The sequence below is a fragment of the Rosa chinensis genome, chromosome 7 (genome assembly GCF_002994745.2).
Source record: "Rosa chinensis cultivar Old Blush chromosome 7, RchiOBHm-V2, whole genome shotgun sequence".
Lineage (NCBI taxonomy): Eukaryota > Viridiplantae > Streptophyta > Magnoliopsida > Rosales > Rosaceae > Rosa > Rosa chinensis.
This window is the reverse complement of record NC_037094.1, coordinates 31897735-31969823: the sequence shown is the minus strand read 5'-3', so window position 1 is coordinate 31969823 and position 72089 is coordinate 31897735. Positions and strand designations below refer to the sequence as shown.

Sequence of the window (72089 nt, the reverse complement as noted above, 5' to 3'; positions counted from 1 at the left end):
ACATGCTAGTTAAGAGCATAAAGGCCAGTGGACATGTGGAAAACCTCAGGATCATAGTAACCATCCTCCTGGCCTATAATATGCGCCTCAACCCAGAAAAATGTTTCTTTGCAGTCACCGCTAGCAAATTTCTCGGTTACATCGTCAGCGAGCGAGGTATCGAGGCTAACCCGGATAAGGTACAGGCCATCCTTAACCTGGCGAACCCCGAGTATAAGGTGGACGTCCAGTGCCTCCAGGGCAAGTTAACCGCCCTTTCTCGATTCATCTCTCGACTCACTGATAAGTGTGCCCCATTCTTCAAACTCCTCAAAACAACTCACAAGAAGGTCATTGACTGGAACCCAGAGTGTCAGGCGGTGTTCCAGGGCCTAAAGGAATACCTGGCAGCAGTCCCTCTCCTGTCTGTCCCTGTGCAAGGAGAAACACTGTTCATCTATCTAGCGGTCTCGGTAACGGCGATAAGTTGCGCCATTGTCCGGCGGGAAGGCCAGGATGAGCTCCCAGTGTTCTACGCCGGCAGAGGCATGAACGGAGCAGAAACAAGATATTCACCGTTGGAGCAACTGGCCCTCGCCCGTTGCCGCCAGACGCCTCCGACAATACTTCCAGGCTCACACGATCCATGTGTTAACCAATCAACCGCTGAGGCAAGTGATGCAGAACCCTGAACACTCGGGCCGCCTCAGTAAGTGGGCCATTGAGCTCAGCGAATTCGACATAGAGTACAAGCCAAGAGCCGCCATGAAGGGCCAGGTAGTGGCGGACTTCATCGCTGAACTTACTGAGCGTCAGCCGGAACCCGGTACTCAAACAGAGCCCGGAACAGAAATAGTAAACGGTGAGGAGGCAACTCCCCTACAGTCAGATTGGAACCTGCATGTGGACGGCTCCGCTTGCGCCAAGGCCAGCGGCGCCGGAGTCATCTTAACAGGACCCGGGGGACTGAAAGCGGAGTACGCGTTGAAATTCAACTTCAAAGCTTCAAACAATATGGCGGAGTACGAGGCACTTGTCGCCGGTCTACTCCTCGCCATTGACTCAGGAGCTGACAGCGTCAACATATTCAGCGACTCGCAACTAGTCGTTAACCAGGTCAACGACAGCTTCCAGGCCAAGGACCAGCAGTTAGCGGCATATTTGGGGTACGTCAAAACGTTGCTAAAAAAGTTCAAATTTCACACCATCACACAGATCCCCAGGGAAAAGAACGCTAAGGCTGATTCACTGGCGAGACTGGCAACCGCCCAGCCACATCAGAGTCCAGCGGACACAAGGGTGGAGTACCTTGACAAGCCAAGTATCACAAAGACCCTGGCGGATATTTTCAACATTCAGGTCAATCCCAGCTGGATGGACGAGATCATTGCATATAAGCGCAACGGCACATTGCCAGAAGATAAGGTCCATGCAAGACAGCTCATGCGCAGAGCAATCCGATACAACATCCAGGACGGCAAGCTTTACCGCTAGGGATTCACCCATCCCAACCTCCGCTGTCTAACCCCAGAGGAGGGAAAGGTCGTCCTAGCAGAAATCCATGGCGGAGAGTGCGGAAACCACTCGGGCGCCAGATCCTTGGCCAACCGTACAATGCAACAAGGTTACTTCTGGCCCACGCTTGGTGATGACGCCCGGCGGATTTCGAGGTCTTGCCACAAGTGCCAACAGTTTGCAGATCTCCCACACTCACCGGCGGAACCACTGTCAGTCATCATCGGCCCATGGATTCATTCCACGTGGGGCCTTGATTTGATGGGAAAGTTCTAAACCGCCAAGGGTCAGTTCAAATACATCATTGTTGCCATCGATTACAACAGTAAGTGGATAGAAGCGGAGCCACTGACGGCAATAACTACCGCTAAGGTAATCCGCTTCCTTTGGAAGAATATCTACTGCCGCTATGGTGTCCCACATACAATCATTACAGACAACGGCACACAGTTTAACAATAAGGAACTCATCTCATTTGCCGCCAACCTGGGCACCAAGTTGAGTTTTGCATCTGTCGCCCATCCCCAAACCAACGGCCAGGTCGAAGCAGCAAACAAGATAATCAAGAAGCTGCTAAAAAAGAAGCTCGACGACGCCAAGGGTTTGTGGGCGGAAAAACTTCCAGAAGTCCTATGGGCCATCCGGACAACTCCAACTACCGCCACCGGCGAAACTCCTTTTTGTATGATGTTCGGCACAGAAGCTGTCCTTCCCATTGAGGTAACTCAGCCTACCGCTAGGGTCGACGGTTACTGCCCAGAGACCAACAGCGACGGCGTCAACTTGGACAGGGACCTCCTAGAAGAAAAAAGACACAAGGCCCATTTACACAATTTACAAAACAAACAACGGGTATCGCGTTTCTACAACGCCAGAGTCAAGGCCCGGAACCTACAACTGGGGGACTCGGTCATGAAGGAAGTCATTCCGCCACCAACAAAACTCCGCCCAACTTGGGAAGGCCCGTACAAAATCGTGGAAGTCGTTAGCCCAGGCACCTTCTACTTAATGGACAGGGACGGCGTCACGTCGCCCCACCCTTGGAATACTGAACACCTTCGGTATTACTACAAATAGTCAGACCGCTACCCAGGAGCATCTTGACTTAGCTAAATTTTTGTTCCAATATTTAGCTAAGGGAAGCTACCCAACCGGTACTACCCCACTTTTGTACACTGATCCGTCAGCTATCAATGAAACGAGGAATTATTCAAACCATTGTTACCAAGTCTAGCACTGAGGGCAACTGGCAACGCCAGCAATCGTAGGCGGACCTCGTCCGCCACGTGGTGCACTTGGACCAATCTTAATTCCTTTAATGTTTCATTGATCGACAGAAGATAAATATAACTCAAAACACTAGCACTGCAAACACATCATGGCAAACCAATTCAGAAATTCATTTCACTTCCCAACATTCTTTACACTGTTGTGCCTCAGCGGCTACAAAACAAAAATAAAAGAGTAGGAAAGTCTCTGGCGGTCTCAGCTGGCTTCAGGGGTTCCCTTCGACATCTTCTGCTCCAGAGGGTGGCGGCACGATCGATCGACTCGCTTGGTCGGACCCCCGCGCTGTCGGACTGGGGGTCTCTATGGTACCATCCGCCCGGTTGTGCGCCTCCAGGAATCCAGCACGTGACACCTCCGACGGGGTGGGGTGCGGAGTCTGCTGGGACCCTTCCGCCTGATGTGCGACACTTTCTCCGCTGCCCGAGCGGGCACCTCCAGTTGGGGCAGGCACGACATCTGTCTCTGGCGGGATACTCTCAGCCAGCGGCGCGTCAGGCTGTGACGCTTTGGCGAAGTCAATGGCGCCCTTCCGCTTCAGCATGTCTATGTTTGCACGGGCCCCAGCCTTCGCCGACTCGGTCATCGCCTTCTTAAACTCCGCCGACTGCTTGAACGCTTCAACAGCGGCGGCGGCAGCGGTACTCTCTTCAGCCCTCAGGCGGGTAACCTCACCCTCCAGCCGCTTCACCTCAGTCATTCTGGCGGCGGACTCCCGCTGCACGATGATGAGTTTTTTGTCCTTGGCGGCTATTCGCTCCTGCAGCAGGACGATGTCTTGCTCCAACTTGGAGACATATTCATTCCTCTCCAAGTCCCGCTCAATGGCTACGTTGAGCTTACCGCGGACGTCGGCATAGTCACATTCCGCCTTGGCAAACCCCCGCTCCGCCTCCGCCAGCTTCTCCTTCGCCTCCGCCAACTCCCTCTGGAGACCTTGGATTTCATCCCTGAGCTCCCCCTCAATCAGGGGCTGCTTCGACGCCGCCACGAACATGTCGTGCAGTCCCGCCGATATTTGACCAAACGCAGAGCTGAAAGGCGATTGGTCAATTGCCGTGGGGCGCGAGATACCCGCTAGGCCGCCGAACCCTAGCCGTTAGCATAGATGGAAGAGGAACTCCCGCTCACCATCTGTCATAAAAGCAGCATACTCGGCAAACGAGTCCAGCTCACTAACGGCGGGCGCCTCTCCCTCCACGGCAACAGTTTTCGAAGGAACTTGTCGAGCCTTCTTCTGTCGGCGGGCCCCAATCACCTCCACCTCCTCTCCCTCTTCCTCGTCAGGAGAATCAACCTGCCGGCGTTTTCTCTCCAGCGCCTTTTGGGTCCCGGCGGCGGTCCTCGTCACCCTCACTGGCGGCTCCTCCCTTGTCACAATAACACTATCCGCCGGTTGCACCACCTTCCCCTTTTGAGGACCACGCCTGTGGGCAGGCATCCTCTCCTGTTGCCCAGCTGCAACGCTTCCCCTCTCCCCGCCAGCCGCTTCGGTCCCCGCCTGCACCACCGGCAGACCATCCTCACCAAGATGGGAGTGGTGCGGCATGGGCAGCACCACTGGAACCTCGGACTGACTCAGCGCCAGTGTCTCGGGGTTCACCAGCGTCTGCTGGGCCGCCAGCCCCTCGGCGTACATGGCCTCCAGAAAGTTGTCTATCTCCGCGCGGTCCATGGCCTTTTCAAAAGCGTCGCGACTTGATTTATTACCCGGCGGGGTTTCTACAAAAAAAAAAAAAAAATTCCAGTCAGTCCGGATCACACTTAGAAAAAAAAAGAAGAGAAAACGGTTTGGCGGAGATTTCTCACCAATGGAACGCGTTAACCGCTGGTCGACCAGCAACTCCCAACCGGTCAGAAGTCGGAAATCTAGCAAGTTGCGGTTCCGCCAGCAACCTCTGATCCTCGCTACGCGGCACTCTTCTTCGCGCGTTAGCGTGTACCGCAGTCCCGCTGCACAAAAACGATAATCGTTAGTGACAATACAAGTGCAAATACGTAAACCCGCCAACTACGTTCAGCGGAAACCGGTTACCAACCTCGAATGGGTTGGAACTCTGACTTAATCCTAAATGTCGGCCCTTCCTCGTTCGACCTGGCGTGATACTCCCAACCCTCTGTGGCGACGCAGAAGGTCCCCCGCCAGTGGGACATTGAGTCCCTTAGATTCTCGATCAGCTTGGGCGCTCCCTGCCGGCGGCTCAAGTTCACTTGCCCTTTGCAACCTCGGCGCTTCACGTACACCAGCTCGTAGAAGTGAAGCACTTCCGCCACAGTAGGCCCCTCGCACCCGGACAACCGCCAAAGTGAGTTCATGGCCAACATCAACCGCCACATGTTGGGGCAAATCTGACCAAAGGCAAGGCCAAATTCGCACACCAGGATTTGGAGATTTGGCACCAGCGGGAATGTCACTCCTTGGCGGAATATCGCCTCATGAACGGCAGCAAATCCCGCTGGGAGAATCGAGGCCTTCTCATCCGCTGTCGGCGAGCGCAGCTTCACTGAGCCCGGCAACAGGAACGTCTGCTTCATTCGGTTAACGGCGGCGGCGTCCATCCACCCTCCTGCCTCGTCGACGGCGGTGCCATCAGATAGAAACCACGCCGACTCAGCATTCTGCCCCGCTGCTTCTTCTTCTCCAGCAGAGCCGCTAGCAGCACTATTGCTCTCCAAACGCTCATCGCGCCTAGCTTTCGCAGCAGCGGCCTCACCCGCCCTAGAGCTCTCTGGACGCGAACCACGACCCATAGCTACTTCCCAGGGGATGGTCTGTAGCGGCTCAACTTCGAGCGGTTCTGGCAGTGAGGTTCCTGCATGGGCAGACGGACGCAACGAATCAATAAAAATCCTATCCGCCGCGCTGAACGACACGTCAGACCCGGAATCCTCACTGCTCGAAATCTCTATGACATTAGCCATCCCAAACCCTAAAACCCACATCAGTTAGCACAAACACAGATCTAGCCTATTCTTACATCAGTTTTAGCCAAGGGCATCAAGAACAAAACCCAGAAAATGCCAAAATACGAACAAACGCACTCAACCCAGATTCGGCCATCTAAATCCCTAAGCACTAACGCTTTGCCAACCATAATTCAACCCCCCCCAAATAATCTCATTTCACACCTCAGAACACGCCCAACAAAACCAGCAAACATTCCAAAAAAGACAAACAAGACCCAGAAAATAGCAAACCCACTGAAACAAAAATAAGAGAGGAGGAATCCAGGTACCAACCTCGGTGGTGAAGTCTACGACACGGTGGTGCACGGTAATCTTAGGGGGCTGCGATCGTCGTCTCTCCGGGAACGGTATCCCCAAGCTTCGGCAAACTCTTTCTTCGGTCTCGGACAAACGGAGCTTGAAGACGATGACTAGGTTTTCAAATTTTCAGAGTGATGAAATCTCTCAAAGTTCCCCCCCCTTTTATGTCAACATCAACGCGTCCTAAGCCGTCCGCTCCATAACGACATCACATACCAGCCGTACACGTGTCGTAACCCTCTACTCACTCTCCGGAGTACCCGAGGCGTCACCTCGGTTACGAAACCCACATTTACTGTCATTAAATGCAAGAAGACGGCCAGGCTTAGGGGACAGGCCTCCGCACGCTAACCCCCTGCGGGTTGGACACGTGTCTACTACCACCAGACGAAGCGTCTGGTGGAAGTAACCACCGCGATAACTTCACCAACCGTCCAAGTCTCCGCTGAGCGAAACCCCTTGTCCTCTTCCAAGTGACGAAGTCTCCGCTGAGCGAAACCCCGCCAGCAGAACTTCTCCCTTGTCCTCTTCCAAGTGATGAAGTCTCCGCTGAGCGAAACCCCGCCAGCAGAACTTCTCCCTTGTCCTCTTCCAAGTGGCGAAGTCTCCACTGAGCGAAACCCCGCCAGCAGAACTTCTCCCTTGTCCTCTTCCAAGTGACGAAGTCTCCGCTGAGCGAAACCCCGCCAGCGGAACTTCTCCCTTGTCATCCTCCAAGTGGCGAAGTCTCCGCTGAGCGAAACCCCGCCAGCAGAACTTCTCCCTTGTCCTCTTCCAAGTGACGAAGTCTCCGCTGAGCGAAACCCCGCCAGCGAAACTTCTCCCTTGTCCTCTTCCAAGTGACGAAGTCTCCGCTGAGCGAAACCCCGCCAGCGGAACTTCTCCCTTGTCATCCTCCAAGTGGCGAAGTCTCCGCTGAGGGGGCCCCGCCAGCAGAACTTCTCCCTTGTCCTCTTCCAAGTAACGAAGACTCCGCTGAGCGAAACCCCGCCAGCGGAACTTCTCCCTTGTCATCCTCCAAGTGATGAAGTCTGCGCTGAGCGAAATCCCGCCAGCAGAACTTCTCCCTTGTCCTCTTCCAAGTGAGGAAGTTTCCGCTGAGCGGAACCCCGACAGCGGAACTTCTCCATAGCCATCCTGCAAGAAGGGTGTCTTCCGCTATACATCTCTGGCGGAACCCCCTTTCATCTTGCAAACTGCGTGCTTTACTCAACGCAATATCGTTCAACAAAATACCGCCAGCCGCGTCTACAGGACGCTACTTCCTGCTACATTTGGCGGGGGGATATCCGCCAAACTGCGAATCCCGAGGCCACGCCTCACTCTGACAACGACCGCCACGCGGCGTTACCGTCAGACCGTCCCTACGGGACACGGGGACTAGTCAACAGTCTACGACGGCCCTGATCAGGGACATTGACCCCCGTCATTTGGGTGTCACATTGGGCTCGCTACCCAACACCCTCTGCTCCGTGCAGCTCCCCCTCAACAAACAATTTGCCGACCGTCCGGAGGTCTATCTTCGCCGGGGAGTGGGGGACTCCCTGGGGGGCCCAGCAGGGGCCCGCCCGAAAGGGTATAAAGCGTTTGCTCAGTAAAACCAACGGTTGACAACGCACTGACGCTAATTATGCTCTTGCAAGTCTAGCGGAAGAAAACGCTTCAAACCGCCGAACAACTCCCCAACCAAGATTGCCCTCCTTGACTGGGGACTTGGGGGACTTGTACATACATGTACATTTGCAAACATAATTAGCTATAATGGGCCACGCTCATTGTACCGCCGAAGGTACTAATTCCAACTAAAGGAATGACACGCAGACACACCACCAGGCAGGCTACAGCCTCAGCGTCGGACCATCTCCAGATCACCCTCGACGCGCCGCCACGCGCCACGCCAAGATGGCATCAGAAGCTTCTGAAACTGGGAACTGAAGCATATCAGTCCCACATCGAAAACAAAGAGAAGATCAACCTCTTCCTCACCTATAAAAGGTTCTCTCCTCTCTCCTCATTAATGATGCATTCAATACTTACCTACTGTTATCATGTCAACATAAATACATTAACTAACTTAGGCATCGGAGAGTTGAAGACCGCCCGGCGCGGTCTCCCTCTGACGCCCATCGTATTTTACTTGACAGGTAACGGGAACCTCGAGAACAACACAAGTATCGATCCGCCCACCGGATCAGCGTTAGCTAAGATCCAGCTACCGCTGGACTTTTAGACATCAACACTCGGGTCGCGTGCCAATTTCCTGGCGTGTAGCGGCATCTGTTGGCCGGTCATTATGTCGGCTGGAAGGAACAATTGGGCCAACCCCACATCTGTCCTCATAGCAGGTTGAGGACCCCACTGGGCAGTCCTTGCAGCAGGCCACGGGGACGACACATCTGTCCTTACAACAGCTTGGGGACCCTACGGGTCCACCGTACACTCCATCTTTTCTGTTTCCTATTACCCAAACGTCAACATCAGTCCCTACAGGTCCACCGTATACTCCATCTTGTCTGTTCCCAACGTCAACATCAGTCCCTATGGGTCCACCGCCAACTACTCCATCTTGTTCGTTCCCAATGTCAGTAATGCCAACATCAACGTTAGTTTCGTTCCCAATGTCAGTAACGCCAGTTTCATTCCCAACTCCAAATTTTGATTCCAGAGCTTCTAATTCTTCAAATTCTTCAAATGTAAATAAATCACGAGGATTTCCTTCACAACCTCTCTCCCCCTGAAGGGAAGACTTTGAATCTCCCCCTGAATAATAGGGCTCGGATTCACGAAACGCAACATCAAGAGAGACATGGATAGTGCCAGTAAGAGGATCATAACATCGATAACCCTTCTGAAATTCAGCATAACCAACAAACATACACTTACGGGCACGGGGATCAAGCTTGCTGCGTTGAGGCTTGGGAATATGAACATAGGCTACGCATCCAAACACGCGTGGCTCCAGGTTAGGAAACGACGGAAGTGAAAGAAGTTTCTGAAGTTGTTGCTGAGGGTTTTGAAATTCAATTACCCGAGAAGGAGTACGATTAATGAGGTAGGCAGCTGACTTCACAGCCTCTCCCCAATATTCACGAGGTACATGCATGCCAAACAAAGAGGCGCGGACAACTTCAAGTAACTGTCGGTTCTTTCTCTCTGCCAATCCATTCTGTTGAGGAGTATACGAATTTGAAGTTTGATGTCGAATTCCATGAGATTGCATAAACTCCTGCATAGGGCCATTAATATACTCTCCGCCATTGTCAGATTGAAATACTCGAATAGTCTTTTGGTACTGTGTAGATACCATCTTGTGAAAGTCTTTGAACATGGAGCACACATCACTCTTGTTCCTTAATAAAGACACCCAAGTCATACGAGTACAATCATCAATAAACGTTACATAATATCGAGCTCCAGAAAGAGAAGGGATCTTGGCAGGACCCCAAACATCAGAATGAATTTTCATAAATGGAATAGGACTTTTATTAAAACTGGGTGAATATGAAATCCGATGACTCTTAGCCAATTCACATACATCACAACGAAAATCTGAATCACTAACAACCGAAAACAAATGAGGTTGCAATTTCTTAAGATAACTAAAAGACAGATGACCTAAACGACGATGCCACAACCATAATATTTCCTTAGCATTCTCTACTCCATTGACCTGATTCACTTGTCCTAACAACTGTTGTTCTCCACTTTCTGTCAGATCCAAATAGTAGAGTTTCCCCCTTCTAACACCATAACCAAGAATCCGCCGAGTCAGAATATCCTGAAACACACAGAAAGAGGGATAGAAGGTCATAATACATGCTAGTGCTAGAATAATTTGGCCAACAGATAGGAGATTATATGCCAATGAAGGAACAACTAACACAGAATCAAGAGTTAATGTGTCAGAAAGGACAATAGATCCTTCTTCGGTAACCGGAGTTGGAGTACCATCAGCAGTAGAAACAATATTTTGAGAGGAGGGTTTCAACTTTTTCAAGAGGCTAGGATCATTAGTCATATGGTCAGATGCACCTGTATCAATTATCCAAGAACTATTCATAGGTACCTTACCCTTCATACCTGATTGTGCTACATTGGCGAAGGCATTAGATGCTTGCTCTTCCTCTGTAGTAGCCACAGTAGCTCTTCCAAGGTTCTTCCGTGGTTTCTTGGTGAAATCCCACTAATTAGGGTAACCAATTACTTCATAACACCGTTGCTTGCTATGACCCAACTCTCCACAGACTGGACACTTTGTATTTGCATATGAATTTGTTTTACCTGGGAGGCAGCGTTGTGGAGTTGAGAGGCCCAAGGAAGGGCCCTGTTTGCGTTGAACAACCATGACAGAGGGCTCAGAGGTGTGTCCCATTGCTTGCCTCTCAGAGTGCACCTTCCGAACATAAGCATAGCTTTGCTCCAAGTCGAACTTCGGGTCTTTACGCAGAATCTCACCATGGACTTGATCATACTCGGAATCGAGTCCACTAAGAAACATGTGAACTCGCATCCGTGCCATGGTAGTAGTTTCTTGAATAACTGCAGCCACTGTGTTATTTTGAGAAGCCATACGCTGATCAATCTCTTGAAACATTCCCACCAATTCATTGTAGTAGGTAGGAAGAGTCCGACCATTCTGTTTTGCTCCAAAACACTTCTTGTTTAATTCAAAAATCCTGGTTTCATCAGAATCATCATAGAAGGTTTTCTCAACAGCTTCCCAAACATCTTTGGCTGTTAGGAGTCGGATATACCGATTCATGAGGGATGGCTCCAAGGAGTCAATAAGCCAACTCTTTACTTTTTCATTGTCTGTCGCCCAAACTTCAAATTCAGCAGAGTTCTCATCTGGTGCAACTCTGGCGCCAGTGAGGTAGCCAACTTTTCCTCGTGCTCCAATCCTCATCTTCATTAGAGGTGCCCATATGGTATAGTTGGATTCATTCAAAGCAACTCCAGTAGGAAACGCCGAATTATCTTGAGCGGTGGTATGATAATGATTGATGATTGGAGGCATGTTATGAAGTGTGAGAGTAGCAGCGTCGTCTTCCATTAAGCAGAAGTAAAAACCTATACGTGACCAGAAGAAAGTATGCGGCAGCAAGCAACCAAAGTCAAAAAGTGCGGCTAGGTCTTTTAGCAAGGCTTGTCAGCTGGTACTAACTAAGTTAAATAAAGGGTGTGGCAATCCAGATTTGTGATGTGATGTGAGTATGGTGATGTGGGCCAATTTGATGTGGTGGTCAGATGATGCTACAAAAAAAGTGTGTTTGCAGTTTCGAATTTCAAGGTATGGGATTCGGGTGTGATGTGAGTATGGTGATGTGGGCCAATTTGATGTGGTGGTCAGATGATGCTACAAAAACAAATGTGTTTGCAGTTTCGAATTTCAAGGTATGGGATTCGGGTTCTCGATTTCAGCGGAGTACAGTGCAAGTTCAAGGGTTTGAACCTGCTTTGATACCAAGTAGAAAATAAGGATTTGATGTGTTTGGAATAATTCGATATTTTATTCATCTCCGAGTAAGAGGTATATATAGAGATACAAGTATAATCCTAATAGGAAAGAATCTCCTACAACTATACAGAGTACGTAATCTATACGTACAAGGAAAGTAAATATTTACATAATATTCTACAGTGCAGCATATAGGGTGTAACCCTAGAGACATTTGGTGTTGACTCTGTTGTTGAAGCATTATGTCTAATTTGCTTCAAAGATGAAGAATCCACCATCCTTGTACAACCTTCAGGGTGATGCTTTATTCTCAAACCCCCACGCAAATGTCGGCCACCTTCTTATGCCTCTATCAAAGGAGTAAGCTTTAACTCAAACTGATTTCAGATGACATTCGACAAACACCATTCACACAACTCTGACCATGGCACGATCCATCTGACTCATTTAATTCAAAACTACAAAAGCTCAAAACCAAGGTTTCAAGCTAGTTATCAAGAAGTCATATTCGAAACAAATAAACAATTAGGAGAACGCTTAATTAGCTCATAATTCCAACAAAAACATTGACAAATTTCTCTGAAAAAAAATTCATATGTCACGCCCTGATTTTTAAACAACATTTAAAACTCAATATAATCCCAGAATTATACATGCGTGATGGTTAAGCCATCAATACAAAATACTTGAAAAACGTTTTCCTTTTAAACCAAGTACATACTGATGCCCTAAACTCACTATGTCAATACAGACTCGCTCTGCAGAGTCCAATATTACATAAGTTTACAAATTAAATTGCCACAACAAAATAATACATAAATGCCCCTCAGAGCTTACTACAAAGCGGAAGTCTTAACAATGGTAAAGCCACAAAATTGGCTTCCTACCGTAAAGCTGCAACAATCGAAACTTAGCTTCAGCCACGATTACCCTTACCTGCAGGATTAACCCCTACACCATCGAATAGTGCCCGGTAAGCTTATGAAAGCTTGTATGAGCAACTCAAAACAGAAAACCACACAACTGACACCAAAACGAGGAAAACCTTTCAAGTCGAGAAAAAGGAACACATACCATGCTTCCTAAAAAAAAATATTCTTTTCCCAAAAGAAACAACAAAAGTCACCCCGTGATAAAATCAAATTAATTGAAATTCCGACAATTAAAATATGATAAATCAATCCAACCTGGATAATGAAAATCAACAACACAACAAATCATATCTATTCTTAACCTAACAAATCGAATATGATATTTCGGTCCAACCTGGACAATAAAAGTCAACTCAGTGACCAAATCATATAAATTGTTGCCCCAACAAATAAATATGAAAAACAAGTCCACCCTGGACATTAAAAGAAAGAATCTCTGAAACTCCCTTTTAAAATATGTACTCATGAGCATCAAGTAACTCGCAGCTACTCCCCATGAGTACAATGGCAACAGACTAGAGCTATAACTGATCGTATTCACAACACCCGGCCAAAGGCGTGGAGTCCCGATATATATGCCTGAGGTCACTCACAGCGACCACGAATCCTTAGGCCCTCGACCTTCAGATCAAAACATTTAAAAGCAGTCACTCAGGACCAAAATGTTACACAACTCTCAAAGGAGACATCACAACCTGTAACTCTCAATCCTCAAATCCCCGGTCGTCAGTTTAAAACATTAAGCAAGTCACTCTGAACCCAAAATGTTAAATCAAATTAAAAGGATAAATCACAACCTTTGACTCTCAAATCTTCAGACCCTCGGTCATCTGATCAAAACATTTCAAATCTCGTTAAAGCAACTCACACCAAATCTTGATACTTTTCAAACAATAGAAATTTCCAATTCCCAAAACATTGTTTCTCGAAAAGTCACATCCCAAAACAATAGAACGAAACCCATCAATACATATTGTTAGTATTCCAACAAAACCACCAAAACACATATATTTCACGTAAATATATACACACACACACACACACACATACACACATAGTCATTCACTCAGGAATGCCTGCACTAATACCAACTATAGTTTGCAGTTAAATAAATAACTCCCAAAATGATAAGGTAACATTGTTCGTAAATGAATATTGTGAGATTACTCGATCACCTCTGAATCCCGCTGCGTCTTCTATACGGAACAAAGTGACACCACAAAATATCCGTCCAAGACCACTTCATCAAGTACCTAATTACATACGGTCTCAACTCAGTACACGGAACACAAAGCGATTAAGGTTTGAACCCCCGTTTGAACTAAAACCCTAAAAATAACGCCAATCGAGGCGGAACTTCATCCGAGACCACCCAAAATCTCCAGAATAGTTCTACGATCGATCTCTCAAAGGTACAAGTCGATCGAAAGGCCAGATCTTCAAGGATCGACAATCGAAAACTGTAAAAACCCAAACAAAATCATATGATCTCCAAAAATTACGTATTATATATCAAAACGTTCGTATCGATGAGTAGATAATATATAAAACCAAAAACCGCCCTTGACATGGCCGGAAATACCGCCGTAGGCAGTGGCACACCGCCACCAACCAAACTTAAAACCACAACAATCCAACCTTCCAAAATGGAGTTTATACCACAAGAATCAACTGTAATACCTGGAGCTAAGTCCGATTTAGCCTAAATCTGTCGAAATCAAGTCTGCAAGCTTGAGAAATCTCCACTGTTGACCTTCAATTCACAATCTCTGCCACCACACTTTGAATGGTCCTTCAAGGCCGGTATGGTTGTGATCTAGAAAAGGAGAGGATTCTAACAAGGTATGGATCGGACCCAGCCGCCATTGAAATCAGAAAAACCCGAACGGGCCTGAAGGGTTTGACTTTGGGTGCTCCGATCTGCTAGTTCCGATTAGGTGAGGTGCCAACCGAGACGGTAGGGATGACGCCGACGACGATCTGAGTTGGACTGCTGTGGTGGCGTCACTACAAAAAAAAATTCAATTGGCCACGGCGCAAGGCCGTTGCCGAAAGCCGAATTGCAGTCGCCAATGACCAACGGAGATGGCAATGTCGCCGATGTCGTTGGTGGCGTCGCCATTGCTATTTGCGATGGTAATTTGGCCGTCGCATGAACTTTGGTGACGGTATTTACGCCGTCGCAAATAGCATTGGCGACGGCAACAGTGCCGTCGCAAAATGCATATCATTGATTAAAAAAAAACCTGGCATGCAATTTTGCATACCAGATTTTTATTTTTGGACCAAAAGAAGCCAAATAATAAATTTTATATAAAATGCACCAAAACATGAATACCAGATTCAAATACATATAGAGCTGATAACCTTGTTTGATCAATTAAACAACACTTGTCATCAACCAGAGAACAAAAGAAAATAGGGAATGCTTTCTAAGTACTTGGCAAAACACAGTACAACACCTTCTCTAATATTAGTGATGATTTCTGCACATTTCCAATGAGATATTGATCGGTGCTGAAGATTGACAACAACAATTTTCTCCAGTTCTTCCACAACATGGTCAAGTTCCTGCCAACGTGCTTTACCAATGGTTGTAGCGGTCAAATCACTACCATCTCTACCCAGCGTGGTCACTGCACATGATATCCACCCCTGCAACCAGAAAAATTAAGGGTGGTGTTAACAACTAGACCCTTTTTAGGAAGAAAATACATGTAAAATTTGGTATGTTTCATAAAGACCTTGATCAGATCCATGACCTCTAGGATAATAGAATCAGCCCTGCTCCACCTCATGGAAGTAAACATCTTATTGTTGATCCCACTAGTCATTCATAGTTACAATTGATGAATATAAAATCTAGAATTCAAAATCTAATTAAAGACTAAGTTGCTGAAGAAAGTAAGGTATTTTGACTCTGTTAAACATATGGACACATTATTATACCTGCACAGCTGCTACTGAGGCCAGCAATGCTTCACATTTATCAAGCATGGCTTTCTCCATTCACTCCCTCCATTCACAAACTAAAAACAAAATTTAAGGTTGAGACAAAAAACACATTTTACCAGAATGATTCAATTACAGAGACATTGTAACACTAATAATACATGCTTACTTTGTTTCCACCTCCACCTCTTCGACCTAATTTGACAATGTTTGTTCATATTAAGAACAGTAGCAGGAGGTTGATCACTATACATTCTCTATCTTTTTCTGTCAGTATCTGCTCTTTCTTCATGATCATCTTGTGAAACCATCTCCATTTCTGGTTTTTCAGTGTTTGCCGCCATCACTGTATTGAAGAATTATTCTTTGTAAACACACTTTTACATATTGATCAATACTGTGATTTTACTTTAAGACACATAACTAATCACAAAAGCGGTAATAAATGCTTACTTCATTTCCATCTTCTTGATCTAAGTTGATAACCTGTGTCTTTATTAGAAACAGCACCAATAGTTTGGTCATTACACACTCTGTGTGTTTCTTTTTGAGTATCTTGACCTTCTCCATTATCAGGTTGTAAGTATGTCGTCATTTTGATTTTTCCACTCTTTTCTGCCATACCTGAATCTATAGCAGTTGGAAAATTCAATAGCACGCTGTTCACAGAATCTACACAATCAAATGAAGACAGTTAGACAATTCAACATCACCATGGTTACACAAACTATAAATTGAATACGAAAAGCACATAATAAAACTTTACACTCTGTACCTGAATAAAAGTAATGGATCAAGACAGTTGCAAAAAATAGACAAAGGAACAGCGGCCAGAAAATGGAGCCCTGATTTTTTTGCATAAACTCTGCAAAGGAAAAACAGAATAATAAATAAATCTCGAAATTAAGTATAAAACTACATAAATTAACTTGAGTATAAACTTTATACAGCAAGAAGGTGTGGTTTTTTTGTTTTTTTGTGTGTGTGTGTTTGTGTTGGGGGGGGGGAAGGATTGAAATTTTGAAACCCAAATTGAAACAATATGTAACATTCTACCCAATAATCAATCCAGGAAAACACAAACAATTATGTATTTTCATTAGGCTTTCTTATTCTTTTACTGTATTAACATAATATTCACTCTACTTTGACATTCTCAATTGGTCTTCAATATTATTATACATAATCTGATTAATCTGGCAGGTTTAAGAAAATTAGAGCCAACACAGAGAAAAAGGAAAACCTGGATTTGCTAGATGAGTTCAAGTTTTGAAATATATATATATATATATATATATATATACATAGTACGTAGAATCCTGAAAGTTAAAGCATTTCTTCAACTATACCTTTTTCCAAAATGCAGATAAACATTAAATGATGATAATAGCATTCACATGACAATGGGAAGTTTACCAATGAGAAACATGAACTGGGGAGCCATAATGTCAAACAGAATGATCAAAACTCAAATAACTACTGGGTTTTAACAATGAGAATTTGCAAAATATAAAGTCCTGATTCTTCACTATAGACTACCTTTTTTTTTTTTTCTTCTTTCTTCAACAAAAACCAAAATCATGCTTCTCCTCATAAGACACATTTGTTCTAGGAATTTCCAGCAACAAAAACCTGAATACAGAAATTCAATTGGAGAGGGTATGATAAACGAAGTCCCTTATTAGGACAACTGCAAAAATAGATCTATTCCAGATAATGACTCAAACTAATTAGGAGAAACAAAATGTTAGTTCCCTTTGGACTAACAATTCATGTATTATGCATGTCGAGATTGTGCTATCTATTCATCTTATTATTGATCCTATTAGTCATTCATAGTTTCAACTGATGAATATACATACAAGCTAGAATTCAAAAACTAATTAAAGACTGAGTTACTAAAGAAAGTAAAGTATTTTCACAGTTTGTTAATACATATGGCCACATTATTATACCTGCATAGCTGCTGCTGAAGCCAGCAATCCTTCACATTGGTCAAGCATAACTTTCTCTTACACTGCTATAACAAGTTCTGAAACCAAAACGAAGATTGAATAACAACTAAACTAATGAACATAAAACAGATTAACTACTCTGACTAGAAACCAAAACGATAATAAAAACCTAACCTAAACTATTCAGATATCAATGAAATTTTATAGACACTAAGCTAACATACTAAACTAGATACCGGTAAATTTTTAGGGATTTTGGAGATCATTTGGTATGCTAATTAATTATAAGAAAACAGAGGACAGAAACCTGCAAAAACAAAAACCAGACCCATAAAAGTGAGTCATGCCCGCAAACTCAACACTAACCCTAGAACCAATTCTGCCACCACCTGTATTCCCAATAATTCACTTTCAGATAGGTCAACAATTAAAACCAAACCATACCCATTTTAGCTATTTAAATCTGCATTCCTAAGCTTACAGTGATTGGAGGTCTTGAAAACTCTTCCTCCATAATCTTCAACTTTCAACTTATCTGTAACCAAATGAAACCAATCTAAAAAACAATCTGACTATCAATCACAATGAAACCCTACAATTATTGTTCTGAAATTCAATTTCATATATCTATTTGTATATATTGGGAGTTTAGGGGCTTACACTGAACAGTTGATTAAGCGGCATGAGAGAGAATTAGAACTCCAAAGATGCCGACCAAGAATCCTAAACTGAAACCCATCTTAGCTCTGGTTTCTAGCCAGCTAGAGCTCCTCGGAAACGAACTCACCGACGTCAGTTACGATATGCGACCCAATTGACTCTTTTGCAGGTGAGGGATCTAGATCTTAACGATACCCCAAAAGATTTCCCCAATCTGGTTTGCCGAAAAGGAAGAGCTTAGATAGAAGTATTGGCGGAAGATGGGATTTGCGATGACTGAGAGAGAGGGAGGACAAGAGAGATGAAGAGATCGGCCTCCGTTTTGAGAGAGTTTTTTTCTTTTTCTTTTTGAGCAGAGGGCGACTGTCGTGGTTTTCATACCAAGGGAAGAATTCAAGAAATGCGACGGCATGTCTTTTACAGTCGCAAACTCTTAGTATTTTACTACGGCTAACTCTTGCCGAAGTAAACCATTGGGTTTGCCACACCCAGTGGCGATGTCAGTTGTTACTGTCGCAAATATTTTGCACAATCGCGACCCCTCAGTTTTTGCCATCGTAAAAGAGGAGGCATTGGCGACGGAAATTGAAGGCCGACGCAAATTGGTGAAGCTAACACAATTCTTTTTTGTAGTGCGTCACCGAAAAAAGTCAGACGACAGAGATAGAGTGGGGTCTGAATAGCCGGTTTGGGTTGGGTTTTTCGTAAGAGAGAGAACAAAGCGAGGCTAGCTTTCAAGTTTTGGAAAGTTTTCAAAATAAAATTTCTGATTTTCCAAAACATAAACCCCTATTTATAGTAATTTCCAAAATTAGAAGAAACTATAGTTGACCATAACTTTCTCATACGAACTCTGATTTCCACTTTCCACATATCTATGAACTCGTATCGACGCGCTCTACGACTTTCGTGAAGGAAGTTTTTAGAGAAACCCAAAGAATAAAAAGTCAACCTATTGACCCCTCGAAAATAAAACGTTTCAAGTAATTATTCATCCGAAATACTCACACTTCAACCTCGAACTACATATACATACCAACAACCACTAAATTAATTCCGAAAAATCCTCAGAAAATAATAACAAATTTTCAAGGTATTACATCAGACTCCTAGTCCAAACCCTCAACAAACTTCTACTTGCTAAAAAAGTTTGGCTCTGTATTTCTATGTTGTTTTGTGTTTGAGGGAGTGGCTTTAGCCTAATTTCATGCCCGTAATGAGAAGCAACAAAATCATGAATATAAAAATGATGAGAACTTGTGTCATCCACTATAAAGTTTTCTAGAATTTCAATAATAGTTGTACTAACCCAAGTCCCTCTTCTCACTGCCTTTACCAATGATGCCATGAAATTGACGACTTTGCTAATGTCAAAAGGTGCACAACAACTAGGAAGAGTTTGCCCAAGCCATATATGGCATCATTTGTTAACCTGGCGATTTAGATGGCACTACTTGAAAATGCATAACTGGGCTCTCTCTTTCTCTCTCTCTCGCACAACAACTAGGAAGAGTTTGCCCAAGCCATATATGGCATCATTTGTTAACCTGGCGATTTAGATGGCACTACTTGAAAATGCATATCTGGGCTCTCTCTCTCTCTCTCTCTCTCTCTCTCTCTCTCTCTCTCTCTCTCTCTCTCTCTCTCTCTCTCTCTCTCTCTCTCTCTCTCTCTCTCTCTCTCGGAAATTAATTTCATTCCAACAAATGAGAAGTCACACATCGCCGAGACGATAAGAACCAAAATCTTGAGAGAATCAACGGTTACAGACACAATAAGCGAAAGAGGCTCTAACCACAATAATTATCCTTTTTCCACGAGCTACAGAGAACAAAACAATTCCAAATAAATATATAAAATATATAAAATCCACTAACTTCTTTTTCGTCTTAACTTGTAGCATTAGGTTAAGGGAGGTGATATTCATACTTCATACTCCTTTTCCTCTTCATTATTTAGACACAAATGAAAATGTGAATAGTATTTTGAAAAGAAAAATGAGCGTGAATATCATCAGCTTAGATTAAATTGACATATATATAGTTCTCTACTATTGTATGAAGCTAATCTACAATTATGTCTCAATGTATTCTTGCACTTTAAAAAAAAATTTGGAAGAGTTTAATTTTTAACTTACTTTTTGTTTTTACATATCTACATAATTGGCATTTCCTTTGAAAGTCTTTCACCAACATTGGCATTTCCTTTGAAAGTCTTTCACCAACATATCTCAATTTGCAATGCAGTGATGAGTTTATCTAGAAGAATTCTTAAGGGTCTACTCAAACTTTTGGGTATGTAATATCCACATTGCTGTTTCATTCTTATTTATGTGAATATCAATTCTTGTCAAACATAACTAATATCTTTTCATTGTCAACCTAGGAATCAATACTGTATATGAAATGAAACTTAAACATCTCCAAATCAATAAGTTTCTACTTCGGATGGGCGAAGTTGTAAGATATCAAAATAATCCACATGACATTGTTAAAAAGTCAATGTTCGCAGCTATTGAAAAAGGGCATGTTGAGTTTGTTAGTTATATTTGTAGAGCAAACAAAGAACTCATATACATCTATGATGATGTATATGAAACAAAAGGCTACATATTCCATTTTTCCATCGAATGTCGCCAAGAAAAAATTTATTCTCTTATCTACGGTCTGGATAAAGAAACGAGAAAAAAGATTGGACTTGCAGGAACGGAGTCCATGAAGAGCATGCTATTTAGTGCATGTCTTTTATCTCCAGAATCACGGCTAAATCATATTCAAGGTGCAAGTTTGCAAATGCAGAGAGAACTTCAATGGTTTAAGGTGAGACATCCATAACTTGATGTAGTGTAGCTCTAACATTACTACCATGCCAGGACACATTTTATAAATGAGGCAAGGTTTGGTGGAAAATGTTGGGTTAAGGGGGCATTATTAGTTGATCATTCACAACATAGTTGAGTCGCATTCCTCTCTTGGAATTGAAACTAGTCTCTAAAGGTGTGCAATTGGTTCTTTACTGTGTTGCAAAGATTAAATGTTTGCACATTTGTCTGCATTGTGCAAAACAGAGTTAATAATTAATTACGTCATCGTTAAATCATAAACTTTCTTCTCATTGAAATGCAGGAAGTGGCAAGGATGGTACCTTCCGAAATCCATGATAGGCGAGATAATGTGAATGATTTGACAACGCATGAACTATTCACCATAAATCACAAGAACTTGAAGAAGGAAGCAGAAATGTCAATGAAAGGGACGGCAACTTCTTGTACAGTTGTTGGTGCTCTTGTTGTCACCATCATGTTTGCTGTAGCTTTCACAGTTCCTGGTGGAAATCACAGTGACACAGGCATTCCACTCTTCATAGATAAAAAGTTGTTCATGGTTTTTATAGTTTAAGATATTATATCACTCATTTCTTCCACAACTTCGGTGATTATATTTTTGGGAATCCTCGTTTTACGTTATGCAGAAAAAGATTTTCTCAAATCCTTGCCCACCAAAATGATGATAGGTCTTTTGACCCTTTTTCTGTCTATAGTTGCTATGATGGTCACATTTTCTTGTGCCCTTATCATTATGTTTCATGGGAAATATTCATGGATCGTTCTGATGAGCATTTTTGTTTCAAGTGTGCCAGTGTCCTCATTTGCTTGGATGCAGTTTCCTCTCCTTATCGAGACTTTCAAGTCTACATATGGACCAGGAATATTTGACAAAAAAGTCAAACCTTTGTGGTAGAGTTGATGTTAATAGTTTGTTTTTCTACTAGCCACTGAGTTAATAAATCCAATGTCAATTTGGAGTTTTATTTTATATATCTTTTGGTAAACAGAATAGTCATTCTGTAATGAACCTGCTGAGAGCTGGCAATAAGGTATTGTAAATGACCAATTGATTTCCTACGCATTCTTCTCCCTACATGTTTTTCAATTTTACCTGCTACAAGTTAGAATTTTGTTGTATGTAGCCAAATAGGGGAGTCTCCATAAACTGCTCCAATTAACTCCAAATCTCTCAGATCAAATCATTAAAGTTTAAGCAAGTTAGATACCTAAACCCTAGATCACATTGTAGTAGACTAAAATCACATTAATCTCAGCTATAGCAGTAGTATAAACACACCTGTGTTATGAATGCATTCAACTAACTTGTATGTTTAAAGTCCTACCATAATTTCTAAATATAAAAAAATGAAGCAGATTATATTTCATTCTAAAGTTTTTATCACAATCTGCTCATATTATTGCCATCATATGAATTGCAATATGTACATGTACTATTTGATTTTAGTAGATGCTTAATAGGATAAAACTTAATAATATAATTGCACATTATTGATCATATCACAATTAAACAATAATAAAGACATAATACATACTAACTGGTGATGATTCTGACATGTAATTCAACACTAGATGATGTCTTTAATTCTCCATATTTGCAGCATATTTGACAAAATCAATTACTGGTAAGGCTTTTGTTAATGGATCTGCTAACTGATCTTTTGTTCCAGTCTTGACAACTTCAATCTCTTCATCTCTAACACTTTCTCTCACTGCAAAGTACTTGACATCTATGTTCCTTGAACCTAAAGACCTCTTGTTATTCTTTGAGAAGAAGACTGCTGATGCATTCACTACACCAAAATTGGTCTTTTACAGCCCACTATGTGCGCCGTAAAAGCCTATTTACGACGCACAAAAACACGTTGTAAAAGCTCGCGTATGTTTTTTACGGCGCGCAAAAATGCGTCACAAAAGAATGATTAACACGCCGTAAAAGTGGTTCCACAAATGTCATTTAAGTCATTTACGGCCCATATTGCACGCCGTAAAAGACCTCCTATTAAAGGCATACAAAGCATGCCGTAAAAGAGTGGCTAAACTCCTAGTTAAGGCGCACAGTAGTAAATGAGGACTGGTCAAATAAAATAAAAAATATTTTTGCTCAAATATTATACTCACTAGAAATGGTACCCCGCGCTTTGCTGCGAAATTTGTTGTTGGTAATAATCTATAATAATGAAAGATATAATTGAAAATGACTTCATTCTTTATTAAACTGATAAAATACCTCATATATTTTACATAAATTGGAATAGTATTTATGTTAAGAGATGCAAACTGTTCTCGATTAAACTGCTCCAGAAAGTACTTCCATATCATTTGATCTCTCCAACCCTTTGATATGTATCCCTCAGGACACTCAGCTTCCTGTTTTAGCTGTCCAACAGTGTCATCCAACGGCATTACCATTATCTCAACTGGTGGCAACTCCATCTTGAATTCAATTTCCTTATCAAACTTGATTTGACAAACCAATGTCAGTAACTGCTCTTTCTCATCTGTAATGTCAGTACCACTGTGAATATGGAAGAAAACAATTTCCTTATCAGTCAAACTTAATTTGGCAAACCAATGTCAGTATCACCCATATCTCAAAGAAAACAAAGAACATACAGACCATCAATCCAACAAAACGGAAGAGGTAGAAGAAAAAAAGAATCTGAGAAAATACAGAAGTTTCATCATTAATCCACTTGACACATGCGGCAATTATGAGCGGACCAACTACATACTCATTCAAAATCTAATGTGGTTGGACTTGTGCACACACCTAGTTCACGTAGCTAGAGCAATTTGTTCATATATAACTATGACCATTAACCACAACCTTCAACTTTTCCATTCCAAAACTAAATCCACAACTCTAAATAGTTTGTACAGCTCTTAATCACCAAATAACCCAATAAACAACAGAAAATTTAGTAGATCTTTTGCTTTTAATTCAGATTAAATGTCACACTTCTCTGTACACTTCCATTGGCCCTCAACAATACTTTTTACATTCCACCTGATGATTTGACTATCTAATCGAAGAAACTAAGAGCAATATAAAGGTTTACAACATAAACATACATAACAGTACTTATTTCAAAGAAAACAACAATAACTGGGTAACTCACACAATGCTAAGCAACCAAAGGCCCAAAATAACTCCCAAAAGGCATGCCCAATTCAAAACTGAAATGCAAACAATAATCAACCATGACCACAATAGAACATATAGGGTTGTTCAAAGTAATCCAAAAGCAAAGTTTCTAAAAAGAGGATACCAATTAGCAGAGACTAAAAACAGACTTACAGAATATATCTTGGGATGGCTGATCGTAGAAAATTTGAAAGGTACTACAAAGTGCTTAGTGGCCAAGAAGAAACCTTTGCTTAATGTCTCAATGTATCACCTTTGGTTCAATGACCTTCTGTAAATAAGTAAGGCTGCAAAAAGTATATCTTGTTAAATAAGAACAACACCTTGGCATCAAAGGAAAAGTGAGATATCTATGGTGACGCATACCTCCATGAAGTCAATGCTCCAAGTTTCCATTGTTGATATACATGCAGTATATCTGAGATAAATATTTTGCTCTCGATACTCCTAGTAAGTATGTACAAATATATATCAAGAGTATGGAAAAACAAATGTACCCATCAAAACCCACAAATACGTATACACATCATTTTCAAATTCTAACTTTAAACGGTTTCACTTTTCCTAACAACACATCAGACATAATACTTTTCATAAGTTGGAGGGCAGAACATTCCAGGAAGCCATCAAATGTGTATCACTTAGCTAGTATCATATTACAGGGAGAAAGTGCTTGACACCTCCAAGTAATCCTAATAACTGCTTTCTAATTGTTTTGACCAAAACTCAGTAACCCAAGTTGCATCTCTCTCAAGTTTATATTGAAATATCACATTATAATTGGTTTTCGACAACTATTATTGCAAGCCAATGAGTGTGAAATGCAGTACCTTATGAAGAACATGCACCTTTTCCCATTTAGATTGCATCAGAGTATAGATGTAAATGTCATTGTTCTTTGGGTAAAATGGCAGTACTACAAAATAACATTAAATTACAAAACTTTCAGTCAAAAATTGATCTTTTAGCCCATAAACTACACAGTAATACCCTTCAATTACCAGACTCTAGTAAAGCTTCAATCTTTATGATCAACATATAATTAACACAACACCTGCTAAAATGATTGAAGCTTTTCCCGATAATTATTGAAGCTTTCACAATAATAAACATATATTTAACACAGTACCTACTAAAATTCTATTATTTTCTTCAAAGTCTCCAAATAACATATAAGAAAAATAGTGAAGACTCTCGACCCGGACTGCAACAGGAACATCTGTAAAATGAAGAGACAATATGTCAATGCAATCGACCAAAGAATCCAAGTATCCAACATCTTAATCAACTAATTTACTCACAAAAGACTAAAATATGTCAAATATCAAGATTAAAACAATATTCAACACTAACTACTCTAGAGATTCAGATTCAGATTCAAATCGAGAGAGAGAGAGACAGAGAGACAGAGAGAGTGTGTTGAAATCGATACCTTCAGATTAAGACTCCAATTCCTTCAAATTGACTGTTGCGAATCGAAATCGAACTCCTAACTCAAACTCTAGGTTAGGGATCGAATTTGCTACCTGCCTCGAACTCCTACCTTCATATTGAACTCGGCTCTCACACTCGCAGCGACCTAGAGAGCCTTTAAACCACAATCGTTTCAAAACGACGTTGTTTCTCTTTTGTTGCTGCGCCTGGGCCTTTGGCGCCTTGTGCATCACCTTCAACGCCTTGCACGCCTTGTTCAACGCCTCAACAGCCTCATCGCCTATCCATCGAAACCCACTCAATTTCATGCCTGATTTCAGTCTTTTGAGCTTGAGGCGCGCTTTTTAATTCATTGATCTACCCACCGGAATTGCTGGAGGATAGGCTTCGACTTCGACTTCGACTTCGACTTCGACACCGACTGATGCTTTTAGCTATGTGGGTAATTAAGGATGAAGAGGAGGGAGATTTCGTGAGAGACATGGGGAGCTGTGATCGTCTGAGAGCAGATCGAGAGGTTATGAAATCGAGTGGAACTTCCCTTTCAATTCAAAAACAAAAAAAGTGGGAAGTTTAAGTTTTGGCCGAAAAAATAGGCAGGCAACACAATTAAGTCTCAATCCCATTTACGGCGCTCATCCAAAGCATGCCGTAAATGGGTCTATGTTATACGACATTTACGGCATGCTTTGGTAGCACGCCGTAAATAGATCAACCTCATTTACGGCGCGCATCTAAAGCACTCCGTAAATAACTCTATGTAATCTTATATTTACGTCGGGCTTTAAATGCGCGCCGTAAATAAGTCTATGTAATATAACATTTACGGCACGCATTTGTTGCGCGCTGTAAATGACCAATTTTTACGGCACGCATGTATGCACGCCGTAAATTTTACGCAGTAAAATACTCTTTTTGTTATAGTAATTATAACAGTAAATCACCATAGGTCTTTCTACAAAACTTATTAACTTCAAATGAGAAATAAAATTTCTCAACCACAATGATGTCATGTTGCTTCAAAAATAACAATATACTCAGCTTGAAAAGTTGATGTTGCTGTCAATGTCTGTTTTGCAGTTTTCCAAAAAATAGCTCCACCTGCTAGAAGAAAGATGTAACCTGATGTTGACTTCAAATCATCCATATCTGATTTGTAAGATGCATCTGTGTAGGCCTCCAACTTAAGTTCTTGCTCATCAATCTTTCTGTAAATCAACATATGATTTTTAGTCTTCTTTAGATACCTCAATACCTTCTTTCCTGCTATCCAATGTTCATGGCCTGCACTTGATGGAAAACCTTGAAAGCATATTTACTGCAAATGATATGTCAGGCCTTGTACAAATTTGAGCATACGTCAAGCTCCCCACCAATCTTGCATATGGCACATTTTTCATGCTTTCTGCTTCCAACACATTCTTAGGAGACTGTCCCTTGTGTAGCCTATCTCCTTTAGATATTGCTGCATCACCTGATTTACAACCTTGCATGCCAAATCTCTGCAATATCTTGTCCACATAATTTTTTTGAGATAAACCTAAGGCATATTGCTTTCTATTTCTGGTTATCTCAATCACATAGTGTGCTTCTCCCATGTCTTTCATGTCAAACTGACTCAACAGAAAGGCTTTTGTTTCTTTCAACAAGCAAATGTTACTGCTTGCAAGTAAAATATCATCAACAAATAGAATGAGCAAAATAAAATTGCTCACACTGGTCTCAAGATAAATACACTCATCTAATTTATTTTCCATAAATCCAAATTGAATGATTACCTTATCAAATTTGAGGTACTATTGCCTGGAAGCTTGCTTAAGACCATATATTGATTTCTTGAGCTTGCAAACCTTGCTTTCATCTTCTGCAAAACCATCTGACTGCAACATATAAATTTCTTCATGCAAATCACCATTCAAAAATGCAATCTTGACATCCATCTGGTGTAACTCAAGATCAAAGTGTGCTACTAGGGCCATGACAACTCTGAATGCATCTTTGGTTGAGACTGGAGAGAAAGTCTCATTATAATCAATTCCTTCCTTTTGATTGTAGCCCTCAGCCACCAACCTGGCTTTGTATCTCTCTACTTTGCCATCTGCATCCCTTGTTGTCTTAAACACCCATTTACATCCTATAATCTTAGCATTGCATGGTTTATCAACCAAAGTCCACACACCATTTTTGTGCCATGCTGTGGAGCTCATCCTCCATTGCCAACCTCCATTTTGCACTATTTACATATTGCATAGCTTCTGCAACTGATATGGGATCATGTTCATCTCCTAGGTCAGTTTTTTTAATAGTCAAGTATAGCTTGTAATCATCTGATATGACACATTTTCTAGTTCTTGTAGATTTTCTCAAGACTACAGGTTGAGACACTTCTACATTTGGTGCTGCATTTATCTCATTTTGTTGTTCAACTTGCTAAACTTGCACTTCAATATTTATACTTTGTTCCTTTTGAGCAACTGTGGCTGCATCAGCATTCTCAATATCATTCTACACTATCTCTTCAACTTGGTGTGTTACAATATCATATTCTTGATTTTCTGGAATAGGATTCAAAGGTACTTCATTTTTTGGAACTGAATTGTTGTTGCAGTCCTGGTTTAGGATTGATGAGGCATTGCAATCCTGGTACACAAACCATTCTTTAAAGGCTTTGTTGCTATTATGCATTGCTACCATTTCTTTTTCTGCATCTTTTCTTGCATTGTTGTCAAATAGTTCATCATAAAATATGGCTCTATGTGAATCCACAATCCTTATGCTTCTGTTTGGGCAATAAAATTTGAAGTCGTTTAATTTTTCACAATAGCCAATGAAATAACCACTTACAGATGGAGAATCAAGCTTTCCACCCACATTATGAACTCTCACTTCTGCATTACAGTCCCACACATAGAAATGGTAAAAACTAGGCTTGTAATCACACCACAATTCAAAAGGAGTTTTCAGTACAGCCTTGCTTGGAGTTCTATTGCAAAGCTTCTCCCCACAGAAATTTTGGTTATGCAGACCTTACATCATGCTTCTCACCATATTGCTCAAGGTTCTATTCCTCCTTTCTGATATTCCATCCTACTGTGGGTTATATGGAGTAGTGTATTAAGCCACTATTCCACTTTCCTGCAATTACAATGCAAAAGGACCTTTGTGTTGTCCTTAATCTGTATACCTGCCAAAATATTCACCTCCCCTATCTTATCTGATAGACTTAATCAATTTTCCAATTTGTTTTTCAACCTCAGCCTTATAGATTTTGAAAAATTTCAAAGCTTGTGACTTTTCTAAAATTAAGTAAATGTAACAAAATCTTGAAAAATCATCTATGAAGGTTATGAAATAACAATTTCCACAAATTCTATTAACTGGAAAAGGACCACAAATATCTATGTAAATTAAATCAAGCACTTGTTCACTTCTCTTTGAACCTGTTTTCCTAGCATTTGTCATCTTGCCTTTCAAGCAATCAACACATGTTTCAAAATCTGTAAAGTCTAAGGCAGGTAAAATACCTTATTTCACAAGTTATTGCAATCTTTGTTTTGAGATATGACCTAATCTTTTATACCACAGAAAGGATGATGCATCACAAAATTTTCTTTTTGAACCTAATTTGCTTAAAAGAAAAATTTTCTTGTTGTACCGTTTCAATCAAAACATTTTCACAATTTGCACACCAGTAACCATTCACAAGATTTGCATCACCAAGACACTTGGAATCATAATAGAAATTCATAACTTTATTATTACTTGAAAAGCTAAAACTATTATTTGCTACAAATGAGGAACCAGAAATCAAATTGCTACTTATACTAGGAATACAATAGACATTGTTCAATACTAATACATAATTATTCCTAAACTTGAGTTTGACAATTCCTACAGCCTTCACAGCCACTCTTTGGCCACTTCCAGTACACACCCTTGTCTTATTCTTTCTTGGGATTGAAATCTCTGACAATCCCTGTAATGAATTGACAATATGAATAGGGCAATAAGTGTCAAACCACCAAGAGTTGTTATTTACAAAAGCATTTGACTCAAAATTGAAAACAAATTTTGAAACAAAACTACCTTTCTTTTTCAGCCAAGCTTTGAAACCTTCACAATCTTTCTTAAAGTGATCAAGTTTCTTGCAAAAGAAACAGTTAATGCCACCTGCATGTTTGTTTTTCATTTTATCATGATCAGGTTTGTTCTTGCTGTTGCCAAATTTCTTCTTGTACTTGATTTTGGACATCAGATTCATAACCACTTCTGCTCCTTGCTTCTTCATTTCATATTCAACTTCTACGCACAGTGAAATCAACTCATTTATACTCCATTTCTCCTTCTGAGTCTTGTACAATGTCTTGTGTCACGCCCCTGATTTTTATCACAAATAAAAATCGATATATAATCCCATAATTACATATGCGTGATCGTTCAACCATCAATACCAAGCACCTGGAAACTTTTTCCTTTTTAAACTACATACGTATTGATGCCTTGAACCCACTATGTCAATATTGACCCGCCCACAGAGTCATATATTGCATAAGCTTACGAATTAAATTGCCAACAATAAAATAAAACGTAAATGCTTCTCAGAGTTTACTACATAGCGGAAGTCATAACAATGGCAAAACCAACCAAAATTGCTTACTACCTGTTCTGCTGCCAACAAGCTACCTCAACTTCAGTCACGATTACCCTGACCTACAGGATTAACCCCTACACCGTTTGAATAGTGTACCGGGTTGTCACACAACAAACCCAGTAAGCTTTTGCAGCCTATATGAGTAACTCAAAACCACACAAATCAACTCACACCAAAACTAAGGAAACAACTCACTCCCTGATTCCTTACTCAAATCACGAAATAAGGAAAGCAACTCACGCCTTGATTTCCCATTTCCCACAGCTTGATTTCTATCAATCGAAAGCAACTCACACCTTGATTTCTATCAATCATTAATAAGGAAAACAACTCACACCTTGTCCCCTTAAAAACCGTTAATAAGGAAGCAACTCACACCTTGTTCCTTAAAAACACAACATAGAAAGCAACTCACATCTTGATTTCTATCAATCGTTAATAAGGAAAACAACTCACACCTTGTCCCTGTAAAAACCGTTAATAAGGAAGCAACTCACACCTTGTTCCTTAAAAACACGTAATCTCATGAGTTAGATATAACCTCGCACCGTTACCCCATGAATTACAGTGGCAGACAGATTAGAGCTCTAACTGAAACGTAACCACTCGTCCGGCCAAAGACGTGATTACCTGATATTCTGCCAAAGGTCATAGACCTTCACTCCTCGGGCCACACAGTTCCATAGAGCAAAACATTTAAAGAAGTCGCGTATGACTCAAAATGTTACACAAATCGCAACGCTTTTCAAAACAATCGAAATCAACATTTCCATAATCATTGTTTTCTGAAAAGCCATAACATAAAACAATAAAAAGCATCATTCCATGCATATTGTTTTCATACACAAATCTCAACGCTTTTCAAAACAAATCGAATCAACAATTCCACAATCATTTGTTTTCCAAAAAGCCACAACCCAAAATAATAAAAAGCACCATTCAGGCATATTGTTTTCATAAATCCACAAACCCACCAAAACATATATATTTCACGTAAATAGATATATACGTAGTCATCCGCTCAGGAATGCCTACTAATACCAACTATAGTTTGCAGTTAAATCAATAACTCTCAAAACGATAAAGGTAATTCCGTTCATTAATGAACCTTGTGAGATTACTCACCTCGAAACTCCCGTTGCGTCTTCAATATAGCACAAAGTAGCCAATCCACAAAACAACCGTCCAAGGATACTTCGTCAAGCACCTACGGAAAGTACAGCCTTGATTCAGTCACTGAAACACAAGGAATAACGTTCGAAACCCTAAATCGAACCAAAATTCCCAAAGTGAAGCCAATCGAGGGTTAACCACATCCGAGACCTCCCAAAGTCTCCGGAATACTTCCACGAACGATATGTCTCAACCACAAGTCGATCGGAAGCTCAAATCCTCACGGAACAAATAAATCGACCGGTATGAAACCGTAAAAATCATAACAAATCCATACGAACTCCAAAATTTGCATATTATATATCGAAACGCTCGTATCAACGAGTAGAACATATATAATACCAAAAACAGTTCCCTACATGGCCAGAAAGCCACAAGAACAAAGCCACAGGCAGTGGCGCAACGCCACAGGCCAAAACTCAATATTTCACAAAACTCCCAACATCAAAGCTGTTCATCTAAGCATGCTTGTGAATTTTCATAACTAGCTCGAAGTCAGAAAACAAGCATAAAGGGTCGAAAACTACCTCACAACTTTGGATTTTTGCTCAATCCGAGTTGAACCGATTTCCACGTAAATCGATCCAAACAACCACCACAGATCGATCAGGAAGCCTTCTCTGAACTCAACCAAGGAAGCATGAAGCCACGAAGTCGCCAGAGCTGCGTTTTCAGAAAGCTCCAAATACACCAGACTCTGCCACCTTCTAGCGCCATCACCACCACAAATCGCCGCTAGAGGGCACCACAAGGAGGAGCGGATGGCAACGACAAACCGATCTGGAAAGTTTTGTCGTCGGAGACCGCCGGAGCTCGCCGGAAAAGCCGGGTCTGGTTTCTGGGTTCGGGTCGGGTCAGTCACGGGTGAGGAGAGAGAACGGAGCGTTTCTGGTTTCCGGAAAAAGGAAAATGGAAAATGGAAATAGTAAGTTTCCGAAAATGGAAACTCCTATTTATAGAACTTTCCCAAAACTTCAAATGCTCATAACTTTCACTTATGAACACCGATTTTCGCATTCCACATGTCCGCGAACTCGTATCGACGCACTCTACAACTTTCATGAAGGAAGTTTTAGGAGAATCTCAACGTATCCAAGGTCAACCTTAGCAACCCCCCTAAAGTCATACTTTCCGAATAAAAATTCGTCCGAAACACTTCCGCTCCATCCACGAGCCACGAAACAGTCCAATAACCACTAATTAAATTCCTGAAAATCCTCGAAAAATAATTACTAATTTCCGGGGCATCACATCTTGAGTTGAGAATATTCATTTGGGAGTGAGTCCAGAATCATGTACACAAGAAATGAGTCATCAATTGCCATATTCAGTCCTTTGAGTCTTGTAGCAATATCTAAACCTCTCATAATGTATTCTCTAAAACTGGGCTTGCCATTGAACTTCATTCTTACAGGTTTTGCGCTTCAGCTTTGTCAGAAATTTTGAACTTTTCTGCAATAGAATTGAAGAACTCCTTAGCCAATTCTGAATCAGGTATACTGCCCTTCACATTCTCATGCATGCTTTTCTTGATCATGATCAATGCCATCGTGTTATGCTTGTACCATTTGTCATATTTCTCTCTTGCATCTCTACTAGAATTCCCAGTTAATGCTGCTGGAGGATCTTCTTTCAACACATGGTCATGTTGGAGAGGAAAGATCTCATATTGGAAAAGTGATAAATAAAATATAACTTATAAGTGGGTGGATCACACCCAATTGTACGGAGACTTTTTGTAATTAAAACCCAACACTAACAAGTGGTTAAGTTGGGACAGTACCGGAACAATGGTGGGCCAGGGGCCACGCTTGTCGCTGTTTAACATGGTATCAGAGCGGGTCCCTCTCTAATTGCGTCTCCAATTATCATGGGCCCAAATTTGGGTTTCTTATATTGTCATCGGAATATTCTGGTTGGATTATTACCAAGTGTCAGATGTGGGCCTTGGATTGTATTGGCCAAGTCTCTGATATGAGGTTTGTGTCCCAATTTCCAAAGTGAGAATTGGATTAATTAATTTCACGTGCAGACCTAGAGTTAGGTTGCACGTGAGGGGGCGTGTTGGAGAGGAAAGATCTCATATTGGAAAAGTGACAAATAAAATATAACTTATAAGTGGGTGGATCAAACTCAATTGTACCAAGGCCTTTTGTAATTAAAACCCAACACCTAAAATATGGTTAAGTTGGGACAGTATCAGTACAATAGTGGGCCACGGGCCACACTTGTCGCTGTTTAACAGGTCATAATCCAATATCGTCATATTCAACTCTATGTCTCCTTTCCATTTCTTAAAGTTTGAGCCATTCAGAAGCTCAATCTGATTGATACTTATTGGAAAGTGCATAGCTACATGTGAAATGATCAAAAGATTAATCTAGTGTAACTTAATACCAGAATAAACTGAATGTCCCAAATATATATAATGTAGTGTATATGTAACGTCCTGAACCAGAATTTACTGATTTACTAATCATTAGGACGGTAAACGACATTTACTTTCACTTTTATTGTCATTTCAGCACTTTTAGTGGCCCTAAAAGTTGACTTTTTGTTCGGGTCAAAATTTGAGAAAATGTTCTTCATGAAAGTTGTAGAGGACGTTAAACCGAGCGCGTGGATATGTGGTACGTAAAAATCGGAATTCATATGCGAAAGTTATGCCTTAAAATGTGGAAGTTACTATTCACAGTAACTTTCTATATATATAGAAAGTTACTGTGGTAGGTTTCCAGAAATGGAAACCTACCCCGACTTTCTCTCTCTTCCTCTCCCTCTTTCCCCCGCGTCGGCCTCTCTCCTTCTCCCCTTCGTTTTGCCGCCGTCCGGCCACCAATCGGCGAGCCCAGGGTGACAGTCGACTCCTCTCTTCCTCTCCTATACGCCTGTGGTCGTGGGTCGTCGTGATTTGGCCGGAGAAGCTCGAATTCAAGCCAAGAATATTACTGTAGCAGTTTGTTATTTCCGGCGATATCTTCCGATTCCGGCCGTCTCCGGTCACCAAACCGGCGTCGAAGGTGCGGTTTTTGCCAAGGATCATTTCCCCCCTAGCCTTGAGCCACGATTTGCAGTGTGGAGGTCGAATCGAAGAAATTTCAAATCCTAGGGTTCTTGAATTTTCTGGAAATTTTTCACCGGCCAAATTGGAGCTCTTCCAGGTAAAATTGGAACTTGTTGTAGTTGAGAAAGAGGTTGGGTTTGTTGAGTAGATGGTGCTGCCAAATTTTGGTGGCCATCGGAGGTGGTTGCCGGTGGCGCGTGGGGCCCACGCGTTGCCACTATTGGTGGCGCGTGGAGGCGTGTAGGGCAGTGTTTTAATTCCAGTTTTTAGCCCATTAAATTGTATATATGTTGTAGAGCTTGTATGTGAAGTTTGGTGAATTATGGAGGAGTTTGGAATTATTTGTGAATTTCTGAAGTTTGAAGTTTTGTGATTAAATTGTTGAAAATCCGGCCGTTGGATTTCCCTCGTTTTCATTGTGGAATATGTTAATTGAGGAATTGGTGTTGTGGGAGAGATTTGGGTTGAATTTGATAAGTAATGGAGATAGGGATTTTCAGGTTTCGTTTAGGTTCGTAATTATTTTATCGGATTGCCGTTTACGGAAATATAATTGTGTACAGGGCAATGCCGCGAGCTACGGTTAAATGAAGGAACTCGTTTGCGTGGTCGCCCAATAGTACTGTGAGTGGACTTTTGTTTAAATAATGATGCATGCATTTATCTTGAAATTATTGATTAATTTAATTATCATTTTATTTATCGAGCATGATATTTTGTCTTGGATTATAATTTGACATTGATTTTTCATGAGTTTCGGATTTGGATTTATGATTTAATTTCGGAAATGGATTTTGAGCCTTCGATAAGTATCTCTGATATATGACTTTTATTTGAAAGCATGATTTTCGACAAATTATTTCCGAGGTGATTTCCGGAATTAAGTATCTCTCTATTCATTGATTTGAGATTTTTGGAAAGATTTTCGAAATGGGATTTCGATGAAGTTATTTCTTATTTATTTATTCGACTTTCGGTTTTGGCATTGGGAATGCCTGGATGATGACCTAATTATTCTTTTAGCGTGTGGGACACGCTGTTGATTTATGAGACTTTTTACTAGAATTTCCGGGTACGGTTGGGAATCGTACGTGTGTTTTCTTTATTTGCGGGACTTATGGGGAAGCCTTATAGATTTACTGGATTTGAATGGTTTTTACCCGCCATACATGGGTCGTCATTTAGTTCTCCTCCTCACGTGGGTGTAGTCGAGCCTTATTAGTACTCCTCCCTGCTTACTATGTGTTCGCGGGTGAGTAGAGCAGAGCATGGGATGCTCCAGAGTGTGGGACACTCCGACCCGAGCCTGGGAGGCTCCCTTCTTTCATATGGTGATAATTCTTCCCCATATCTTATTGTGCTTGACTAGCGGGGCTAGTCTTATCTTCTTGAGAAACGAGATTTCAGTTTTACGATATATCTTTTCGAATGTTGTGACTAGCGAGGCTAGTCGGTTTATCGTTTTGAAATTCTTGGATTTGAAGCTAAATGTGTTTTTCTAATTGTTGCATGCATCGGTTTTTAACGAAATAAATGTGGGAAAGTATGAAATTCTTCTTTTAAATTGTTTATTTTTGTCCACTCACGCTAACGTTTTTTGTCTACTTTCCCCTGGGCCTTTCGGTTTTTAATGCCCAGTTTGCAGGCGAATTAGTGTAGGTCGGGCGTACATGACATTTGAGGCATAGTTGTCACTACTTCCGCAGTGTAGGATCCTTTGATCCTTTACTCTTCTTTTTATATCCCTGTGTATAGTAGTATTGCTCTGATAACCTTTGGGATTAGTATTGTTGAGTTTTGTGTTTTGTGTTTTCTGAAAGTAGAGTTGTTGGTAATTGGGAGCAGGGTGGCTCCAGGAGTATAAGGTTTGTTTGCTTGAAGTGTTTGTGTTTTACAGGTTTTTGGGTAGTCCATTTTAGAGGTGACTCTGCCGAATTTTTGGTAGAGTTATCCCTAAGGTGGGCCCCACAGGGCCACCTCGGATTTCAGGGTGAATTTCGGGGCGGGTCCTGTCAGTATATATGTAGCAACATGACGATTTATCAATTTCAAGACTTTGACAACCTTTGTGGTGTACTAATCTCTATTGATATATGAATATTCATTCACTCCATATATATATATACATACATATATATAACAGGTTTAAAACCAAATGTAACTGCATTTCTTTGAAAATCAGTACAAATTTAATTTTAAGTTTCAAAACCTGCAACTTTAATAATAGAATTTTGACATCTTTTCTTTTGACATAAAGCCACTTTGACAGCACATATGTTCAAAAGATTAACAGAATGATGCAGATAATTCCATTTAATGCATTCTTAGGCTACTTTGGCAGCACATGATGCATTTATGTTAACATCAGCCATAACATTGGCATGATCATACATCAATTATCACAAAATTAAATAACAGATGAATGAATATATATATATATATATATATATATATATATATTTAATATGAATCTGATATGAGTTTGAATGTGGAACTTCAAATCTTGACATTTCAGTCATAAACATGTAGACCTCATGTATATATTTTGATGAATCAGTGTATAAGAATACATAAATTTCATAAAATTAATGCATATTTCCAGATCAAGTTACTGTGATCATGAATATACCAAAATTATATGAATCACTTGATGCGGATTAAAGCAATTAAATTCCCAGAATTCATAATTTTAATGCAGTTAGTTCCTTCAACGTACATGTAATTGATCTATATATGTATGGCTGCTCTGATACCAATTGTTAGATTATATGTGTGTGTGTGTGTGTGCGCGCGCACTCAATCTAAATCACTTAAACTAAAACCAATACTAGATCAAATCATGTTAATATAATTACTGTATTACAACAAAACATATATTTTATTGTTGGGATTGTAGATGTTGTATCAATCCTAAGTCTCCAGAAAACAAGAACATAAGAACATGATACAAAAACTTACTCAATGCACTTCCATTGTCCATGATAGCCTTCACCTGATTTCACCCTTATGTTCTCTTAGTATATGGGACTAAAACAAGAACCACACGTGCATCAGAAGGGACCAATATGATATATGTATAGCAGACTTACAAATCAATTTCATCCATAAAGAAACTGCCACAATTCCTCAACTGCTTAGCAAAACCTTAATTGCCCTTTCAACTGCAACTTGATTTGAATTTAAATAACAAATAAGCTTGTCTTAAAATGAATTATATCATAAGCTTATATTATAGTCTAAACTTAGATTAATTACATAAATTAAGTGTATATGCAGAACACAAGTTCTAAGCAATCTCTTGTTCCATAAGCAATGTCAATTTGCTTAGAACAATAGCTTGCACCATTTAGAGAGTCTGTAAGAAATATAATTCAAGGCCATCAGAGAGCTGAATTTGAAGAAGCTTGAGTAGTCTTAGTCCCTGAAAGTCATATAAAGCATAGTGATTAGCTCATATATGATCCATGTCTACTATAAATAACAGTTCATGTATTATATTAACATCTTGTACCAAGTTTCTTTCTACATTTCTTTTCTCTATACATGGTTCGCCTCCTTACCAAGTCAGAGCCTGCCTGGTTCACTAGATATATTCTCAACAGAAAAAATTCATTTTCTTGATCCATCCATTTGTGGTTTTGAAGTTTGCCAATTGAAATAGTTAGCTAACTTTTCTCAATGATCTAGTATTTCTAAATCTTGGTTTTGTAAGGAAAACTGTCGTGTTACAAACTTCTCTTAATTATGACTGTTCTATGCATTCCAAATGAAAATTGAAAAGGGCACCACCAATTTAGTTGCTCCTCAAATATGTTGTTGCAATTAATACACGGATATTCCCATATTCTAGTCGAGTTTCAGTCTATTTTCATTGGTTCACGTCACAACTTCATGCATTGAGGCTTACGAATATAACTCAATCCTATTGGCCTGAGCCACCATATGGCAATGTCAATCACATGGTACACTAGAATCCGAGTGGGGGATGTTAAATATAATAATATCATCTTGGATTAATTACAAAAACCCCCTCTTGCTGTGCCCTATGGGTGTATAAATTTTCTAATATATTGTCACAAGCGTCGGCAAAAGCCCAAAGATCTCGACTCAAATCAGAATGGATACAATCTATATATTGATTACTATTGGAAACTTCATTCACTTAACTACTTTTTCAATGCACTGGAAATAGGCATGTATAAACTATGGTCAGTACTCGTCACAAAACCAATTCATAGGAATGGTTTTTAAGGATTGCAAATTTTGGTTACTCACTGACCTAACATCAACACCCCAACGTGCCTTGGCAATCCTTGCTATGGTTTCACTAACCATTCCCAGAATGAATTCATGACCAAAATATTCGGTACCAAATGCTATTTGTTAGATATATCCTTTCTGATACAAAATGCAAGGGCTTGGCCTGGTTGACAAGTATTTACCAAAAGAAATTCTTTGACATATTATAATACAAGATTCCTTTTAATTTATTCTATCAGAAAGCAGAATTAAGATTCGAATTTGTATGGGGGAGAATGTAACATTACAAAATAGAAAACATAACGGCCGCAGACTCTACTGCTATATATTCATCTAACTGATTATTGTCATAAAATCATATTTTACAAAATGGCATCAACAAGAATCACTTGTGGAGAGGCCACCTTTCAATTTAGATCAATATCATATACACTTAATGTAGGGAGGAACAAAAAGGCAAGTGGACTTGCAACAACAAAAGAGAACAAGGGATAAAAGACTCAACCACGAGGAATTTTCATCCACATGGAGAAAGAAGAGTTGGAAGCGCTCATCCAAAATGAGAACAAAGGGAGCAAATTGCACCCAGAAGGCCAGAATCTCATTGATGATCAATAAATTGCTGGAACAAAGGCCATGTAGATGGTGCAGGTCATTTGTAAATGTCACTATGCAGAAAAAAATTGAACGAATGAAATGGACACTGTACCTTTGCAGATTCTGACCCCCTAACTTTTTGCAGTTTTGTGCGATGTATATGCAAATCCCAACTTTCCACATCCACACAAAGGTTAATCAGAGTTGGAATCATAGAAGTCACTGGGGCATGGTGTCATAACCTCAGATTCAAGCAGCTGGACCACCCTGTGCATGGTGGGTCGGTCTTCTGGACTTGAAGAAACACATTGTATGGCAACGGAGAGCAAGGCATCAAGGCTTTCAGCTTGCACTCCTTCACACTGCGGATCAACAATGTCTCTTTGCCTATCCTCGGTGACCAGAAAATTTAACTGCAAAGCGTGTTAATAAATAAATAGATTAGAAGAGGTTCTTGCAAGAACACCTTGGATTATGGTCTTAAATGTTATCATAAGTTATGCTTCCTAAGACCTTCAGTCTCATGAGGAAAAACTCTACAAAAAGCAGAAACTTCTCAAATTCTCAAGGGCATTCCAAGCAGTTCACATAAAAGCCTAATTAAATTGCACATGCATAAACGAATTGTATAACCATAAGGTCCCATTATAATTAGAAGATCATCCCCAAAGTGTACATAATGTGTCAAAACAGAGTGTAAAGCATGTCCTAATTCATTGCCAGTAGTTTCCGAAAGCTCCTCCACAGCTACTCCCTTAATTCTCCCTCAAAGATCATATTTCTCTCCCACCGAAAATTTTAGCTTTCTTTCAAACAAACTTAACAACGCCCATCCCTCCAGTCAGCCATCCCCAGTACAAGAAATATGTCATCCTCACATATCATTATCAGCATCTTAATGGTCCTTCTTCCTTCTAATTCCCAAACACCTGAAGTTAACTATCTACATCAGCCATTTCTTCCTTCGCCCTTCCTATTCCAGCACCTCTCCTATTGTAGTTAATTCCAGACTTCAGGGTTTTTTATCCACTTTTCCCTTGATAGAATTGCAGTTTTTATACTCTCCTCTTTCACCTCATTCCTTTTGAGTGGAACTAATGAGAGAGCTATAGTTGCCAGAAAATTTATCACTTTTCTAAGGAATCATTTAGTGACCTCCATCCCTTTACAAGGACGAGTTTAGAGAAAATGATAATGATCAACAATATTAAAACTCCAATCCCTCTCAAATGCAATCAAATGACATTGACTTTCAATGGACAATCACAAGCCAACAAACTTGATTATGTATTTACTCAGATGTTCTTGGTGGTTTTAATGATTTACACTTCAGTTCAAAACCTACATAATTTTTTTTTTCTCCGAATCGAACTCACGACTTCCCACATCATTTATACAAATTTCTCAGTTCTGTAGGCCCGTTAAATTAGGTACAGTATTAAAGAACAAAAATATTTTAACGCTCAAGCACATTTGACTGCACCAACACCTTGAGGTCTATTTTCCAAGTATAGTTACTGGATAAAGAGACCCACAAAATATTCTGAAACATTACTGAAACAGAGCCCAGTTAAAATTGAAAATGCATGCAAAGAAAGAATCTACCTATATATCAGAACACAGACAAACCATACAACACTATCAAAAACAAATAGACACACAACACGTTATAATATAGGTATCGGCAGTTTTCCAGAACCAAGTACTGTAGCCAACTTCAAGGAATACAATTTGCACTTTTGCACTTAATGTCACCTCTAGGTCAAGCTTGATCTCATTTCTGAAAAAATAAATTCTGATAACCCATGCAAAAACAATACAACCATAAGAGAAGACTCTGACAGACACTGTGTGTGGTAAAGAGACATACCCAGCCAACAATGTTAAGGCCCTTCTCAATGAATGATGCATCTGTCGGTCGCTTCCCACTCAACACCTCAAGCACCAGGACCCCAAAACTATAAACATCAGTCTTTTCAGTTGCTCTACCACTTTGCATATACTCTGCCAATGACATCATATAATTCAGGATGTATAAAAATGTAACATATAAACTACATTCTATTTCTTTTTTCTTTTTCTTTTTTGATAAGATATATTTTAAAATTTTACTCTCTTATACTGTCTTGCTGTAGGTTTTTTTTTTCCCATAATTATTGTCTTCCCACTACTGTTGATCTGGTCAATCAACATTTTGTAAAATATAAGCTTTTGAAGAACTGAGATATCGGCATATTTCAACATCAATGCCTGGTCAAATTTACTTCGCTTACCTGGAGCCAGATAACCAAATGTTCCAGCAACAATCGTCGTAATGTGAGATTCTTCGTCCTCCAACAGTTTGGCGAGTCCAAAGTCAGATACTCGTGCCTCAAGATTTCCATCAAGTAAAATATTGCTCGACTTTATATCTCGATGTATGATCCTAGGTGAGCAATCATGATGCAAGTAAGCCAGGCCCTTTGCTGCTCCCATTATAATATTCAAGCGTGCATCCCAGTCTAGCTGCTCAGATCTTTCTGTGCAATGCATCAATGTATCAGTATTTCAACATTTATGTATATCTGACAAGAAGTCAAAAAAAACAAAAACTGTATTTCCACTGGACCAGATGTATATATAAGCATGGCAAAAGCAATAAAGATAAAATCAGAGAAGCATCTCACCGTGAAGAGCTTCATCGAGGCTTCCACCAGATAGAAAATCATAGATCAACAACTTTGATGTAGGAGAATTGCAGTATCCCCTCAAATTCACTAAGTAGCGATGCTTTATACTTCCAAGAATTTCTAGCTCCCTTTCAAAAAAACGATCAAAGCCCTCGTTCATCTTTACAATTCTTTTTAGTGCAAATAGATTGCCATCATCCATTGCAAGCTTGTACACTGTTCCAAAACCCCCAACACCAATTATGTGTTCCTCATTCAAAGTCTCTAATTTCTTAATAATGTCTTTAGAAGAGTATGGCAAATCTCCATGAAACATAACAATTGATGCACCTGAAGAAACAAGTCTGTTAGTAGAGATGTTGAAATCTAGAAACTTGAGAGACAGTAGACATCAATCAAATGATAACCCAGAATGTAGCTAAGAACAGTACCTTCTCTGACATCCATTGCAAGACCTTTACCGTCAAGTTTACCAAACTTCTTATACAGAAAGCAACCCCAGAAACACATGAGAGCCACCAGAAGCAGCGCTCCTACAGTTGCTGAGGCACTAATTAGTAGCCGGCCGGAGTATTTCTTCCTTCCGCCTTGACTTTGTTCTACAAAGGTTAAGTCATGATTATTGAAAAAAGGTTGGTGTTAATGTTGTAAACATTTTATATTTTCTGGAGGGAAACTAGCAAATTTTGCAAGGACTTCACCAACTTCAAAAGTCATACGCTTTCCTAGAAAATTCTGAATGCTTATCAATATTGAACCCATCTATTTCACGTTCAATGATGCTTACCTGAGTTTGGAGTTTGGGAATTTGGAGCAGATCCTCCATTGTCATCTTTGCATACCACATTGATTTGTTTCCCGCACAAACCACGATTTCCAACAAACCTGAAGGGAAATGTATTAATCCACTTTTAAACACAGAAATCTTTGCAATAGTTCAATAAAATTTTGGTCAGTCACTGAGGAAAGCTCGGGATCTTTAGCAAATTAATTCTATCTGAGTAGACAGTGGGGAGGAAATGATAAGAGAGCAATTCTTTCCACATTTATAGTTTACCGTGTCCACTCTGTAGAAGCATTTCATCTTATGGGACGACAAAAGAAAAAGGATAAACAAGAAAACAAAGAGATTTGAAATGAACTAGCATCCCCAGGATCCTAAATCAGTGCGAATTATGAGCTATAGTTTCATGATAACCCCAAACACATAAACTTTACAAGATGAGAAGCACTTACGAGCTTTCAGGCAAGTTCGTGAGGATGCCATCGGGCGGTATTGGTCCAACCAGAAAATTGTTTGACGCATTGCTACAGAAATTCAATATTATGAACAACAAGTATATTAGATTAAATTTCACATGCTCAATAAAGCCCACATTTTCAGTGTAAAATAAGGCTACTCACAAAGTAACAATATTATCCAACTTTCCCAGTGACGGAGGGATACTTCCACTCAGAGAGTTACTTGAAATATCTCTGTAATATTGAAAGATAGAATAGTGATGAGTTCCAAATTGTAACACCAAATGCACTGGAATTATGAATCAATTGATTTCATGAATTGGACTTTATTTGTAACAAGATAACAATCTGTGGCTATTAAGAATCTCACATCACAATAATTTGTAAAATCCGAAAATTAATGGTTGTCATTCCCAGCAACAAACAATGATATCATACCATATCATTGCTTTTAGTAAATTCTTTCTTCCAAATAAGCATAACTTCTTTTCAATAACCTTTTAACAATGACAATATAAAAAAGAAATAACAAAAGCATAACATAAGACACGAAACAAGGGAACATTGCCAGAAGCCCAACAAGAATATCTACTACTTTGAAAGACGGAACAGGATGACATTTTGTTAAAAAAATACTAATCTTGAATTATTAACAACCATGTATTTTCAGTTTCACAGTGATGAATCACAAGGTTCATTGCATAATGTGATGTACTAGAGTTTCATATTTTAATTTCAAATTGTAGATTTGCGATAAGAGAAAGGATCTTTTGCCGGCAAGAATATCTACTACTATTTATTTGCTAAACCAATTCAGTGGATTAAAATTATTGATCACTATAATAAAATCTGGTCTTAAACATGAAGACATAAAAATTTCAGAAAATTTAAGCAAGATAACAAAACAAAGTTTGTTCAAAGAACTTGATGACAAAAATTAATCATCAGTCCCATTTAAATGATAAAAATCTGGTCCTAGGACATTTATCTAATATCTTATATCCTGCATGCAATGTTTCAAGTCAGCCCTCGGACAATGGCTGTGAAGGATGCAAAAAATAAAATAAAAAGTAAATAAATAAATGAGAAGAAGGAAAGGGAAGGAAGAAGAAACAGTGGTTAACATGCTATAAACAACTCACAAGTATTGGAGGTCAGAAAGCTTTCCCAAATCACTGGGGATAAATCCGCTCAAGTAATTACCCTGCAAGTATCTGTAGCAACAAAAGTCACCTTTCAGCATGACCCTATAGAATTACTCCAAAAACTACGGAATTATGAATACAGAGAATTATTTAATGTTTTCTATTGCAAATGCAAAAGATATAGCAGATCATATCTACAATACAATCTGTCATTATCATGTGATGAAATTTCAGTTCAATTTTCTCTGAATGATCTATGTGTTGAAATGTTAGTTTCTAAGAATATGCGATTAACGGACTTAAATTCAAATTAAGCTGTAATAGTACCTGAAATAAGCTAAAACTATCATAAGATAATTAACAGATGAAGACAACTCACTATTTGCAGCTAATGTCTATGATCTCAGGGTTTAATCGGAATCAAACTAGTTAGGCTGGCATAGAAATTCCAAGGGGTGATAATCAATCAAGCATTCACCCCAGAAGCATCAAAGACATCAGTTCCTCTAGTAATCAACTTTCTAGTAGTGATGGAAAAGAAAAAAGGGAACAAAAGAGTCCATATCTGTTTTTAAACAAATTTGCTTTGTCAAATATCATATCTGTTTTTAAACAAATTTGCTTTGACAAATAACTTCATCTAATAATCTCTAAACACAAATAAAAGGAACACTGAGCAAACACCATTTAGTAGTGAACATGAGAACACTCTACATTTTAAATTGGTGGAGGTGTACTTACATTCGCTGCAGCTGTGTACAATTCCCCAGGTCTGAAGGAATAGTTCCATAGAAGTTGTTGTTATGAAGAGCTCTACACCGTGTCAGATCATAGACAGCATGAGTAAGAGAGCACATTTTGATATAACAAATAAACACTAACTACCAGAAAAGCAAACATATTTCTCCAGGATACATACAAAATCTTTAGCTGATCAAGCTTCCCTAAGTCAGGAGGTATAAATCCACTCAATTTATGACCTGCAAGACTCCTGCAAAATAATTCATGAGAAACAAACTTGTAACTGTAATAACACTTATCATTCTTATGCATTACGCTTAAACAATGACGATACAGTACCACCATTATAAAAGTCTACAAAAAAAATGAAATTTACTAACTAGAGGAAAATATATCTTTAGTTAAAACCGGATTCATATAAAGGATGTTTTAAACATCATACTTGGTTATCCTCTTCCAAAAGAAAATGGAGGTCACCATGGTGGAACAGTTTATTCTCAACTGGAAAGAAAACAGTTTATTTAAAACAAACATATGGAACATAAGAAACCTGCATCCCAATTCCCAACTGAACTTCCAAATCCTGTATCCCCTCCCCCACCACCCGCCACCCCCACTGCCCCTTACAGCTATGATACACAACTAGAAAGTTATGTTACACCTAAATACCATGAAACGAGTGCATGTCTGAAATGCATAGAATGTGATTCAAGACATAATCAGAGCTTATGCTGAAAACTCACAAGTAGATTACTTTCTTGGTTTTATTTTCACATTTTACTCCTTTCCAATTACATGGATCAGGATCTTCTGGTCTCCACTGAAGAAGGATGCCATCTGAACTAACAACTGCTGTCCTGAAGCTTAAAAGTGCCTCACCTACAAATTAGGAAAAGGACTCAACACATAATAAGTTGATCATTCTAATAGAATCAATAAAGATAGAAAGAAAACTGAACATAAAACAGATTATGGCATGTCTCACTACTTTTGTTTGATCAATAGCCAAAATGTAATAAGTTGACCAGTAAAAGCAAATGTGCTCACTCCAAAATCTAGTTGGCCAGACTATTAACATGTTTGCAAACTTATGCTATATATCTGACATCCCAGCATATATAATAGAACATCGTTCTCCTCCTTTGGTTATGTCATGTTCCACTCCTTCGTTGATCAATAGCAAAAATGTACTAAGCTGAGCAGTAAAAGCAAATATGCCTCACTCGAAAAATCTAGTTGGCCAGTCTATTAATATGTTTACAAACTATGCAATATATCTGAATTCCTAACATATATAATAGAACAGGCAATTATTTTGGATTAAGAAAAGACTATTATCCTAATTAGTAATTCTAACCACACTCCAGAACCTAATAGCATAGATTAAATAAAAGAGCAAATTCAGTATTTGCTAATTACATTGATTGTTATAGTGATAATGAGCAAGTTGATACTTCTTCAGCAGACTACTCAAAATATAAGAGAAAATGTACAAAACATTAAAAAAAAAAAAAAAAAACAGATGTCAAATTACCATCAGGACTGATAGCTCTGCCTTTGTTCACAGTAATATAAAGCAGTAGAATGTAAAGAAGCCACAGCCCTCTCCATTTCACCAAAAACATGCCCATGGTGGCACTTGTCAAGCATAATAAAGCTGCTACAATTCATCAGGCACACCAATCTTTAAAACGCGTCCCTCTAATTAAAGATGACATCCAGCGGCCGGAAATGCAAGAAAAATAAGAGAATGCCTGGAACCGAATGAGTAAGTTCAGTAACACGCTCATTGAAGAAACTGACCAAATGTTATAACATTGGTGCGCATTTTAGTTTTCCGTAGCAATTAGAATCATCCATTCTAGTACACCAAGTAATTTTTTTATGTTGGAAGGTCACAAGTTTCTATTTACATTCCTTCACATGTTCAGATCACATGCTATGGCAAGAACCTGAGCTAGACAATAATGAATTTACATTCCTTATCAAAAAGATCAAAAGCAAGACCCGACGCACTCACCGAACTACTTGCTAGAATCATTCTACGATACTTTACTTTTCTACCATCAAAACTACACAACACATTCTACTATAGATTACAAAAAGAGAAAAAAAAAAAAAAAAATCTTTTCGTAGTGATCGAGTCAACTATGTGCAACTTAAAGTCCAAATTCAAACCCTTTTAACAAGTAATTTACATGTAAAACACGTAATTTACTATAACAAGCTCATCCCTAATTACAGCAAATCAAATTAGAAATGTCACTAATACATTCAAAAATTCATCTCCAATCGACAAACACCTGCCGCACAAACAACATCTCAAGCTTTCTAAGCACTAAAACCAAGCGAATTACCCTCCAATTCACCATGAATTACATTCACACGCAGCTCAAAAATCTCAACCACTCGATGTAGCAAACACCGCGTAAAATCACGAGGTGAAATTGAAGTGAAAATTTTACCGAGAAACGGTGAGGACGGAGGGAGCAGAAGCTCCGGGATGCGTTCGATCTGAGACGAATGCAGGTCGAGAGGTGTGGAACAGAGACAGCGAGAAAGGCCAAAACGACACCGCACCACTCTCCCCCACCACAGTTGAAATCTTCTGAGATTTGTGTGATGCCTAACTAAGCAGAGAGAGAGAGTGAGAGTGTGTGGAATTTAGATGCTTTGGAATTAAAAAGGGGGCATCAGCACAACCAATTAAAACAAATGGGTTTCACACGTGCCGACGGTAACGTTGCGATCGTGCCACCGACCGACACCTCAGCCCCGTAACGGAAAATAAAATTGGAAATTTTTGCCCCGGCGAAAATTCGTGGGTCGTTAAAGTGGGTGCATGAAAGTTGTCAAGCACAAAAGCTGACGTGGCGAGTTTTCTATTATTATTGGAGACCCGGAAAAAAACAAGTTTGTATTATTATTAGTGACCGGCTATTTGGGCAGCCGGTTTCCTTGATGAGCTGTTTTGTTCTTCCAAAACTAGAAGGAATGAAAGAGTCCTTGTCAAAAAAGAGAAGAAAATTAAGAGTGAAAATGAGTGGGATCTCAAAATTGAAAATTTTAGTCGACACTAACGGTACGATTTTTGTCTATTTCATTTTAGGAGTGGCGTCAAACCAATTGTATTTGGTTCGGTTGGTATGGAAGGCGTAATAGATTATCACCAAATAGAGAAATAATAAAATAGTAACTTTATAAGTGAACGAGTCTTAAATATCATAATATTTCAAGAATTATAAAAAAAATAACAAAGGCTCAAATTAAAAAAAACAAACAAACATACTGAAAGAAAATTTTATTGAATGTGCCTAGCTTTCTGTCATTTTACCACCAACTTCTGATTTCTCAAAGGAATAAATAGAATTTCCCCAAATTTTGAGAATGGCTAATCTAGGGTTTGGGAAGAATTTAGACCATTTTCTCAATGCAAGGTTCATTGAGGAGAGTTCGAAAGTTTGTGGTTCTGGAAAAGAATGCTGATGAAAAAAGTTGGCAGATCTAAGGACACATTTACTTACTTGGAATATGAGAGAATGATTATGGGGTAAAAATATTCCTGCTTTTACTAACACATAAAGAAATCTGAATTATTTCGGGTAAAAGTATTCCTACGTTTACTAACACATAGAGGAATCGGAATGGGTGTAGGTCACACCTCCTTATCAGGAATCGATTCTTGAATACTCAGGAATTTGATTACAAATGGGGGAGATGGGTTTATGAATCAAATCATTCGGAATCAATACCGATTTCTTTATTCTCCAATTCCACTTGTCTCCGATTCATGATTATTTTCCATTCCAAGTAAGTAAACGTGCCATAAAGGTTTATTCTTCAAAAGTTGTAACTTTAAGATTTTTGCGAATATTGAATGAGTTTTTTAGTTTTTATTTTTGGTGATTCAATGATAGAAAGAAGTTAATAAACATAAACATCAAATTTCTAAATTGGAAGATAAGTTGAAAGAGAAGAATTATCTTAATAATACACTTGCTTCCATGCATTTTGAAAGTAATACTGAATTGCAGAAGGCTCGCAAGGCGTTAATCAGTGTATGTAGATTGACTTGTTATCTTTGATTTCATCGTTAAAACACTTTGGTCATTTGGTAAGGAGTCTGATTTTTTCACCTTGCAGGAACTACACAATAGTAAGGGTTTTATTTGTGTGAAAATGATTGAAATGCTTGACATTGAATCCTTTCAAAATGAATGCCTGAGAAAATTTAATACATATGAATAAGCATGTGAGGAGGCAGCAATGTTATGTTTTGTCTGGCAGGATCAAATTCATAATTCAAATTGGCTCAAGTCAAAACTCCTTTTAGCATAGTGATGGTTTAGCAGAGTGGAGAAATGATTACCTTCCAAATTAGGAGTTGCTCCCTATTTATAGGCATCAAAGGTCGGTGAGAGTCTATGCCAGCTGTCAGGCTCGTCACACCGATTCTCACCTAGCAGATCATGTTCGTACACGTGTGTGGACATGCATCGACATTTTAGAAGCTGGCGCTTGTTGGACATCGCTGGGAAGAGATGCATGTCTGGGTCATCTGTTGTGCGAACGTCAATCTTTGCACTTAGCATATGGCTGCACATACATTTGTCTTACCTTTTCTTTGTAAATGACGCGCTTTTCTTCTTGAAGGCCACAACCGCAAACTGTAAAAAAACTCAGCTCAATACTTGATGCTTATTGTTCTACTTCGGGGCAATTATAAATTTTGACAAGTCATCTATTTTCTTCCCCCTCCCCCCCACCCACCCAAAGAGACCTGTAGTGATATTGCAAATGTCCTTCATGTTCCAATTTCAGAGAAGCTTGGAGTCTACTTGGGTCTTCCAACACGCTGGGGTAAATCAAAGGGAAAGGCTCTAGCCTACATTAGAGAAAGAATAAAACAGAAACTGGAAGGCTGGAAAGCTAACATCCTTTCTCAGGCTGGAAAGGAAACTCTCATTAAAGCAATGGTAGTTCCAACTTACCTCATGTCAGTTTTTCTCATGCCAGTCACCCTCTGCAAAGCAATATGTCGGAATTCAAACGTCTGGTGGGGCTTCTCAAATTCTAAGGACACAATTCATTTGAGGGCTTGGGATATCCTTTGCAAAAGCAAGTCAGATGGGGGCATTGTGAAGCAGGATCTTGAAAGCTAGGTACTTTAGCAACTCAACTTTCTTGAAGGCTAAAAAGGGCTCTAGACCCTCCTGGATTTGGAATAGTCTTCTTGCTAGAAGAGACACTATTTCTGAAAATACCCTTTGGCAGGTGAAGAACGGTAGAAAAGTGGATGTTTGGACTGATAGATGGGTACCAAAGAAGAATGGGGACCTAATAAAGCCTATTGATACATCAAACAGATTCATCGCTCTTTGTGTTGCAGAAATTATTAATGAGGACAAGAGATGGAACACTGATCATCTGGAACCAGTCCTGGAGGAATATGATATCAGAGCAATCAAGGCCATTCCCAGTGGGAATGAGAATAAGGAGGATACCTTGGTCTAGCCTTACACCAAATGTGGATCGTATTCAGTCAAAAGTGACTACCAGAAGATGTATTCCTCTTTAAAGAATGATGTCAGTGGTAAGACTTCTTCTTCTCACCAAGCTGACTACAAGATCTGGAAGCTGGTGTGGAACATGAAAACCATTCCAAACTCAAACTTTCTTTGGAGAGCTTTATCTAATGCTCTTTATACTAGCTGGAATGTCTTCAAGAGAAAATTTATCCCAAACCCAATGTGCTCTATCTATAGACAATACCCTAAAACCACTTAACATTGCCTCTTATTGTGTCCCTGGACCACTGTTGTATGATTTGGTGGTTCCCTTAGTTACACAGTAAACAGACAAAAGATTAGTAGTCTGGAGGTTTGGCTCCTTAAAGTTCAAAAGAGGTCAGGGTTTTTAGTAAATGATCCAACTGATTTTATGCAACTTGTTGGTTTCTATTTTTGGGAAATTTGGAAGTACAAATGTGAAATGGTAATGAAACATGGAACTCCAAATCCTGCTGTTACTATTGAGAAATTAAAAGAAGTTTCTCATAGTGGGCTGATGCTTTCAAGGTGGCTGATAGACCAAGAGTGTGCATCCCTACCCCTTCCCAAACCCCGGTTTGGTACCTTTCAAGCCTTCCTTTTGTGAAAGTAAACATAGATAGAGCCTAGGATGAAAGTACTCACAATAGTGGTATTGGAATTTTCATTAGAAACTATAGAGGCTCCTCTTTTTGCAAGAGATAGTATTCATGGCAACCACAACTTAGCTATTGAAACAGAAGCTATTGCAGTGGTGAAAAGTCTGCAGCTAGTTGCTCATCTGAAGTTACAAAACATTATTTTTGAAGAGGATTGTCAAGATGTTCTACTTGTCCTCAATAATCCTTCATTACTCCAAACTAGAGGATCTCTCCAATGCTCAGTAAAGTGACTCATCTAAAGTCTTTTTCAGAGGAATTAATTGGAATTAGATCTCTCCTGAAGCAAACCGCGTTGCTAATGCTACGGTGAAGCTTGCAAAACTGAAGTTGTGCTCTCAAGATTGGGTCAACAGGCCCCCAACCTCCCTGATTTCCATTCTGAGAAATGATGGTCTCCCTGGACTTCCTTAATTTGTTTATGCTCTTTGTAACTTTCTTTCCAGCTTTAGCTTTCTATTGCTTTTAGTTCTTAGCTTTCTCTGTATTATATTGTTATTCTCCATTTTCTTGCTCTTGTGGCTTAATGAAGTTTCATTCAGACTTAAAAAATTATAAAAAAAACTCACCCTTAGGTATTGTTCATTTGAATAGTGTTTTCCTTATGAATATTGTCCTTTTCTCCTCAATATTAGTGTTGTGCATTTCCGCATTTGCCCTCACATACACGTTCATAAATCCTTACACATGTAGAACTCAACTCTCTCAAATGCTGCCAAAATCCACCACTTCCCTGCTTCATCATTATAAGTGTCATGCCCTGAGTTTTGAATAAAGAATTTGAATCCGAAACGTGAAAACCTAACAAGCTCCAAAAGAACAGTCAGAAAAATTTTCAATTAAACAAAGCAACAAAAATCAACTGCGCTCACTGTTTCAGCTGTGTAGAGGGATGTCTAGTCCAGTTGAATCACAAGATATCTTGCTCTACCATTATCGATATCGGTCTCATTTATTTGTAAAGCAAACGAAGGTCAAAGGGAAGATCGGGTGTGCCGGCATTCAACGGTCCGATGCCTAAGTCAGTATCGTTTTAAGATAATGGAAAGTGATAGTAAACAGTTACCTCTTTCGAGTGTTGGAAGTGATCCTTATCTAATGGATTTGGGGAAGCCTGGTTTCCTTTCATTCGCCCTGAGGGGTATCAGGATCCCTGCCTGGGAGTTCCTTCATTACCTTTGCGTAGCTAAATGTGCCTTGTGCTTCTGATATTTGTGTTTGGGGGGGTATATGTATACCAACAAATCCCCGATCTAGAGTTCACTTGGTGGGGAGTTTGTTCATGGTAGAAGTATCAGAAGTACAAGGCAAGTCCTAGCCACGTGGCTTCTATAGAACCATTACCCTCCCAGTCCCCCAAGTCCCTATCTAAGAGGAGTATTGGCTGGGGTGGAGGGACCATTTTTCACTTTTGGCTTTGTATCACCTATCGTGTGCCCGAGGTAGGGTTTCATGCGTCTTTTGACGTATGTGCTATGCCTTAACGACGCATGTACTGTTGTCATTTGTGTTTCGTGTGCTAGGAGTCCAGTGTACTAGATTCTATAACAGATAATAATTGGGTAGTGGGTAAGGAGTTAAGGCGACGACGCATGACCACAGTGACGCTCAGACATGTCGGACACGTGGTGGGATCTGGTGTCGTAGTCCTTGCACATCCAACGGTCCCTGTACTCTTGTGGACCTTATATATGGACGGAGGAAGGAGATGGAGATGGCTACTGTTCCCTGTGCTCTGACTGAATTTTGAAGGAGAAAACGGGTAAAGTTGGAGACTTTGGTACCCAGAAAGTTTGAATCTTTCATCTGGTGTTGGGATTTTTGGTTTCGGAGGAATTTTCCGGCTTTCGTGTCTACAATCTTTGTCTGAGGGAGTGAACAGGTACGTTGGCCTTTTTGTTTTCTAGATTTCATTATGGCAATCTGTTGTTGATAGAATGTGGGTTTGTCTTAGATTTACTGTTTTGAGTTAAGGGTGGCCGAGGAATTTCGGGTCTTTGTTTTGCTGGGCTAGGTTTTAGGATTGTTGATTTTGGGTTTGGTCGGTGCCTCTGTTGTGGCTCCAAGCTGGCGCATGTGGACTTTGAAAATTTTGTTGTGGGGCGGGTTGAGGAAGGCGATAGGGAGGAGTCGATTGGCTTACTTTAGGTGTGTTGTTCATAGCATGGCTCGCGAGCAACGTCGTCGTGGCAAGCGGGTAGTTAACGGCTCCTCTTGTGGTGAGGGCGGCAAGGTTCCTCTAGTTATGGGGACGAAGAGGGCTCCTCTAGTGGTGGTCCGAGTGATGCTGGACCCCTTTCGAGGAAATTGTGGGTCCTGAGGTTCCTAGGGAGAACTTTGAGTTGTTAGAGGTTCCTCAATTGCCACGAGGGCGATTGCGTGTTGCTCCTAATAATATGTCTATCAACCAACCGAGGCAGAGCATGACGGAGGAGTAGATTGCCGATATGAGGGTAGCCTAGGGCATCCTAAATAGAGTGTTGTTGCGTCCCTTGAGAGGTGGCGAGTTCTTTAGTCATCTCGAGATGGGGTGGTTATACTTTTACTAGTTCCAGTTGAAGTGTAGGCTGTTGTTTTCGATACCGGAGGAAATGTAGTATTTGTTGTCCTACCTTAACATTTCTCTGGGGCAGCTATCGCCTAATGTCCTGAGGCAGATAGCGGGTGCGTGAATTTTAGGGCGCATAGGCACGTAATTATTGAGGATCTACCGTTCAACATTTACACTCGATTGAGGGGGAAACCCTATCTCTTTGGCGGTCTTTGGCAGAACCCCGATATAGCAAATCAGGCTCCTACACGGTTTCAGCCTATTTGTGAGTATTGTGATCACATCTTTGGTATATTTGCGTTAACAGTGTGCTAACCGCGTTTCTTTGTATCGTAGTGAGGTAGGACACTAACTTAACCCTAATAGAGGAAAAGCGCATCTTAAGGGTTGTGGGCAAGTTCCCAAAGGGCTGGCAATATATAAGAGATTTGAATTGGGGAGGCGTCCTGGTGAGGTTTTTTTTTTTTTGGACATTGTATTGTTATTGTTTTTGGTCTTTTCTTCTTTTTCTTTGCTGATAGGGGTCTTCCCCCTTTTTGTAGTTAACATGCCCAGCGAGGCTGCCAACAAGAGTGACACCCCCTAAGCTGAGGTGGACACTGATGCCATCATTGAGGAGTTGCTGAAAGACTTGGAGGCGGTGAGGCGTTGCAATGTGGATTTATCGAACAGAGAAGTGTACGAGACCGAGCATCGGGTGAACATACAGTTGCCTGATGATGTGTACGAGAGGTTTCCTGACAGGGTTTTGGAGTACCTTAACAGTAGGGCAATAGTTATTGAGGTACAGGTCAATAGAACCAGTCGGGCGAGGCGAGGTCGCGCTCTCGAGACTCAACGGGTGAGGCAAGGCAGTGGTCTAGGGTTCTAGTGGGGTGAGAGAGATAGTCTCCCCGAGTTCGAAGAGTGGCGAGGCAGTCCTCCAAAGTTCCGACAGAGGGAGGGGTACCTGCCCATGCCCCAGTTGAGAGGCAATCCCCCGATATTCAAGTGGAGGAAGGTGCCCACGATATCGAGCAAGGCGCTCGGGACATTGTAGGGCAGCGAGCTGCATCCCTAGAAGTAGAGATCTCCGTAGAGGAGCTGTTTCGAGGATGTTGAGTGGCGCTAGAGCAATACCAGTGCTAGGATTCATCTGGTGGAGGACATGGTTTTGGATCAACTCAAGGGTGTTTATGCCACCGATACCGAGGGTCCTCACTCAGGAGAGGTTATCGTTATTGACAGCAGTGAGGCCTAGGTGACTAGCCAAGTTACTAATACCATAGTGGTGTTGGCTGGGGCTAGCGGCGCTCAGCGGGGTGTTAGGGAAAGTGGGGGTGGCGAGGACGTCCAGGTGATTAAGGTGATGGCTTCTGTTCAGCCAAGTGAAGGGGATGAGGCCCGAGACATTGGCACATGTGCGCGTACAGATGGTGTTGGGTTAAGGAAGAAGACTGCTTCGCAGCTGCATCTCGGGGGTCCACCCACGGGGTGAGTATTGACACTCATGAGGGAAAGCGGTCCTAAGTTGATGAGGTGGCGCGCTCTCGCTCTGCAAGTGAGGGCTCCTGGCATTCTTGAGATGAAGTTACTGGAGGTCTGTCATGGATTCTCAGCGAGATCGGTATCACTGATGGTGCGATTGTACATATGATTGCATATCTGCGCAACTATCATTGCAACCAGGGTCGTGTTAATGTGGACGATCCTCGGCAGGGATATCGGGATGCCCAGGAGAGACTCATGAGGGTGAGTGCTATGTTTTTATTATACGCTCTCTTTTTTGTTTTCTGTGTTTTTTTTTTTTTTTGTAATGTCTGTTCGGTGCGCAGGCTGTGAATATGAACTATCAAGCTTCTGTTGAGTTACTTGCTCATTTTGATTAGGAGGTTGCACAGCTCCGGGGTGAGTTGGAGGAGAGGGCCAGGATTTGTTGGATCGTGGCCAAGCAGATCATGAAAAAATGAGGCGGGAGATTGACGATGGCATTGCAAGGAGGATGGAGCTAGAGTGATCGTTGCTTCAAGGATGCCAAATACGCACTTGTCTGGGTTGCGTCTCATGCTATATTAGAGTAAGATGTCGAAAACGATGCCCAAGTCTTTGATGTGATCCTTGATGGTGACACTTTTGACTAGCATATTGTCGACATATACTTTCCTTATTTTCCTGATGTGGTCTGCGAACATGGTATTAACTAACCTGTGGTATGTTGCCCTAATATTTTTTAGTCCAAACGGTATGACCTTGTAGCAATATAGACCCTTGTCAGTGGTGAAGGATGTGTGCTTTTGATCGGAAGGTTCCATAGCGATCTGGTTGTATCCCAAGAGTGCGTCCTTAAAACTTAGGAGCTTGTGACATGCGGTGGATCGACAAGTTGGGTCGATTCTTGGCAGGGGAAAACTGTTCTTTGGGCAGGCCTTATTTAGGTTGGTGTAGTCAACATATATTTACCATTGGGTTTCTTTACCATTACGACGTTTGATAGCCATGTCAGGTAGGATACTTCCTTGACGAACCTGATATCTTGGAGCTTCTTAACCTTTGCCTGGATAGCTTTGTGTTTTTCTTCTGTGAAGGCCCTTCTTTTTTGTCTGATAGGTGGGACGTTTGGCGAGATGGTGAGTTTGTGGGTGAGTAGGTCTGGCGAGATGCCTGGCATGTCAGCGTTTGACCACGTGAATACCTTATGTCTGGACTTAAGGAATGTGGTTAGTTCTGCTTGAAAGTGTGGGTGCGTTTTGGAACCAATTTTGACCTTTCTTTCTAGCTTTGTGTCCGATGTGGAGACCAATATCAAGTCCTCCAAGGAGTCTGGCCTTGGGTGTTTGAGCTTCCTCTTGTCCTCTTTCTTTTTGCTGCGCGTATCGCTGTCAACCTGGATCTTTGGGATCTTCCCTTGGGTCGTCAGGCTTGTCGGATGGGGAGGGAAGGTCCGTGGCCAAGAGTACCTCACGTCCGTAATGCCCTCTTGTGACGATCAAGGAGTTGCACCGTCTCACTATTTCTTGGTCGCCTCTGATGGTGAGGGTACCCCCGGTGATGGTATAGTAGAAGCAGGTGATGGAATGGGTCCCGTGTGCAATTGTATTTCTCGATTTTGAAAGGTTTTGCTTCCTGTGGGTGTTTCTCGGCTTGTATTTGAGGTGTGAATGGTCCCATTTTTCCTTGGAATCCCGCTTGGCTGCCAGCCAGATCTGCTCTCTACATTCTCAATTCGTGCCTGTAGGGCAGCGATAGTCTCGCTCATCTGGATTAGTAGTCTTGTATTGGGGCCAGGTGGGGGCATAGTGGCCGCGGCCATAGTTGTGTTGGTGCCCGATGTGCCTGCCATGTCGAGCACAGGTTGAGGTGGTGGTGCTGTACCTAGCTGGTTGGGGAAGAGGGGTGGTAGGTACACTATTTGTGGCCCTGTGCTCGTGCTCCCTGGTGTAGGGCCCACGGGGCTTTTAGAACTTCTGATGTGGGTGGGATGCTAGGGCAGTACTCGGATCTGTGGTTAGGACGGCCCCGAGTGTGTTGACGCCGCCGATGGTAGGTATCGGGGTCTCCTATTGGGGGGCCCTATCGAGTGCTTCGTTATTCGCGACTTGTTGTTGGAGTGAGTCACGAAGAATACAGTTCTGATTGGCCATGTTTTTCGCCCCCTACGGGTTACCGAAGCTATAGTGCGCTCGGTTTCTGCTTGCGCACGCAATTTTATGAGGTCTCTCATTGCAATCTCGAGTGCGGTGGTGGCATCGGTGGTCATGACCGAGTGTGTCGCGTTATCGATATGTCTTACTCTACCACTATCGTTATTGGTCTCATTTATCTGTAAAGCAAACGAAGGTCAGAGGGAAGACCGGGTGAGTTGCCATGATTTGGCCGGAATCAGAAAATCCGGGTGAGTTGCCATGATTTTGATACCGGTGAGTTGCCATGATTTGGCCGGAATCAGAAAATCCAACCGGGTCGTTGTCTCGAAAACGGAGCTCTTCGATCTCCGGCTTCTGGCTTGAATCGGTGAAAACTAATTCGGTAGGGACGACGGGGACGACAAGGTGCGCAGGTCTGCATTGGAGGAGCCATCAGAAAATGTTGGATGACGCCGGAAATGTCGGGTCAGGTCGGCTGGGGTCCCGCCGATCTTAGGGTTTCTGAGAAGAGAGAACGGAGCTTTTGGGTTTCCAATTTCGGAAACTTTCCGGAAATAACCAGAAATGATTTTCTAATTTCTGAAACTTCCATTTATAGTAATTTCTAAAAATAGTAGAAAATTCCGCTGACCATAACTTTTTCATACAAACTCTGATTTACATGTGCCGCATGTCTACGAACTTGTATCGACGCGCTCTATGACTTTCGTGAAAGAAATTTTCAGAGAAACTCAACGAATAAAAAGTCAACTCCTTGACCCCTCGAAAATAAAATGTTACGAGTAATTATTAGTCCGAAACACTTCCACTCCATTCCCGAATCAGGAAATTGTGCCAACAATCAACTTAATAATTTCTGAAAAATCATCAGAAATTAATAATGAATTTCCGGGGTATTACAATAAGCTTCTCACTCAGAATCAGTGTAAGCTTCTCACCCAGAATACAATAGCCACTTTCACTAATTCCTGTCCTAAACATCAGAAGCTTGAACCTTTGCAAATATCAGAGACTTGAACTTGCAAGGAAATCATGAACGCTCGCGTCTGGGACTCTTCTCACTAACAAAAAAGTACTATTTCTTTTTCCTCATCTAGGTATTATTTGATTAAGTTAGTGAACCAATTGTTTCTCATCATGTTTGCTTAGTTTGCTACATTAAAGCCATGTTTGGTTCACATATTTGAGGAATCAGGAAAGGAAAGTCATTCATTTCCTTTGTTTAGTAGGCACAAACTTTGGAAGTATTTTCTTGACGTAGGAGAAAATAGGGAGGAAGGTCATTCCTTTCTAACCCTATGAGATTGATTTTTCCTTCTCCTTTCCCAACATTTATTATGAAAATTTTAGACTACAATATCCTTGCTTAAATGTGCTATTGCCAAATTTATTGAATCTCTTCGCATTATGCGCCTCTTTCATCACTCATAGAGTCACTCTCATGCATTTGCACCTCTGTTTTCACACTCATGCATTCCTGAAGTTCTATATTAAAGGACACAAATTGAATGATCTTCACTCACAAAGAATTCACTTGTTCTCATCAGTCTCACGCAACTGCTTTCATTCAGGAATGTATTATATATAAATTCATTACGGTACCTATGTTTTTTTTTTTTATTGGTATATGATTTGTTTCTTCTTCTTCAGCTTTCATTCAGCTCACTCTTCTTCCGCAATCAGCCTTCTCTCTCCCAAGTGATCAAAGGTCAAGCCCCAGCTCTCTAATCTTGTTCATAATATAATTGGGCTTTCTTAATTTACTCTGGTGAGTTTCTATCTGTGTATGAATTGAGAATTGATTGGAATCGCGTTAGTATGTTTGAAATTTGAACGAAATTCAGCTTCTTGCATTTTGGTCATGCCCTAGTTGCTGATGATATTGTTCTATTGAAAGTTTGGAATTGATTGAAGAAAAAAGTTTGGGGCATTTTGATCTCTCATTTTGTTATGAGACAAAAATGAAATGTATTTGATGAATATGAAAATCGATTCATTATGTTGTTTTGTTTGAAGAAAATTTCTCAGGTTTTCCTATTTAAATGTTTAACCTTGAAGGGAATTAGTTAATGAACTGTGCTATTTTCGTGATCGCTGGTTACTAATTCAATTCATTTCGTTGGGTATGAATTACTAATCTAGAATAGAGTTTATGACAATGATGTTATAAAGAACTCTTGGAAGCAATTACTAGGTAGAAACAAGAAGAGTGCCTTTTGATTCTTGGATTTATTTTGTATTTGGGATAGGACCAGATTACTGATTGGTTTGTAACAACCTGCAATTGTAGAAAACTATAAACAAATTAAAAATCAAATATTGGAAGAACGTTTACGGATTAATTTGACAATTGGAGTTATGTTTGTTTTTTATGGTGGGATGAAGATTCTTTATATTGGTTATGGCAATTTTTTGGATAATCATATTCGGTGACATCCTTGAAAAACTAAAATTCAAATGAAAATGGATAGGGAAGTTTTCCTTTTGGGGTTTGTGGATTTGTGGGGGAAATCATATTCTCGTGGTGTTTGATTTGTTGTTAACTTACTCCAACTTAGCTGCAAATTATGTTATAGCCTTTTCTTATTTGATGTTAAACAAACATATTGTTAAAATTCAGCACTTAGATAAGACATTAGCAAGGTACTACTTACATGTATATGCAAGTTCGTTACGGATCATGTTGATAAGTTCTGCATAGAATTCAACTCCATAAGTTGAAGCTGTGTTCTCTTGTTCATTTTTGTTATCCAAAGTATGATGGTTACCTTCTTTGGTCCATAAGGGCATCCGAGTTTTTACCTCATTTCCTCATACCTCAATCATGATCTAGTTTTCCACTTCTTTCTTTCGTGTATGTCTGACCTTTTTGTTTCCAATGTCTGATGCACAACTTGTGGCTCTGCTGCTATTTTTCTTTCCTCTTGTTATTCATTTTGGCCCTTATTGATGTAGGACGAGATTTTAGCCAATTTTAACAAAGAATCTCGAAAAAAAAGAAGCGTCTTCACATCAAGAAGAATAATTTGAATATTGAAAAATGGCATTCAAATAGACTTCTTAATGATGAAATTAATCATAAATTACTATTTTGGATATATCGGGATTCTCGAACAAAATCTTGGTTGAGATTCCAATTATATATTTGCATAATATTCTTTAGTATCTAGGATTCTGTTTCTAATTTTTATCTAATGAGGTTTAATTAGGTTTTCTAGTTTTAGTCTATAATAAATTATTCTTTTTGTTTTCTAGTTGTATTAGGTTTATGCTATGTGCCCTATATATAAGGCACCTCTTAGATTGTAATTTTCATTCAAGTAATCAATAAAAAAAAAACCAAATATTAGAGAAGTTTCTCTATGTTTATTACGGCTGTGTCTGTAATTGCTAGTGGATTCTAGCTTATCTTATATGACTTTCGACGCTTGACGGAGCCCCTTACTATCGTGTTCACGCTTCCCGCATCACTTATGGACATCAAAATTAAATCATTGAACAAATTTTCATGTTTCTGGTCATCCTTATGTAAATTCATCAAATACTATCTCTACTTTTTTTGTATCAAATCAAATATACAAATATGAATGTGTCAGATGCTATCTACAAATATGAACTTGCATATATGTCTTATTAGTGTCTTTTTTTTTTATCAATCAGTTTTTGATGTTGTGGCACATAAAATCTAGAATATATGTGTATGCCGATCTTCACCTATACATTAGTTTGCACATCTACATTTTTACGTTGTCAATAATTTAGTTGTATAAAAAAAATTTGGTATGTAGCTATGGCTCAAAATACTAAAAGGATTATTCTAATATTGGAAAATATTAGGAATTTATTTAATTTTGTCATCATGATATACATTATCATAAAACTGAGAGCCTAACACAAAACACAGGTGTAACGGTCACCCCAAAGGCATGCGTACATTTTTAACCAATGGAAACAGACTTCCAGAAACTTGAAAAATAACTTATGTACTTCAAAATCTTATTCATTGCAACAATCTTCAATAAATGTCTGACGCATAGAATGACAGTTCCTTACTCAGTCCCATGAACTTTAATGAGTATGTCTTCAAATTTGGAATACCATCTTGGTAAAGAAAACTCTGGTTTAAAAATCTCACTGAAGGCATACGATGTTGAACCAAAGAACCTTGAACAATACAAAAAAAAAAATAATCAAAAAAGTATTAAGATATACAAAAACCACGATACACAAATATAAGACAAAAAGAAACTCAAAACAATTGAAAGTTAAGAGACAATGTATGGAGGCAAAAAGACAACCTTACTCCGTCCAAAAACCTCCATTGAGTATGTCTGACGAATAAGCATCCAAAATGACAAAAGTCTTGAATTTGGTTTCCTCCAACATTTTATATATGGCCTACACAAGCAATAAGGGGTTGAAAATAATTACATAGTTGCATTCCTATCGAACATTAATTAGTTTGAAATTATATACAATGCAGTTTTCATGTCATTTTTATATCCAAGTACAGTGAGAAAGTTGTGGTTGAAATGACACAAGATATTTATTTGCAAAACATTTGCAAAATAATGATAAATATATGTTAAGTCCAAGAATGTACTTTCATGACAAGTGTGAAGAAAATTATACACACTAGCTAGTCTTTAAATTCTCATGATGGCATGAATCATTCAACATAAAATTTTGCTGGGTCTCGAAGGAACGGAGATGTTTTAATGGAAGTATTACCAAAAGCTAGATTACCTGATGATCCGTATGCTGGGGTACAACAAAGTTGTAATACCCCTCTGTGCATTTCTTCACCATAACTTGTGTTGCATTTCTTCACCCCTTTGTGCATCATATTCTTCATTTTCTTCGCCATCTTCCTCGTCTTCATGTCGCCTCTCATTCCATTGAGAAAATTAGTTGGAATTCATTGCAAAATGTAATGAAAAGTTATAATCTGAACAAACAATTAGAGAGGAGCTAGATGAGATAGTGAGATATGCTATAACTTAAGGGTTTATGATTTTAGTTCGCATTTATATTTTAAATTTATCTGTAACTGAAGTCAATAGTTATTTTTTATGAGGTTTGAAGTTGAAGATAGAATCGCCATGTATGCATAAAATCTAATCAAACATCTAGAGAGTTGATTAGAATACGACACGTGGCATTAAAAAATCATATCAAAAAATTTGATAAGCCTTTATAATGATTAGTTTTGTCACGTCGACACTATATATAATTAGGAATCTAGAGTTGCTTTCGAAAAGGGCCTGTGACACTTAAAAATCCTATTAGAAGATATTATCAACAATACCACATAGATACCTTATCCAAATGTACACATTAAAAAATTAATTTCCGTCTCAAAAATTCATTTTAGTCTAAATTAAAATATTATTATAATAAAATAAAATCATAAAATTGAATAACATAATGTAAAATAATAAAATACTTAAAATGACTAAAATTTAGTCATACTGAAGCAGTCATGATCACCTGGTCACCTACTGACCAAATATTATTTGATCAGTCACCGTTCGATTGACAGTTAAGTGATGAAATCTAAGATGAGAGCTGTCAACCGTCTGATCTCAATCGAACGGTGACTGACCAAATGATATTTGGTCAGTAGGTGACCATGTGAACGGAGGCCGATACTGAAGATGGTTCACTTGTACATAAATAAAGAATAATATTTATGGAAGCTAAATTATAGTCATAAAAAAAAAAACATGCCACTGCGACAGTTTATAGGAACAAAGCACCCAATTGTTAAGCAATTAAATGGACATGTGGTGCACTGTGAGAGCGACACCTTATTTTTCCGAAAGAAAAACTCTCTTGTAAATTTAATTCGTTGCTCTATATAAAGTATATAAACACTCGATTGAGGAAATTGACACCGTGGAATAAAAGAAAAGGAAATTGACCGATTGTTGCTCTCTCAGAGAGAGAGAGAGATCGATGACTCGGGGAAAGCAGAAGATCGAAGCGCAGAGGCGAAATGCGGAGAGGAATCAGAAGCCAAAAGGGTCTCAGTTTGAGGCCAGAGCCGTTGCTCTCAAAATCAGCTGTCCAATCTGCAAGGTGCTTTCTCTTCTACACTCTCCTCTAATTCCATTATATCGTTTTGATCTCCGCTTTTCTTTTCAGTTTTCTGGTCGATCGCTTATGTTTTCTATTACTCAGTCGCTTACGATGAGTTATTATACTATTATCGGAAGTTTAGGAGAGTAGTTCGCAGTTTTTGACATATAGATGAGGTGCAATTTACCTTTAACAAAGGGCAAAAGTACTATGTAGCATCTATTGATGATTACATGACAGTGTCAAGGGATTGAAATTGTAGAGGAATAACAAGTAGGTCAAATTGTAGAGGAGTAAAAGCGCAACGGCATTGTATATTGGTCTGTATACATGAGCCCTTTTGCAGCGAATAAGGGGTTTGGGAATAGCTCTTAAGATCAGCATGTGGGATATTGGTGGTGTTATTGTATAGGATATTGGTAGTGTTTATAATCTAGGATATATTAGTTGATCATTGTTTATGCGATTATGCACTCCAAAAAACAATGATGCGTTCCTATTCCTCCGGTGCACGGTGGTCAGAAGAGCAATGATGTTCCTATGGTGGTTAGTGTGGGTTGAAGAAGGCGAGGATAGGAAAAGAGTGGGTGATACATGTTTGGGATATTATTGTTCATTGATGTGATTGGGTTTGATAGTGATATTTGGTAGAGATGTAGAGATTGTTTGGCAGTGACTGCTCTGAGTCTGACACAAATGAGGTTGGCTTTTGGTTCTGAACTGCTTGCAACGTCTAATAGTACGCATCCATTTGGGATTAGAAAATCCGGCAGTCTGATGGAATATAGACTGTAGATAATCTAGAGGTAAAGGTACAACAGGAGATTGAAGAGACTGTATGAGGAAATAAAATTACTGATGGAATAATTTGTGGAAGTCCTAGTTTCCTTCTGATGAGGAATAGGAACTGGGAATATGATGAAATACCAGAGAGGTATGGTCGATTTTGGGCAAGACATTAACTAGACATATGACTGCAAGAACCATAAGGGGCACCCTACGAATAGTTATGTTGCAGTGAGTAAAACATTTCCCCAGTCTTGTTTCAGAAGGTCTACAGTAAAAAGGAGATCTGGGTTTAATCCCTAAAAGATGACAATCCTTCCTCTCAACCCCCATTTTTTCTAGGAGCATTACATACCTTGATGGTTAGTGCCACTGGGTCAGAACAGACAGTATGAGCAAATACAATTAGGGACAGAATAATTGGTGCAAGTCCTAATCCCCTTGTGAAGAGCAATAAGAACTGGACGAATATGGCGAAATAGTGGGGGTTGGGATGATGCTAAGACATTTACTAGACATATTAGAGAAAGATAGATAATACCTCACTTTGTCATAAAATATAGATCCAAGTTTTTGAAAATACCCATATTGACATGTGACGACCATTTTGATTCATAAATAGTAAAAAAAGTAGCTGAATATGATCAATACTTAAGGGCTATACCATTAGGTAGCCATTGTGGCTCCATGCAGTAAATACCATCATTCTCTTCAGTCAATGTGATTGCTCTTCCTGTGTCAATATGCTCTGAAGGATAGAGTGGGTAGCAAAAAAAGTGACTGAATGGTTCAAGATTCTGGTATTTGCGTAAATCCTAATGCTACTAATGCTAAAACTAGGAACATTCAGCAACAATAGAAAAGAATTGAACTTTGGAAAGCAGCTGCTTATTAGCAGTTCATTTGTTTGGTTTTCCATTATTGTGTATTTTTAACATTTATATATATGTGTGTGTGTGTGTGTGTGTGTGTGTCTGTATATGTATGCATATACAGACGTATGAAACTGATCAGTTTCTTTATATTTTGATGGTGGACTGCTTACTTGTTTACAATGGCTGTGATCAGTTTGGTTGTTAATGAAGTCTCTTAACCCGGGCATACAGTTGCCCTGGAGTCAAGGACCCATAATCTCATTGGAAGAGGTATAGGAATACAGGATGTACTTAAGATAATGGGTGTGTTGCCTAACTGAATTAAGGACGTGAAGTTGTGGGTCTGCCTTGACAAATACATACGTTAGATGCAGTCGACCTGTTTTTGGGGCCTTGTGAGCTAACAGTATTTGGCAGAAATTGGCGGTGGTTGTCTATCCTTTTAACGATCAAATTTAAATTATATTATCTCTTATATGGGAGTGGCCTCTGATTTTAAAACCTGAATGTCATTGGGTTAATCACATGCTTAAGATGATCTATTTCTGTTGGGACTAGATTATATACTTATTAGACGCCCTTTCAGTTTATGTGCACCATATTCTGACAAAATGTGGTGTTTTCAGGCGCAACTTGCAAATGCAAAGCAACTTGCTGATCACTATGCTTCCAAACATCCCAGAGAACAGCCGCCAGCTGAACCAGAATGATCCCTTTCTCATGTGAAGATGATGAAAAAAGTAGTAAAATATCCTTGGTTGTTGCTGTTTTAGAACAATGTATTTCAATAAATTTGTTATACATCGACTTTTATGAAATCTCTCAACATCCGTTCCCCTGTTTGTGAACCGTTGTATGTCTATGGAGGATAATTGATGACATTCTATGGACTCTGTGAAATGATAGGTTCCCCTGCTTGTGAACCGTTGTATGTCTGTGGAGGATGATTGATAACATTCTATGGACTGTGAAATGATAGGTTCCCTACGAAGAGGCTGATCTTGTTTTACCACCAGCCAAAAAATTATCAGTCTTCAAGTTTGCAGAAGTCTCTTGTCTTGGAGATAAAAGCTTCTGCTCAGGGTGGCGCGCAAATCAGTTCCTTTGCAGGGAGGACTTGATCGCTAGCTAGAAATTAATGAAGCAAGTTATTAGGACTGGGAGGAATAGTTTTTTGTATGGTTACGTAATTCCACAAATGACACCCAATTAATCTCTTTTTCTTCAGCCTGAACTCAGTTGGTCCTTTACTCCCGAGTTTTAGCAGTAGATAGACGAAAATGGAGGGTCCTTTGCCATTCAATTGTTGAGACAGGATCATGAGATAAATCTAAACTGAAGACCAAATCATAGGGGCTATTGTTAAGTACTTAGGCAAGTCTACTGAATTGTTGTGATAGCCCGAAGAACAAACCAGTTGACTTACCAAACAATAATGGAGAACAAACCAGTTGACTTACCAAACAATAATGCTAGGTGAATTACTAAAATTGAGAAGAAACAGCTGCGGTGGATTATATTACGTTATCTTCAATAGATCCATCAAGTGGTAGATTATATATTTCGAGTACATATCACTTTCGCTGTTACTGCAATTTGGACTTGGCGCAAATTGCAATTTTTTAAGAAAGTCAATAGCAACTCAAATGGTTGTTGTAACTAAAATAGAATTTTAATGTATTAATCTATTCTTTTCGGCTTCTGTTCGCCCTTCTACAATAAAATTGAAAAGTATTTGAATAGGCGTTGAGCCTGTAAAAGCAGCAACCTACCTCTTTTGAAGCTCAAAACCCAGTCCTAGAGTGTCTACTATTACTATCCTAGTCTCCCAGAGAAAAAAGAGCCAAGCTGAAAAAAAAACAGAAAGAAAAAGAAGGAAAGGTGACAGATTGGAGAAGCGAGACATGGCGGAATATGCTGTTTCGACTGCTGTGAGAAAGCTCACAACTTGGTTGATTGAAGAAGCAGTTCTGTTGAAAGGTGTGAGTGAGGAAGTTCAGCATCTCAGAGACACACTGAGTTGGATGCAAGGTTTCCTCGAGGATGCTGATGCGGTGCAAGAGAGATCAGAAAGATTTCAGGCTTGGATGTCACAAATAAGAGAAGTGGCATTCGAGGCCGAGGTGGCAATAGAAACTTACATCAGCAATACAGCAGCACGAAGTTCATGGAGAAAAGTCCTGAAGCCAATTCATCTTTTCAAAATCCGAAGAAAAATAGAAAAGATCCAGGCCAGGATGGAGCACATCTCCAAACAAAAGGAAAGTTTCGGCATAACTAGCATCAACAATCAGGAAGGGGGTGAAGCACTGATTTCAACAAATGAAAGGTTGCGGTGGTGGAGACAACCGTCACCGAATATGCAGGAAGATGATTTGGTTGACCTTGTTGAAGACACTAAGGCGTTGATAACACAACTGTCTACTATGGGAAGGAGCCGTTGTGTTGTTTCTATTGTGGGAATGGGAGGTTTGGGCAAGACCACTCTGGCAAAGAAGTTGTACAATCACCCTCAGCTTGGGAACCAATTTGCTTGTAGATCCTTTGTTTATGTGTCTCAAGAATACAAAAGAAGAGAGATTCTACAAAAAATCATTGAAGATGTAAATTGTCCTCATGATAGAGGTGATTTGGAGAAACTAAAAGAGGAGACGATGGTTGAGATGCTGCACGTGTTCCTGAAAGATAGGAGGTATCTGGTTATTCTTGATGATATATGGAAAAAGGAGGTTTGGGATGGTCTTAAAGCTGCATTTCCTAGTGGGGAGATGGGAAGTAAGGTGATGGTCACCACTCGCTTTAGGGATGTTGCTGTATATGCAGATCCAAGGAGCATTCCCTATGAGCCGCGGATGTTAACAGAACATGAGAGCTTGGAACTGTTCCTCAAGAAAGCACTTCCGGGAGTGGATGATATCCCCTCTAACTTGCAGAAACTTGGAAGAGAGATGGTGGTTAAATGTGGTGGTCTGCCTCTGGCAGTAGTTGTGCTCGGAGGATTACTGTCCACGAAAATGAAGACCACAGTGGAATGGGAGCGCGTGCTTCAAAACATCAGTTGGCATTTGATCAGTGCTCAAGATCAAGTCTCCGCAATCTTAGCCCTAAGCTACATTGACATGCCTATCCATTTAAAATCATGTTTTCTCCATTTGGGTATTTTTCCCGAAGATTCCTCCATAGAGAAAATGTATTTGATTCGACTGTGGGTTGCAGAAGGATTCTTACCACAACAAGGAGAAGAAATCGAAGAAGGGGTGGCTGAAAATTGCTTGAATCAGTTGCTTGATAGGTGCATGATCCCAGGTGGCAACGCGAACATATCTTGGCAGCGTTAAAACCATTCGCATCCATGATGTTCTCAGAGATTTCTCTCTCACAAAGGGGAGGGAGGAAAATTTTCTTGGAATATATACGGGGGAAGAACGCGAATTATCAGCATCCCACCACTCCACCAAGTCTCGAAGGCTTGCCATCCACGCTGCACATGATGGGTACGCATTTCTAAACCGATATACCCATTTACGCTGCCTCCATTTTTTCGGCGAGGTTGATGAAAACATAGACTTTACTCGCAAGAATTTTAAGTTGCTGAGGGTCTTGGAACTATATTGCAAGAAACGTAGGAGGCGTGATAGAAGGGGATATAGTGTAGTTGGGGACTTACTTCAGTTGAGGTTTCTCGGACTTAGAAGAGTAACTTATGATTCAAGTCTGTCATCCTTGAAGAACCTACAAACACTTGATATGAGATTTTGTGGTTATTACGGGATGTTCAGAGAGTTGAAGATAGAGAATCTAAGACATTTACTCTTACCCGAACAGTATCCAATTGATTTAACATTGGGTACCATGATCCATTTACAAACCCTAAAAGGCATAGAGGGTGGAAAATGGATAGAAGATGGTTTGGCCAAAATGATTAATCTTCGACGACTGAAGATAAGAACACTATCACGAGAGGGGGTGACATTAGTGATTTCTATTGTAGAAAGATTAATTGCGCCACCTTCAATCGTTGTCGCTGACCAATTATGAAATTGAAGAGGAATTATTTCCACCACTTGAGGGACTATCTCAATGTGACCATCTTCAGAAGCTTCGTTTATGCGGAAAGATAGAGAAGCTACCTGATGCAAATGGATTCCCACGAAACCTCGTAAAGCTAGTTTTGATGAGATCCAACCTTTGAATCTTAGTTATACTAGAGAGGTTGCCCAACTTAAAGATGCTTTCCTTGGGGCACGGATCTTACCCATTCAGTGAATTGGTTTGCTCCTCAGAAGGGTTTCCGGAGCTACAAGTTCTACATTTAATATGGGAGGAGTTGGAGGTTTGGAAGGTGGAAGAAAGGGCACTGAAGAAGCTCAGGCAGCTAACGATAGACCGTTGTTCACAATTAAAGCAGGTGCCAGAAGGATTGAAGTCATTGACTACTCTACAGGAATTAGATATTTATGATTCACCTGAGTTTGAACACATGCTTCGAACCAAGGAAGACCTGATCGAATTCACAAAGAAACACTCGATTAAATTTGTCCAAGAACATCGTGACACTATGCGTTACTATATGAAATGGTCTTCATACCATTAGTTTGGCAATGCGACCCCTGATCCTTAATTTTGTTGAGGTATAGATTTAAATTTAGCATGTAACAGTACCATGAAGTTTTGGGTTTAAATATGAGCTTTATTTGGTCTAATGGCACAAGTCTTTTATTTGTAAGTAGGATGTCGTGAGTTCGACTTACAAAAAACTAGTTGTTGTAATTCTCAGCTGTTGTTGATATAATTAAAAAAAAAAAAAAAAGTCTATGCATCCTCTTTTTATATATAAGAGGGAATCAACGTGGGAAGAGATGAAATGCATAAAAACACATGCATTAATTAGAACAATGCAAAGTTGATGAGTGAGCTAGATGGGTGTATCGGTTTAGAAATCGGTTTTGTAATGCATACCCATCATATGTAGCATGGATGTGGCACTAATCTTCGTAGGTTTTGGAAAATCGTGAGCAAAATGCACCATTTTAGTTCCAAACATGCATCTTCACCGAATCAATCATATACCAAGGGAGATTGAAATTCACGTACACTCTCTTTTTTACATTTTGCACTCCCATTCATACTTTATTAATTGAGTTTCCAAATTTGCCCGTAAAGTCGACAACATGTAAATCCCTCATACCAGTCTCTAGAAAATGCATGACCAAATTTTCCAACATCTTTTGTCTTTAGTCTCCAAAATTTCTTGAATCTTCATCGTCTTCTTCTTTGTATATAAGTTTTATTGTAGAAATTATTGGCCCAACACAGAACAAAGATCAGATGTTTATTGAAGATTAGCAGAGCACCCTTTTGGTTTCACTCTCTTCTTCTGTTCACCAAATTAATCTCTTGGTTCAAAGAGACGCTCTCTTAATTTTCAGCTCTGTTTTTTGTTTGTTTGATGTATAATATTTACAAGGTTCTAGCTTTAATTGTATCAATGTATTGGAGGTTTCAAAACTCTTGTAATCAGCTGAAGTTACAGAGAATTGAGTTCGTGCTTTGTATAAATAATTAAAGTACTACAGTTGGACAGAGATCAGTTTTTCAAAGCACGAGCTCAATTCTATGTAACTTCAATTAATCACTCACTAACTAAAATTTAGATTGGATATCTAGTCATTGATCACTCACTAAAATTTAGAAGAAAAAAAAAAGCATACATAGTATTGGTATATGCAAGACAATAAGTAATTAGAAAAACTACTAATTAACTAACCTAATTAGTTAATGGAGGATCCTCGCTACCTCTACGTATTTGATGTCTAATGAGTAGGTCTATTTCTATGTATCACTGTGGGTACTACCACTATCTTCTTGTCTGCCTATATCCTTAAATGTCAGCGAAAGGGTATGTAACGGTCTATTCTGACTTGTGATGAATGATATTATTGTCCCTCGGGCTGATTCAAAAAAAAAAAAAAAATTAACTAACCTAATAGAAGGAAATACAAAAATGGCCTTGGTAAAAAAGAGGAGTTAACAGTGTTATTAACGGAGGGTACAAAAAAAAAGTATGTAGGGGATTAATATTGAGGTACTAATGTGATAATTTTAGGATATTAAGAACCAAATTATCAAATGACCCAAACTTCGGGCATTGTTTGTAATTATGTTATTAATGGTACACTACTACAAAAATCGAAACACACAACACTCATCACACAACAGAACACAAATCTGTTGTTGTGTGTTAACACAAACTCTGTCATACAACGGTACAAATCTGTTTCCGTTGTGTGAATGTAAGCAAATTGAAAACTTTTTTTTTAGGAAGATATTGCACAACTGATTTAAGAATTTTCTGTTGTGTAAATTTGAGGCCTAGAATGGAGGGAAATGAGCACATAATTCCCTCCCAGAACGAGCTCACCAAAATGGAATTTGAACTATACACACAACAGTTTTTTGTTTTCTGTTGTATAACGAAATGTTATATGAAGTTTGAGAAATCGTACTAGGTACACCTAGTGCAAGATGCCTAAATTTGTACAATAGATAGTCATAGTTCTGTTGTCTGAACATGGAAGCAAGGTGGACAACGCGACAAAATTTCAATTTGATGAAATCTATATAGGCACAGGCAGCAAATTTTCCCTCCCAATCTGCTTTGTCATCACACACTCACACAACGGTCCTTTATTTATCTGTTGTTGGAGAAACTCGAAACAAATCGAAGTCTCCCCACCAAACAACTTAATTGAAACCAATAGTCTCATTCACTCCCACCAAACCGGACATCCACTTACACCTTCCAAAACAGTAGCCCATTTACTTCGTCAGTTCCTCCAGTCAATACACATATGCCTACTGAATGTGTCGAAACTCCGTCCTCACAAAACCTATTGCCTCTCTCTCTTCTCACAAAACGTGAAAATCTCTCTTCTCTATCACTGATTTACTCTCTCCTCCATCCTTCATCCTAGTCTTCTGGCAAACTCCA

At 39.9% G+C, this 72089-nt stretch overlaps 2 protein-coding genes across 3 annotated transcripts; one reads left to right on the top strand and one right to left on the bottom strand.

Annotated features, from left to right (window-relative positions):
• Positions 1 to 38871: 38871 nt before the first annotated feature.
• Positions 38872 to 47643, bottom strand: LOC112177205 (LRR receptor-like serine/threonine-protein kinase FEI 2). 2 transcript variants are annotated; one of them, XR_002927309.2, is made up of 15 exons: positions 47440 to 47643; positions 46509 to 46728; positions 45718 to 45853; positions 45153 to 45224; positions 44975 to 45046; positions 44231 to 44302; positions 43251 to 43322; positions 43083 to 43154; positions 42634 to 42731; positions 42278 to 42445; positions 41844 to 42176; positions 41451 to 41696; positions 41048 to 41181; positions 39290 to 39590; positions 38872 to 39202 (listed from the first exon to the last, which is right to left on the bottom strand). XR_002927309.2 is itself a non-coding variant. In XM_024315466.2 (14 exons), exons 2-14 carry the CDS (start codon positions 46603 to 46605, stop codon positions 39372 to 39374), a joined length of 1791 nt encoding a protein of 596 aa, XP_024171234.1. In that variant the 5' UTR covers positions 46606 to 46728; positions 47440 to 47643; the 3' UTR covers positions 38872 to 39371. The 2 variants fall into 2 exon arrangements, 1 of the variants encoding a protein (XP_024171234.1); XM_024315466.2 differs by having other exon boundaries at positions 38872 to 39590.
• A 15573-nt stretch (positions 47644 to 63216) lies between these two features.
• LOC112175609 (putative disease resistance protein At1g50180) lies at positions 63217 to 69754 on the top strand. The gene is made up of 2 exons (XM_024313310.2): positions 63217 to 63437; positions 65725 to 69754. The coding sequence occupies exon 2, from the start codon at positions 67003 to 67005 to the stop codon at positions 68434 to 68436; it is 1434 nt and encodes a 477-aa protein (XP_024169078.1). The 5' UTR covers positions 63217 to 63437; positions 65725 to 67002; the 3' UTR covers positions 68437 to 69754.
• The last annotated feature ends 2335 nt before the right edge of the window (positions 69755 to 72089 follow it).

Bases quoted from the DNA above. Each gene is read 5' to 3' on its own strand.
- LOC112177205 (XM_024315466.2), bottom strand. From the start codon at position 46,605: ATGGGCATGTTTTTGGTGAAATGGAGAGGGCTGTGGCTTCTTTACATT. The intron at 45,047-45,152 runs GTATGTATCCTG...GACACGGTGTAG, and splicing joins CTTGATCAGCTAAAGATTTT to AGCTCTTCATAACAACAACT. The intron at 41,697-41,843 runs GTGAGATGCTTC...TGCATTGCACAG, and splicing joins CCTCGATGAAGCTCTTCACG to AAAGATCTGAGCAGCTAGAC.
- LOC112175609 (XM_024313310.2), top strand. From the start codon at position 67,003: ATGGCGGAATATGCTGTTTCGACTGCTGTGAGAAAGCTCACAACTTGG.